The following is a 71,134-nucleotide window of genomic DNA, read 5'->3' as shown; positions in this document are numbered from 1 at the left end:
GTCAGCTGGGTGTGGCAGCCGAGCGCCCGCTAGGGGAGGGGGAGCCTGTCAGCCCCGGGCCTGTCACTGCCTGCTGTCCCCCCTGTCACCAGCGAGGCCTCTGAAAAGTTTCCAAAACATCCCCAGACTTGGCTCCAAAGTGGCCAAAAGTCTCCAAGAGACAAGTCGGGAAGAAGAATATGGAAGAGAGGGAGAAAGCCAAGGGAGCAGGCCAAAGGGAGGCAAGAGGAAAAAGTAGTGCGGGGCTGCAGGACTGAAATGGAAGAATTGAAAGACGAAAGCCAGGAAGCAGGAGAGTTTGAGAAAAGGAGAGAGGAAAGAAGAGACATGCAGCCAGACGAGGGCTTAGTGAGAGAGGCTGGGACAGAGAACAGGATGAGAAGGAAATAAGGCAAGGCAAGGCAAGGCTAGGCCAAAGGACGTTTCTTTGATTTATATTTTCTACCACATTCATCTTGAGATGAGAGGAAAGCCATCAGACGTTATGGATTAGGCCCAAACAAAAGCCCCGGCTACTTGAGACACTTAGACTAAGCCTAAACCACAAAGATCTGTCCATAAAGATGGTTTTTATACTGTACTTCCACAATCAGCTGGCAGTACAAAAGAACAAGCGGCAGACATACTTAGGCTGAGTCATGGTAGTTTGGTGCAGAGACCATGCATATCATGGGAATATTTCAGCATTTCTGCTCTGGTTTTCAGTGTATTACACCAAAACACCCACCTGATGACATCATTTCAAGAGCAAAAGCAGCAATTTGCAGAATTCAGCTTCTTTGGGGAACTGAGCAATTGCTGAGCTGACACCAAGTCCTGCTGGGTCCCTGTCACCTGCAGAGTGCCCGCATCCTCACCACGGTAGCGGGCATTGTGACAAAGGTTCTATGTCAACTGGGTGTGGCAGCCGAGCGCCCGCTAGGGGAGGGGGAGCCTGTCAGCCCCGGGCCTGTCACTGCCTGCTGTCCCCCCTGTCACCAGCGAGGCCTCTGAAAAGTTTCCAAAACATCCCCAGACTTGGCTCCAAAGTGGCCAAAAGTCTCCAAGAGACAAGTCGGGAAGAAGAATATGGAAGAGAGAGAGAAAGCCAAGGGAGCAGGCCAAAGGGAGGCAAGAGGAAAAAGTAGTGCGGGGCTGCAGGACTGAAATGGAGGAATTGAAAGACGAAAGCCAGGAAGCAGGAGAGTTTGAGAAAAGGAGAGAGGAAAGAAGAGACATGCAGCCAGACGAGGGCTTAGTGAGAGAGGCTGGGACAGAGAACAGGATGAGAAGGAAATAAGGCAAGGCAAGGCAAGGCTAGGCCAAAGGACGTTTCTTTGATTTATATTTTCTACCACATTCATCTTGAGATGAGGAGGAAAGCCATCAGACCTTATGGATTAGGCCCAAACAAAAGCCCCGGCTACTTGAGACACTTAGACTAAGCCTAAACCACAAAGATCTCTCCATAAAGATGGTTTTTATACTGTACTTCCACAATCTGCTGTCAGTACACAAGAACAAGCGGCAGATGTACTTAGGCTGAGTCATGGTGGTTTGGTGCAGAGACCATGCTTATCATGGGAATATTTCAGCATTTCTGCTCTGGTTTTCAGTGTATTACACCAAAACACCCACCTGATGACATCATTTCAAGAGCAAAAGCAGCAATTTGCAGAATTCAGCTTCTTTGGGGAACTGAGCAATTGCTGAGCTGACAGCAAGTCCTGCTGGGTCCCTGTCGCCTGCAGAGTGCCCGCATCCTCACCACGGTAGCGGGCATTGTGACAAAGGTTCTATGTCAACTGGGTGTGGCAGCCGAGCGCCCGCTAGGGGAGGGGGAGCCTGTCAGCCCCGGGCCTGTCACTGCCTGCTGTCCCCCGTGTCACCAGCGAGGCCTCTGAAAAGTTTCCAAAACATCCCCAGACTTGGCTCCAAAGTGGCCAAAAGTCTCCAAGAGAAAAGTCGGGAAGAAGGATATGGAACAGAGGGAGAAAGCCAAGGGAGCAGGCCAAAGGGAGGCAAGAGGAAAAAGTAGTGCGGGGCTGCAGGACTGAAATGGAGGAATTGAAAGACGAAAGCCAGGAAGCAGGAGAGTTTGAGAAAAGGAGAGAGGAAAGAAGAGACATGCAGCCAGACGAGGGGTTAGTGAGAGAGGCTAGGACAGAGAACAGGATGAGAAGGAAATAAGGCAAGGCAAGGCAAGGCAAGGCAAGGCTAGGCCAAATGACGGTTCTTTGATTTATATTTTCTACCACATTCATCTTGAGATGAGAGGAAAGCCATCAGACCTTATGGATTAGGCCCAATAAAAGCCCTGGCTACGTGAGACGCTTAGACTAAGCCTAAACCACAAAGATCTGTCCATAAAGATGGTTTTTATGCTGTACCTCCACAATCAGCTGGCAGTACAAAAGAAAAAGCGGCAGATGTACTTAGGCTGAGTCATGGTGGTTTGGTGCAGAGACCATGCATATCATGGGACTATTTCAGCATTTCTGCTCTGGTTTTCAGTGTATTACACCAAAACACCCACCTGATGACATCATTTCAAGAGCAAAAGCAGCAATTTGCAGAATTCAGCTTCTTTGGGGAACTGAGCAATTGCTGAGCTGACAGCAAGTCCTGCTGGGTCCCTGTCACCTGCAGAGTGCCCGCATCCTCACCACGGTAGCGGGCATTGTGACAAAGGTTCTATGTCAGCTGGGTGTGGCAGCCGAGCGCCCGCTAGGGGAGGGGGAGCCTGTCAGCCCCGGGCCTGTCACTGCCTGCTGTCCCCCCTGTCACCAGCGAGGCCTCTGAAAAGTTTCCAAAACATCCCCAGACTTGGCTCCAAAGTGGCCAAAAGTCTCCAAGAGACAAGTCGGGAAGAAGAATATGGAAGAGAGGGAGAAAGCCAAGGGAGCAGGCCAAAGGGAGGCAAGAGGAAAAAGTAGTGCCGGGCTGCAGGAATGAAATGGAGGAATTGAAAGACGAAAGCCAGGAAGCAGGAGAGTTTGAGAAAAGGAGAGAGGAAAGAAGAGACATGCAGCCAGACGAGGGCTTAGTGAGAGAGGCTGGGACAGAGAACAGGATGAGAAGGAAATAAGGCAAGGCAAGGCAAGGCTAGGCCAAAGGACGTTTCTTTGATTTATATTTTCTACCACATTCATCTTGAGATGAGAGGAAAGCCATCAGACGTTATGGATTAGGCCCAAACAAAAGCCCCGGCTACTTGAGACACTTAGACTAAGCCTAAACCACAAAGATCTCTCCATAAAGATGGTTTTTATACTGTACTTCCACAATCAGCTGGCAGTACAAAAGAACAAGCGGCAGACATACTTAGGCTGAGTCATGGTAGTTTGGTGCAGAGACCATGCATATCATGGGAATATTTCAGCATTTCTGCTCTGGTTTTCAGTGTATTACACCAAAACACCCACCTGATGACATCATTTCAAGAGCAAAAGCAGCAATTTGCAGAATTCAGCTTCTTTGGGGAACTGAGCAATTGCTGAGCTGACAGCAAGTCCTGCTGGGTCCCTGTCACCTGCAGAGTGCCCGCATCCTCACCACGGTAGCGGGCATTGTGACAAAGGTTCTATGTCAGCTGGGTGTGGCAGCCGAGCGCCCGCTAGGGGAGGGGGAGCCTGTCAGCCCCGGGCCTGTCACTGCCTGCTGTCCCCCCTGTCACCAGCGAGGCCTCTGAAAAGTTTCCAAAACATCCCCAGACTTGGCTCCAAAGTGGCCAAAAGTCTCCAAGAGACAAGTCGGGAAGAAGAATATGGAAGAGAGGGAGAAAGCCAAGGGAGCAGGCCAAAGGGAGGCAAGAGGAAAAAGTAGTGCCGGGCTGCAGGAATGAAATGGAGGAATTGAAAGACGAAAGCCAGGAAGCAGGAGAGTTTGAGAAAAGGAGAGAGGAAAGAAGAGACATGCAGCCAGACGAGGGCTTAGTGAGAGAGGCTGGGACAGAGAACAGGATGAGAAGGAAATAAGGCAAGGCAAGGCAAGGCAAGTTTAGGCCAAAGGACGTTTCTTTGATTTATATTTTCTACCACATTCATCTTGAGATGAGGAGGAAAGCCATCAGACCTTATGGATTAGGCCCAATAAAATCCCTGGCTACTTGAGACGCTTAGACTAAGCCTAAACCACAAAGATCTCTCCATAAAGATGGTTTTTATACTGTACTTCCACAATCAACTGGCAGTACAAAAGAACAAGCGGCAGATGTACTTAGGCTGAGTAATGGTGGTTTGGTGCAGAGACCATGCATATCATGGGAATATTTCAGTATTTCTGCTCTGGTTTTCAGTGTATTACATCAAAACACCCACCTGATGACATCATTTCAAGAGCAAAAGCAGCAATTTGCAGAATTCAGCTTCTTTGGGGAACTGAGCAATTGCTGAGCTGACACCAAGTCCTGCTGGGTCCCTGCCACCTGCAGAGTCCCTGCATCCTCACCATGGTAGCGGGCATTGTGACAAAGGTTCTATGTCAGCTGGGTGTGGCAGCCGAGCGCCCGCTAGGGGAGGGGGAGCCTGTCAGCCCCGGGCCTGTCACTGCCTGCTGTCCCCCCTGTCACCAGCGAGGCCTCTGAAAAGTTTCCAAAACATCCCCAGACTTGGGTCCAAAGTGGCCAAAAGTCTCCAAGAGAAAAGTTGGGAAGAAGGATTTGGAACAGAGGGAGAAAGCCAAGGGAGCAGGCCAAAGGGAGGCAAGAGGAAAAAGTAGTGCGGGGCTGCAGGACTGAAATGGAGGAATTGAAAGACGAAAGCCAGGAAGCAGGAGAGTTTGAGAAAAGGAGAGAGGAAAGAAGAGACATGCAGCCAGACGAGGGGTTAGTGAGAGAGGCTGGGACAGAGAACAGGATGAGAAGGAAATAAGGCAAGGCAAGGCAAGGCTAGGCCAAAGGACGTTTCTTTGATTTATATTTTCTACCACATTCATCTTGAGATGAGGAGGAAAGCCATCAGACCTTATGGATTAGGCCCAAACAAAAGCCCTGGCTACTTGAGACACTTAGACTAAGCGTAAACCACAAAGATCTCTCCATAAAGATGGTTTTTATACTGTACCTCCACAATCTTCTGTCAGTACAGAAGAACAAGCGGCAGATGTACTTAGGCTGAGTCATGGTGGTTTGGTGCAGAGACCATGCATATCATGGGAATATTTCAGCATTTCTGCTCTGGTTTTCAGTGTATTACACCAAAACACCCACCTGATGACATCATTTCAAGAGCAAAAGCAGCAATTTGCAGAATTCAGCTTCTTTGGGGAACTGAGCAATTGCTGAGCTGACAGCAAGTCCTGCTGGGTCCCTGTCACCTGCAGAGTGCCCGCATCCTCACCACGGTAGCGGGCATTGTGACAAAGGTTCTATGTCAACTGGGTGTGGCAGCCGAGCGCCCGCTAGGGGAGGGGGAGCCTGTCAGCCCCGGGCCTGTCACTGCCTGCTGTCCCCCGTGTCACCAGCGAGGCCTCTGAAAAGTTTCCAAAACATCCCCAGACTTGGCTCCAAAGTGGCCAAAAGTCTCCAAGAGACAAGTCGGGAAGAAGAATATGGAAGAGAGAGAGAAAGCCAAGGGAGCAGGCCAAAGGGAGGCAAGAGGAAAAAGTAGTGCGGGGCTGCAGGACTGAAATGGAGGAATTGAAAGACGAAAGCCAGGAAGCAGGAGAGTTTGAGAAAAGGAGAGAGGAAAGAAGAGACATGCAACCAGACGAGGGCTTAGTGAGAGAGGCTGGGACAGAGAACAGGATGAGAAGGAAATAAGGCAAGGCAAGGCAAGGCTAGGCCAAAGGACGTTTCTTTGATTTATATTTTCTACCACATTCATCTTGAGATGAGGAGGAAAGCCATCAGACCTTATGGATTAGGCCCAAACAAAAGCCCCGGCTACTTGAGACACTTAGACTAAGCCTAAACCAGAAAGATCTCTCCATAAAGATGGTTTTTATACTGTACTTCCACAATCTGCTGTCAGTACACAAGAACAAGCGGCAGATGTACTTAGGCTGAGTAATGGTGGTTTGGTGCAGAGACCATGCATATCATGGGAATATTTCAGCATTTCTGCTCTGGTTTTCAGTGTATTACACCAAAACACGCACCTCATGACATCATTTCAAGAGCAAAGCAGCAATTTGCAAAATTCAGCTTCTTTGGGGAACTGAGCAATTGCTGAGCTGACAGCAAGTCCTGCTGGGTCCCTGTCACCTGCAGAGTGCCCGCATCCTCACCACGGTAGCGGGCATTGTGACAAAGGTTCTATGTCTGCTGGGTGTGGCAGCCGAGCGCCCGCTAGGGGAGGGGGAGCCTGTCAGCCCCTGGCCTGTCACTGCCTGCTGTCCCCCGAGTCACCAGCGAGGCCTCTGAACGGTTTCCAAAACATCCCCAGACTTGGGTGCAAAGTAAAAAAAAGTCTCCAAGAGAAAAGTCGGGAAGAAGGATATGGAACAGAGGGAGAAAGCCAAGGGAGCAGGCCAAAGGGAGGCAAGAGGAAAAAGTAGTGCGGGGCTGCAGGACTGAATTGGAGGAATTGAAAGACGAAAGCCAGGAAGCAGGAGAGTTTGAGAAAAGGAGAGAGGAAAGAAGAGACATGCAGCCAGACGAGGGGTTAGTGAGAGAGGCTAGGACAGAGAACAGGATGAGAAGGAAATAAGGCAAGGCAAGGCAAGGCAAGGCTAGGCCAAATGACGGTTCTTTGATTTATATTTTCTACCACATTCATCTTGAGATGAGAGGAAAGCCATCAGACCTTATGGATTAGGCCCAATAAAAGCCCTGGCTACGTGAGACGCTTAGACTGAGCCTAAACCACAAAGATCTGTCCATAAAGATGGTTTTTATGCTGTACCTCCACAATCAGCTGGCAGTACAAAAGAACAAGCGGCAGATGTACTTAGGCTGAGTCATGGTGGTTTGGTGCAGAGACCATGCATATCATGGGAATATTTCAGCATTTCTGCTCTGGTTTTCAGTGTATTACACCAAAACACCCACCTGATGACATCATTTCAAGAGCAAAAGCAGCAATTTGCAGAATTCAGCTTCTTTGGGGAACTGAGCAATTGCTGAGATGACACCAAGTCCTGCTGGGTCCCTGTCACCTGCACAGTGCCCGTATCCTCACCACGGTAGCGGGCATTGTGACAAAGGTTCTATGTCAGCTGGGTGTGGCAGCCGAGTGCCCGCTGGGGGAGGGGGAGCCTGTCAGTCCCGGGCCTGTCACTGCCTGCTGTCCCCCCTGTCAGCAGTGAGGCCTCTGAAAAGTTTCCAAAACATCCCCAGACTTGGCTCCAAAGTGGCCAAAAGTCTCCAAGAGACAAGTCGGGAAGAAGGATATGAAAGAGAGGGAGAAAGCCAAGGGAGCAGGCCAAAGAATGGCAAGAGGAAAAAGTAGTGCGGGGCTGCAGGACTGAAATGGAGGAATTGAAAGACGAAAGCCAGGAAGCAGGAGAGTTTGAGAAAAGGAGAGAGGAAAGAAGAGACATGCAGCCAGACGAGGGCTTAGTGAGAGAGGCTGGGACAGAGAACAGGATGAGAAGGAAATAAGGCAAGGCAAGGCAAGGCTAGGCCAAAGGACGTTTCTTTGATTTATATTTTCTACCACATTCATCTTGAGATGAGAGGAAAGCCATCAGACCTTATGGATTAGGCCCAAACAAAAGCCCCGGCTACTTGAGACACTTAGACTAAGCGTAAACCACAAAGATCTCTCCATAAAGATGGTTTTTATACTGTACCTCCACAATATTCTGTCAGTACAGAAGAACAAGCGGCAGATGTACTTAGGCTGAGTCATGGTGGTTTGGTGCAGAGACCATGCATATCATGGGAATATTAGAGCATTTCTGCTCTGGTTTTCAGTGTATTACACCAAAACACCCACCTGATGACATCATTTCAAGAGCAAAAGCAGCAATTTGCAGAATTCAGCTTCTTTGGTGAACTGAGCAATTCCTGAGTTGACACCTAGTCCTGCTGGGTCCCTGTCACCTGCAGAGTGCCCGCATCCTCACCACGGTAGTGGGCATTGTGACAAAGGTTCTATGTCAGCTGGGTGTGGCAGCCGAGCGCCCGCTAGGGGATTGGGAGCCTGTCAGCCCCGGGCCTGTCACTGCCTGCTGTCCCCCCTGTCACCAGCGAGGCCTCTGAAAGGTTTCCAAAACATCCCCAGACTTGGGTGCAAAGTAAACAAAAGTCTCCAAGAGACAAGTCGGGAAGAAGGATATGGAACAGAGGTATAAAACCAAGGGAGCAGGCCAAAGGGAGGCAAGAGGAAAAAGTAGTGCCGAGCTGCAGGACTGAAATGGAGGAATTGAAAGAGGAAAGACAGGAAACAGGAGAGTTTGAGAAAAGGAGAGAGGAAAGAAGAGACATGCAGCCAGACGAGGGCTTAGTGAGAGAGGCTGGGACAGAGAACAGGATGAGAAGGAAATAAGGCAAGGCAAGGCAAGGCTAGGCCAAAGGACGTTTCTTTGATTTATATTTTCTACCACATTCATCTTGAGATGAGGAGGAAAGCCATCAGACCTTATGGATTAGGCCCAAACAAAAGCCCCGGCTACTTGAGACGCTTAGACTAAGCGTAAACCACAAAGATCTCTCCATAAAGATGGTTTTTATACTGTACCTCCACAATCTTCTGTCAGTACAGAAGAACAAGCGGCAGATGTACTTAGGCTGAGTCATGGTGGTTTGGTGCAGAGACCATGCATATCATGGGAATATTTCAGCATTTCTGCTCTGGTTTTCAGTGTATTACACCAAAACACCCACCTGATGACATCATTTCAAGAGCAAAAGCAGCAATTTGCAGAATTCAGCTTCTTTGGGGAACTGAGCAATTGCTGAGCTGACAGCAAGTCCTGCTGGGTCCCTGTCACCTGCAGAGTGCCCGCATCCTCACCACGGTAGCGGGCATTGTGACAAAGGTTCTATGTCAGCTGGGTGTGGCAGCCGAGCGCCGCTAGGGGAGGGGGAGCCTGTCAGCCCCGGGCCTGTCACTGCCTGCTGTCCCCCCTGTCACCAGCGAGGCCTCTGAAAAGTTTCCAAAACATCCCCAGACTTGGCTCCAAAGTGGCCAAAAGTCTCCAAGAGACAAGTTGGGAAGAATGATATGGAACAGAGGGAGAAAGCCAAGGGAGCAGGCCAAAAGGAGGCAAGAGGAAAAAGTAGTGCGGGGCTGCAGGACTGAAATGGAGGAATTGAAAGACGAAAGCCAGGAAGCAGGAGAGTTTGAGAAAAGGAGAGAGGAAAGAAGAGACATGCAGCCAGACGAGGGGTTAGTGAGAGAGGCTGGGACAGAGAACAGGATGAGAAGGAAATAAGGCAAGGCAAGGCAAGGCTAGGCCAAAGGACGTTTCTTTGATTTATATTTTCTACCACATTCATCTGGAGATGAGGAGGAAAGCCATCAGACCTTATGGATTAGGCCCAAACAAAAGCCCCGGCTACTTGAGACGCTTAGACTAAGCCTAAACCAGAAAGATCTCTCCATAAAGATGGTTTTTATAGTGTACCTCCACAATCTTCTGTCAGTACAGAAGAACAAGCGGCAGATGTACTTAGGCTGAGTCATGGTGGTTTGGTGCAGAGACCATGCATATCATGGGACTATTTCAGCATTTCTGCTCTGGTTTTCAGTGTATTACACCAAAACACCCACCAGATGACATCATTTCAAGAGCAAAAGCAGCAATTTGCAGAATTCAGCTTCTTTGGGGAACTGAGCAATTGCTGAGCTGACAGCAAGTCCTGCTGGGTCCCTGTCACCTGCAGAGTGCCCGCATCCTCACCACGGTCGCGGGCATTGTGACAAAGGTTCTATGTCAGCTGGGTGTGGCAGCCGAGCGCCCGCTAGGGGAGGGGGAGCCTGTCAGCCCCGGGCCTGTCACTGCCTGCTGTCCCCCGTGTCACCAGCGAGGCCTCTGAAAAGTTTCCAAAACATCCCCAGACTTGGCTCCAAATTGGCCAAAAGTCTCCAAGAGACAAGTCGGGAAGAAGGATATGGAACAGAGGGAGAAAGCCAAGGGAGCAGGCCAAAGAATGGCAAGAGGAAAAAGTAGTGCGGGGCTGCAGGACTGAAATGGAGGAATTGAAAGACGAAAGCCAGGAAGCAGGAGAGTTTGAGAAAAGGAGAGAGGAAAGAAGAGACATGCAGCCAGACGAGGGGTTAGTGAGAGAGGCTGGGGCAGAGAACAGGATGAGAAGGAAATAAGGCAAGGCAAGGCAAGGCTAGGCCAAAGGACGTTTCTTTGATTTATATTTTCTACCACATTCATCTTGAGATGAGGAGGAAAGCCATCAGACCTTATGGATTAGGCCCAAACAAAAGCCCCAGCTACTTGAGACGCTTAGACTAAGCGTAAACCACAAAGATCTCTCCATAAAGATGGTTTTTATACTGTACCTCCACAATCTTCTGTCAGTACAGAAGAACAAGCGGCAGATGTACTTAGGCTGAGTCATGGTGGTTTGGTGCAGAGACCATGCATATCATGGGACTATTTCAGCATTTCTGCTCTGGTTTTCAGTGTATTACACCAAAACACCCACCTGATGACATCATTTCAAGAGCAAAAGCAGCAATTTGCAGAATTCAGCTTCTTTGGGGAACTGAGCAATTGCTGAGCTGACAGCAAGTCCTGCTGGGTCCCTGTCACCTGCACAGTGCCCGCATCCTCACCACGGTCGCGGGCATTGTGACAAAGGTTCTATGTCAGCTGGGTGTGGCAGCCGAGCGCCCGCTAGGGGAGAGGGAGCCTGTCAGCCCCAGGCCTGTCACTGCCTGCTGTCGCCGCTGTCACCAGCGAGGCCTCAGAAAAGTTTCCAGAACATCCCGAGACTTGGCTCCAAAGTGGCCAAACGTCTCCAAGAGACAGGTTGGGAAGAAGGATATGGAACAGAGGGAGAAAGCCAAGGGAGCAGGCCAAAGGGAGGCAAGAAGAAAAAGTAGTGCGGGGCTGCAGGTCTGAAATGGAGGAATTGAAAGACGAAAGCCAGGAAGCAAGAGAGTTTGAGAAAAGGAGAGAGGAAAGAAGAGACATGCAGCCAGACGAGGGGTTAGTGAGAGAGGCTGGGATAGAGAACAGGATGAAAAGGAAATAAGGCAAGGCAAGGCAAGGCTAGGCCAAAGGACGTTTCTTTGATTTATATTTTCTACCACATTCATCTTGAGAGGAGGAGGAAAGCTATGAGACCTTATGGATTAGGCCCAAACAAAAGCCCCGGCTACTTGAGACGCTTAGACTAAGCGTAAACCACAAAGATCTCTCCATAAAGATGGTTTTTATACTGTACCTCCACAATCTGCTGTCAGTACAGAAGAACAAGCGGCAGATGTACTTAGGCTGAGTCATGGTGGTTTGGTGCAGAGACCATGCATATTATGGGAATATTTCAGCATTTCTGCTCTGGTTTTCAGTGTATTACACCAAAACACCCACCTGATGACATCATTTCAAGAGCAAAAGCAGCAATTTGCAGAATTCAGCTTCTTTGGGGAACTGAGCAATTGCTGAGCTGACAGCAAGTCCTGCTGGGTCCCTGTCACCTGCAGAGTGCCCGCATCCTCACCACGGTAGCGGGCATTGTGACAAAGGTTCTATGTCAGCTGGGTGTGGCAGCCGAGCGCCCGCTAGGGGAGGGGGAGCCTGTCAGCCCCGGGCCTGTCACTGCCTGCTGTCCCCCCTGTCACCAGCGAGGCCTCTGAAAAGTTTCCAAAACATCCCCAGACTTGGGTGCAAAGTAAACAAAAGTCTCCAAGAGACAAGTCGGGAAGAAGGATATGGAACAGAGGGAGAAAGCCAAGGGAGCAGGCCAAAGGGAGGCAAGAGGAAAAAGTAGTGCCGGGCTGCAGGACTGAAATGGAGGAATTGAAAGACGAAAGCCAGGAAGCAGGAGAGTTTGAGAAAAGGAGAGAGGAAAGAAGAGACATGCAACCAGACGAGGGGTTAGTGAGAGAGGCTGGGACAGAGAACAGGATGAGAAGGAAATAAGGCAAGGCAAGGCAAGGCTAGGCCAAAGGACATTTCTTTGATTTATATTTTCTACCACATTCATCTTGAGATGAGGAGGAAAGCCATCAGACCTTATGGATTAGGCCCAAACAAAAGCCCCGGCTACTTGAGACGCTTAGACTAAGCGTAAACCACAAAGATCTCTCCATAAAGATGGTTTTTATACTGTACATCCACAATCAGCTGTCAGTACAGAAGAACAAGCAGCAGATGTACTTAGGCTGAGTCATGGTGGTATGGTGCAGAGACCATGCATATCATGGGACTATTTCAGCATTTCTGCTCTGGTTTTCAGTGTATTACACCAAAACACCCACCTGATGACATCATTTCAAGAGCAAAAGCAGCAATTTGCAGAATTCAGCTTCTTTGGGGAACTGAGCAATTGCTGAGCTGACAGCAAGTCCTGCTGGGTCCCTGTCACCTGCACAGTGCCCGCATCCTCACCACGGTAGCGGGCATTGTGACAAAGGTTCTATGTCAGCTGGGTGTGGCAGCCGAGCGCCCGCTAGGGGAGAGGGAGCCTGTCAGCCCCGGGCCTGTCACTGCCTGCTGCCGCCGCTGTCACCAGCGAGGCCTCTGAAAAGTTTCCAGAACATCCCCAGACTTGGCTCCAAAGTGGCCAAACGTCTCCAAGAGACAGGTTGGGAAGAAGGATATGGAACAGAGGGAGAAAGCCAAGGGAGCAGGCCAAAGGGAGGCAAGAGGAAAAAGTAGTGCCGAGCTGCAGGACTGAAATGGAGGAATTGAAAGACAAAAGCCAGGAAGCAGGAGAGTTTGAGAAAAGGAGAGAGGAAAGAAGAGACATGCAGCCAGACGAGGGCTTAGTGAGAGAGGCTGGGACAGAGAACAGGATGAGAAGGAAATAAGGCAAGGCAAGGCAAGGCAAGGCTAGGCCAAAGGACATTTCTTTGATTTATATTTTCTACCACATTCATCTTGAGATGAGAGGAAAGCCATCAGACCTTATGGATTAGGCCCAAACAAAAGCCCCGGCTACTTGAGACACTTAGACTAAGCCTAAACCACAAAGATCTCTCCATAAAGATGGTTTTTATACTGTACTTCCACAATCTTCTGTCAGTACAGAAGAACAAGCGGCAGATGTACTTAGGCTGAGTCATGGTGGTTTGGTGCAGAGACCATGCATATCATGGGAATATTTCAGCATTTCTGCTCTGGTTTTCAGTGTATTACACCAAAACACCCACCTGAAGACATCATTTCAAGAGCAAAAGCAGCAATTTGCAGAATTCAGCTTCTTTGGGGAACTGAGCAATTGCTGAGCTGACAGCAAGTCCTGCTGGGTCCCTGTCACCTGCAGAGTGCCCGCATCCTCACCACGGTAGCGGGCATTGTGACAAAGGTTCTATGTCAGCTGGGTGTGGCAGCCGAGCGCCCGCTAGGGGAGGGGGAGCCTGTCAGCCCCGGGCCTGTCACTGCCTGCTGTCCCCCCTGTCACCAGCGAGGCCTCTGAAAAGTTTCCAAAACATCCCCAGACTTGGCTCCAAAGTGGCCAAAAGTCTCTAAGAGACAAGTTGGGAAGAATGATATGGAACAGAGGGAGAAAGCCAAGGGAGCAGGCCAAAAGGAGGCAAGAGGAAAAAGTAGTGCGGGGCTGCAGGACTGAAATGGAGGAATTGAAAGACGAAAGCCAGGAAGCAGGAGAGTTTGAGAAAAGGAGAGAGGAAAGAAGAGACATGCAGCCAGACGAGGGGTTAGTGAGAGAGGCTGGGACAGAGAACAGGATGAGAAGGAAATAAGGCAAGGCAAGGCAAGGCTAGGCCAAAGGACGTTTCTTTGATTTATATTTTCTACCACATTCATCTTGAGAGGAGGAGGAAAGCTATGAGACCTTATGGACTAGGCCCAAACAAAAGCCCCGGCTACTTGAGACGCTTAGACTAAGCGTAAACCACAAAGATCTCTCCATAAAGATGGTTTTTATACTGTACCTCCACAATCTGCTGTCAGTACAGAAGAACAAGCGGCAGATGTACTTAGGCTGAGTCATGGTGGTTTGGTGCAGAGACCATGCATATCATGGGAATATTAGAGCATTTCTGCTCTGGTTTTCAGTGTATTACACCAAAACACCCACCTGATGACATCATTTCAAGAGCAAAAGCAGCAATTTGCAGAATTCAGCTTCTTTGGGGAACTGAGCAATTGCTGAGCTGACAGCAAGTCCTGCTGGGTCCCTGTCACCTGCAGAGTGCCCGCATCCTCACCACGGTAGCGGGCATTGTGACAAAGGTTCTATGTCAGCTGGGTGTGGCAGCCGAGCGCCCGCTAGGGGAGGGGGAGCCTGTCAGCCCCGGGCCTGTCACTGCCTGCTGTCCCCCCTGTCACCAGCGAGGCCTCTGAAAAGTTTCCAAAACATCCCCAGACTTGGGTGCAAAGTAAACAAAAGTCTCCAAGAGACAAGTCGGGAAGAAGGATATGGAACAGAGGGAGAAAGCCAAGGGAGCAGGCCAAAGGGAGGCAAGAGGAAAAAGTAGTGCCGGGCTGCAGGACTGAAATGGAGGAATTGAAAGACGAAAGCCAGGAAGCAGGAGAGTTTGAGAAAAGGAGAGAGGAAAGAAGAGACATGCAACCAGACGAGGGGTTAGTGAGAGAGGCTGGGACAGAGAACAGGATGAGAAGGAAATAAGGCAAGGCAAGGCAAGGCTAGGCCAAAGGACGTTTCTTTGATTTATATTTTCTACCACATTCATCTTGAGATGAGGAGGAAAGCCATCAGACCTTATGGATTAGGCCCAAACAAAAGCCCCGGCTACTTGAGACGCTTAGACTAAGCGTAAACCACAAAGATCTCTCCATAAAGATGGTTTTTATACTGTACCTCCAAAATCTTCTGTCAGTACAGAAGAACAAGCAGCAGATGTACTTAGGCTGAGTCATGGTGGTTTGGTGCAGAGACCATGCATATCATGGGACTATTTCAGCATTTCTGCTCTGGTTTTCAGTGTATTACACCAAAACACCCACCTGATGACATCATTTCAAGAGCAAAAGCAGCAATTTGCAGAATTCAGCTTCTTTGGGGAACTGAGCAATTGCTGAGCTGACAGCAAGTCCTGCTGGGTCCCTGTCACCTGCAGAGTGCCCGCATCCTCACCACGGTAGCGGGCATTGTGACAAAGGTTCTATGTCAGCTGGGTGTGGCAGCCGAGCGCCCGCTAGGGGAGGGGGAGCCTGTCAGCCCCGGGCCTGTCACTGCCTGCTGTCCCCCCTGTCACCAGCGAGGCCTCTGAAAAGTTTCCAAAACATCCCCAGACTTGGCTCCAAAGCGGCCAAATGTCTCCAAGAGACAAGTCGGGAAGAAGGATATGGAACAGAGGGAGAAAGCCAAGGGAGCAGGCCAAAGAATGGCAAGAGGAAAAAGTAGTGCGGGGCTGCAGGACTGAAATGGAGGAATTGAAAGACGAAAGCCAGGAAGCAGGAGAGTTTGAGAAAAGGAGAGAGGAAAGAAGAGACATGCAGCCAGACGAGGGGTTAGTGAGAGAGGCTGGGACAGAGAACAGGATGAGAAGGAAATAAGGCAAGGCAAGGCAAGGCTAGGCCAAAGGACGTTTCTTTGATTTATATTTTCTACCACATTCATCTTGAGATGAGGAGGAAAGCCATCAGACCTTATGGATTAGGCCCAAACAAAAGCCCCAGCTACTTGAGACGCTTAGACTAAGCGTAAACCACAAAGATCTCTCCATAAAGATGGTTTTTATACTGTACCTCCACAATCTGCTGTCAGTACAGAAGAACAAGCGGCAGATGTACTTAGGCTGAGTCATGGTGGTTTGGTGCAGAGACCATGCATATCATGGGACTATTTCAGCATTTCTGCTTTGGTTTTCAGTGTATTACACCAAAACACCCACCTGATGACATCATTTCAAGAGCAAAAGCAGCAATTTGCAGAATTCAGCTTCTTTGGGGAACTGAGCAATTGCTGAGCTGACAGCAAGTCCTGCTGGGTCCCTGTCACCTGCAGAGTGCCCGCATCCTCACCACGGTAGCGGGCATTGTGACAAAGGTTCTATGTCAGCTGGGTGTGGCAGCCGAGCGCCCGCTAGGGGAGGGGGAGCCTGTCAGCCCCGGGCCTGTCACTGCCTGCTGTCCCCCCTGTCACCAGCGAGGCCTCTGAAAAGTTTCCAAAACATCCCCAGACTTGGGTCCAAAATGGCCAAAAGTCTCCAAGAGACAAGTTGGGAAGAATGATATGGAACAGAGGGAGAAAGCCAAGGGAGCAGGCCAAAAGGAGGCAAGAGGAAAAAGTAGTGCGGGGCTGCAGGACTGAAATGGAGGAATTGAAAGACGAAAGCCAGGAAGCAGGAGAGTTTGAGAAAAGGAGAGAGGAAAGAAGAGACATGCAGCCAGACGAGGGGTTAGTGAGAGAGGCTGGGACAGAGAACAGGATGAGAAGGAAATAAGGCAAGGCAAGGCAAGGCTAGGCCAAAGGACGTTTCTTTGATTTATATTTTCTACCACATTCATCTTGAGAGGAGGAGGAAAGCTATGAGACCTTATGGATTAGGCCCAAACAAAAGCCCCGGCTACTTGAGACGCTTAGACTAAGCGTAAACCACAAAGATCTCTCCATAAAGATGGTTTTTATACTGTACCTCCACAATCTGCTGTCAGTACAGAAGAACAAGCGGCAGATGTACTTAGGCTGAGTCATGGTGGTTTGGTGCAGAGACCATGCATATCATGGGAATATTAGAGCATTTCTGCTCTGGTTTTCAGTGTATTACACCAAAACACCCACCTGATGACATCATTTCAAGAGCAAAAGCAGCAATTTGCAGAATTCAGCTTCTTTGGGGAACTGAGCAATTGCTGAGCTGACAGCAAGTCCTGCTGGGTCCCTGTCACCTGCAGAGTGCCCGCATCCTCACCACGGTAGCGGGCATTGTGACAAAGGTTCTATGTCAGCTGGGTGTGGCAGCCGAGCGCCCGCTAGGGGAGGGGGAGCCTGTCAGCCCCGGGCCTGTCACTGCCTGCTGTCCCCCCTGTCACCAGCGAGGCCTCTGAAAAGTTTCCAAAACATCCCCAGACTTGGCTCCAAAGTGGCCAAAAGTCTCCAAGAGACAGGTTGGGAAGAAGGATATGGAACAGAGGGAGAAAGCCAAGGGAGCAGGCCAAAGGGGGGCAAGAGGAAAAAGTAGAGCGGGGCTGCAGGACTGAAATGGAGGATTGAAAGACGAAAGCCAGGAAGCAGGAGAGTTTGAGAAAAGGAGAGAGGAAAGAAGAGACATGCAGCCAGACGAGGGGTTAGTGAGAGAGGCTGGGACAGAGAACAGGATGAGAAGGAAATAAGGCAAGGCAAGGCAAGGCAAGGCTAGGCCAAAGGACGTTTCTTTGATTTATATTTTCTACCACATTCATCTTGAGATGAGAGGAAAGCCATCAGACCTTATGGATTAGGCCCAAACAAAAGCCCCGGCTACTTGAGACACTTAGACTAAGCCTAAACCACAAAGATCTCTCCATAAAGATGGTTTTTATACTGTACTTCCACAATCTTCTGTCAGTACAGAAGAACAAGCGGCAGATGTACTTAGGCTGAGTCATGGTGGTTTGGTGCAGAGACCATGCATATCATGGGAATATTTCAGCATTTCTGCTCTGGTTTTCAGTGTATTACACCAAAACACCCACCTGAAGACATCATTTCAAGAGCAAAAGCAGCAATTTGCAGAATTCAGCTTCTTTGGGGAACTGAGCAATTGCTGAGCTGACAGCAAGTCCTGCTGGGTCCCTGTCACCTGCAGAGTGCCCGCATCCTCACCACGGTAGCGGGCATTGTGACAAAGGTTCTATGTCAGCTGGGTGTGGCAGCCGAGCGCCCGCTAGGGGAGGGGGAGCCTGTCAGCCCCGGGCCTGTCACTGCCTGCTGTCCTCCCTGTCACCAGCGAGGCCTCTGAAAAGTTTCCAAAACATGCCCAGACTTGGGTCCAAAGTGGCCAAAAGTCTCTAAGAGACAAGTTGGGAAGAATGATATGGAACAGAGGGAGAAAGCCAAGGGAGCAGGCCAAAAGGAGGCAAGAGGAAAAAGTAGTGCGGGGCTGCAGGACTGAAATGGAGGAATTGAAAGACGAAAGCCAGGAAGCAGGAGAGTTTGAGAAAAGGAGAGAGGAAAGAAGAGACATGCAGCCAGACGAGGGGTTAGTGAGAGAGGCTGGGACAGAGAACAGGATGAGAAGGAAATAAGGCAAGGCAAGGCAAGGCTAGGCCAAAGGACGTTTCTTTGATTTATATTTTCTACCACATTCATCTTGAGAGGAGGAGGAAAGCTATGAGACCTTATGGACTAGGCCCAAACAAAAGCCCCGGCTACTTGAGACGCTTAGACTAAGCGTAAACCACAAAGATCTCTCCATAAAGATGGTTTTTATACTGTACCTCCACAATCTGCTGTCAGTACAGAAGAACAAGCGGCAGATGTACTTAGGCTGAGTCATGGTGGTTTGGTGCAGAGACCATGCATATCATGGGAATATTAGAGCATTTCTGCTCTGGTTTTCAGTGTATTACACCAAAACACCCACCTGATGACATCATTTCAAGAGCAAAAGCAGCAATTTGCAGAATTCAGCTTCTTTGGGGAACTGAGCAATTGCTGAGCTGACAGCAAGTCCTGCTGGGTCCCTGTCACCTGCAGAGTGCCCGCATCCTCACCACGGTAGCGGGCATTGTGACAAAGGTTCTATGTCAGCTGGGTGTGGCAGCCGAGCGCCCGCTAGGGGAGAGGGAGCCTGTCAGCCCCGGGCCTGTCACTGCCTGCTGTCCCCCCTGTCACCAGCGAGGCCTCTGAAAAGTTTCCAAAACATCCCCAGACTTGGGTGCAAAGTAAACAAAAGTCTCCAAGAGACAAGTCGGGAAGAAGGATATGGAACAGAGGGAGAAAGCCAAGGGAGCAGGCCAAAGGGAGGCAAGAGGAAAAAGTAGTGCCGGGCTGCAGGACTGAAATGGAGGAATTGAAAGACGAAAGCCAGGAAGCAGGAGAGTTTGAGAAAAGGAGAGAGGAAAGAAGAGACATGCAACCAGACGAGGGGTTAGTGAGAGAGGCTGGGACAGAGAACAGGATGAGAAGGAAATAAGGCAAGGCAAGGCAAGGCTAGGCCAAAGGACGTTTCTTTGATTTATATTTTCTACCACATTCATCTTGAGATGAGGAGGAAAGCCATCAGACCTTATGGATTAGGCCCAAACAAAAGCCCCGGCTACTTGAGACGCTTAGACTAAGCGTAAACCACAAAGATCTCTCCATAAAGATGGTTTTTATACTGTACCTCCAAAATCTTCTGTCAGTACAGAAGAACAAGCAGCAGATGTACTTAGGCTGAGTCATGGTGGTTTGGTGCAGAGACCATGCATATCATGGGACTATTTCAGCATTTCTGCTCTGGTTTTCAGTGTATTACACCAAAACACCCACCTGATGACATCATTTCAAGAGCAAAAGCAGCAATTTGCAGAATTCAGCTTCTTTGGGGAACTGAGCAATTGCTGAGCTGACAGCAAGTCCTGCTGGGTCCCTGTCACCTGCAGAGTGCCCGCATCCTCACCACGGTAGCGGGCATTGTGACAAAGGTTCTATGTCAGCTGGGTGTGGCAGCCGAGCGCCCGCTAGGGGAGAGGGAGCCTGTCAGCCCCGGGCCTGTCACTGCCTGCTGTCCCCCCTGTCACCAGCGAGGCCTCTGAAAAGTTTCCAGAACATCCCCAGACTTGGCTCCAAAGTGGCCAAAAGTCTCCAAGAGACAGGTTGGGAAGAAGGATATGGAACAGAGGGAGAAAGCCAAGGGAGCAGGCCAAAGGGAGGCAAGAGGAAAAAGTAGTGCCGAGCTGCAGGACTGAAATGGAGGAATTGAAAGACAAAAGCCAGGAAGCAGGAGAGTTTGAGAAAAGGAGAGAGGAAAGAAGAGACATGCAGCCAGACGAGGGCTTAGTGAGAGAGGCTGGGACAGAGAACAGGATGAGAAGGAAATAAGGCAAGGCAAGGCAAGGCTAGGCCAAAGGACGTTTCTTTGATTTATATTTTCTACCACATTCATCTTGAGAGGAGGAGGAAAGCTATGAGACCTTATGGATTAGGCCCAAACAAAAGCCCCGGCTACTTGAGACGCTTAGACTAAGCGTAAACCACAAAGATCTCTCCATAAAGATGGTTTTTATACTGTACCTCCACAATCTGCTGTCAGTACAGAAGAACAAGCGGCAGATGTACTTAGGCTGAGTCATGGTGGTTTGGTGCAGAGACCATGCATATCATGGGAATATTAGAGCATTTCTGCTCTGGTTTTCAGTGTATTACACCAAAACACCCACCTGATGACATCATTTCAAGAGCAAAAGCAGCAATTTGCAGAATTCAGCTTCTTTGGGGAACTGAGCAATTGCTGAGCTGACAGCAAGTCCTGCTGGGTCCCTGTCACCTGCAGAGTGCCCGCATCCTCACCACGGTAGCGGGCATTGTGACAAAGGTTCTATGTCAGCTGGGTGTGGCAGCCGAGCGCCCGCTAGGGGAGGGGGAGCCTGTCAGCCCCGGGCCTGTCACTGCCTGCTGTCCCCCCTGTCACCAGCGAGGCCTCTGAAAAGTTTCCAAAACATCCCCAGACTTGGCTCCAAAGTGGCCAAAAGTCTCCAAGAGACAGGTTGGGAAGAAGGATATGGAACAGAGGGAGAAAGCCAAGGGAGCAGGCCAAAGGGGGGCAAGAGGAAAAAGTAGAGCGGGGCTGCAGGACTGAAATGGAGGATTGAAAGACGAAAGCCAGGAAGCAGGAGAGTTTGAGAAAAGGAGAGAGGAAAGAAGAGACATGCAGCCAGACGAGGGGTTAGTGAGAGAGGCTGGGACAGAGAACAGGATGAGAAGGAAATAAGGCAAGGCAAGGCAAGGCAAGGCTAGGCCAAAGGACGTTTCTTTGATTTATATTTTCTACCACATTCATCTTGAGATGAGAGGAAAGCCATCAGACCTTATGGATTAGGCCCAAACAAAAGCCCCGGCTACTTGAGACACTTAGACTAAGCCTAAACCACAAAGATCTCTCCATAAAGATGGTTTTTATACTGTACTTCCACAATCTTCTGTCAGTACAGAAGAACAAGCGGCAGATGTACTTAGGCTGAGTCATGGTGGTTTGGTGCAGAGACCATGCATATCATGGGAATATTTCAGCATTTCTGCTCTGGTTTTCAGTGTATTACACCAAAACACCCACCTGAAGACATCATTTCAAGAGCAAAAGCAGCAATTTGCAGAATTCAGCTTCTTTGGGGAACTGAGCAATTGCTGAGCTGACAGCAAGTCCTGCTGGGTCCCTGTCACCTGCAGAGTGCCCGCATCCTCACCACGGTAGCGGGCATTGTGACAAAGGTTCTATGTCAGCTGGGTGTGGCAGCCGAGCGCCCGCTAGGGGAGGGGGAGCCTGTCAGCCCCGGGCCTGTCACTGCCTGCTGTCCTCCCTGTCACCAGCGAGGCCTCTGAAAAGTTTCCAAAACATGCCCAGACTTGGGTCCAAAGTGGCCAAAAGTCTCTAAGAGACAAGTTGGGAAGAATGATATGGAACAGAGGGAGAAAGCCAAGGGAGCAGGCCAAAAGGAGGCAAGAGGAAAAAGTAGTGCGGGACTGCAGGACTGAAATGGAGGAATTGAAAGACGAAAGCCAGGAAGCAGGAGAGTTTGAGAAAAGGAGAGAGGAAAGAAGAGACATGCAGCCAGACGAGGGGTTAGTGAGAGAGGCTGGGACAGAGAACAGGATGAGAAGGAAATAAGGCAAGGCAAGGCAAGGCTAGGCCAAAGGACATTTCTTTGATTTATATTTTCTACCACATTCATCTTGAGAGGAGGAGGAAAGCTATGAGACCTTATGGACTAGGCCCAAACAAAAGCCCCGGCTACTTGAGACGCTTAGACTAAGCGTAAACCACAAAGATCTCTCCATAAAGATGGTTTTTATACTGTACCTCCACAATCTGCTGTCAGTACAGAAGAACAAGCGGCAGATGTACTTAGGCTGAGTCATGGTGGTTTGGTGCAGAGACCATGCATATCATGGGAATATTAGAGCATTTCTGCTCTGGTTTTCAGTGTATTACACCAAAACACCCACCTGATGACATCATTTCAAGAGCAAAAGCAGCAATTTGCAGAATTCAGCTTCTTTGGGGAACTGAGCAATTGCTGAGCTGACAGCAAGTCCTGCTGGGTCCCTGTCACCTGCAGAGTGCCCGCATCCTCACCACGGTAGCGGGCATTGTGACAAAGGTTCTATGTCAGCTGGGTGTGGCAGCCGAGCGCCCGCTAGGGGAGAGGGAGCCTGTCAGCCCCGGGCCTGTCACTGCCTGCTGTCCCCCCTGTCACCAGCGAGGCCTCTGAAAAGTTTCCAAAACATCCCCAGACTTGGGTGCAAAGTAAACAAAAGTCTCCAAGAGACAAGTCGGGAAGAAGGATATGGAACAGAGGGAGAAAGCCAAGGGAGCAGGCCAAAGGGAGGCAAGAGGAAAAAGTAGTGCCGGGCTGCAGGACTGAAATGGAGGAATTGAAAGACGAAAGCCAGGAAGCAGGAGAGTTTGAGAAAAGGAGAGAGGAAAGAAGAGACATGCAACCAGACGAGGGGTTAGTGAGAGAGGCTGGGACAGAGAACAGGATGAGAAGGAAATAAGGCAAGGCAAGGCAAGGCTAGGCCAAAGGACGTTTCTTTGATTTATATTTTCTACCACATTCATCTTGAGATGAGGAGGAAAGCCATCAGACCTTATGGATTAGGCCCAAACAAAAGCCCCGGCTACTTGAGACGCTTAGACTAAGCGTAAACCACAAAGATCTCTCCATAAAGATGGTTTTTATACTGTACCTCCAAAATCTTCTGTCAGTACAGAAGAACAAGCAGCAGATGTACTTAGGCTGAGTCATGGTGGTTTGGTGCAGAGACCATGCATATCATGGGACTATTTCAGCATTTCTGCTCTGGTTTTCAGTGTATTACACCAAAACACCCACCTGATGACATCATTTCAAGAGCAAAAGCAGCAATTTGCAGAATTCAGCTTCTTTGGGGAACTGAGCAATTGCTGAGCTGACAGCAAGTCCTGCTGGGTCCCTGTCACCTGCAGAGTGCCCGCATCCTCACCACGGTAGCGGGCATTGTGACAAAGGTTCTATGTCAGCTGGGTGTGGCAGCCGAGCGCCCGCTAGGGGAGAGGGAGCCTGTCAGCCCCGGGCCTGTCACTGCCTGCTGTCCCCCCTGTCACCAGCGAGGCCTCTGAAAAGTTTCCAGAACATCCCCAGACTTGGCTCCAAAGTGGCCAAAAGTCTCCAAGAGACAGGTTGGGAAGAAGGATATGGAACAGAGGGAGAAAGCCAAGGGAGCAGGCCAAAGGGAGGCAAGAGGAAAAAGTAGTGCCGAGCTGCAGGACTGAAATGGAGGAATTGAAAGACAAAAGCCAGGAAGCAGGAGAGTTTGAGAAAAGGAGAGAGGAAAGAAGAGACATGCAGCCAGACGAGGGCTTAGTGAGAGAGGCTGGGACAGAGAACAGGATGAGAAGGAAATAAGGCAAGGCAAGGCAAGGCTAGGCCAAAGGACGTTTCTTTGATTTATATTTTCTACCACATTCATCTTGAGATGAGGAGGAAAGCCATCAGACCTTATGGATTAGGCCCAAACAAAAGCCCCAGCTACTTGAGACGCTTAGACTAAGCGTAAACCACAAAGATCTCTCCATAAAGATGGTTTTTATACTGTACCTCCACAATCTTCTGTCAGTACAGAAGAACAAGCGGCAGATGTACTTAGGCTGAGTCATGGTGGTTTGGTGCAGAGACCATGCATATCATGGGACTATTTCAGCATTTCTGCTCTGGTTTTCAGTGTATTACACCAAAACACCCACCTGATGACATCATTTCAAGAGCAAAAGCAGCAATTTGCAGAATTCAGCTTCTTTGGGGAACTGAGCAATTGCTGAGCTGACAGCAAGTCCTGCTGGCTCCCTGTCACCTGCACAGTGCCCGCATCCTCACCACGGTCGCGGGCATTGTGACAAAGGTTCTATGTCAGCTGGGTGTGGCAGCCGAGCGCCCGCTAGGGGAGAGGGAGCCTGTCAGCCCCAGGCCTGTCACTGCCTGCTGTCGCCGCTGTCACCAGCGAGGCCTCAGAAAAGTTTCCAGAACATCCCCAGACTTGGCTCCAAAGTGGCCAAACGTCTCCAAGAGACAGGTTGGGAAGAAGGATATGGAACAGAGGGAGAAAGCCAAGGGAGCAGGCCAAAGGGAGGCAAGAAGAAAAAGTAGTGCGGGGCTGCAGGTCTGAAATGGAGGAATTGAAAGACGAAAGCCAGGAAGCAAGAGAGTTTGAGAAAAGGAGAGAGGAAAGAAGAGACATGCAGCCAGACGAGGGGTTAGTGAGAGAGGCTGGGATAGAGAACAGGATGAAAAGGAAATAAGGCAAGGCAAGGCAAGGCTAGGCCAAAGGACGTTTCTTTGATTTATATTTTCTACCACATTCATCTTGAGAGGAGGAGGAAAGCTATGAGACCTTATGGATTAGGCCCAAACAAAAGCCCCGGCTACTTGAGACGCTTAGACTAAGCGTAAACCACAAAGATCTCTCCATAAAGATGGTTTTTATACTGTACCTCTACAATCTGCTGTCAGTACAGAAGAACAAGCGGCAGATGTACTTAGGCTGAGTCATGGTGGTTTGGTGCAGAGACCATGCATATCATGGGAATATTTCAGCATTTCTGCTCTGGTTTTCAGTGTATTACACCAAAACACCCACCTGAAGACATCATTTCAAGATCAAAAGCAGCAATTTGCAGAATTCAGCTTCTTTGGGGAACTGAGCAATTGCTGAGCTGACAGCAAGTCCTGCTGGGTCCCTGTCACCTGCAGAGTGCCCGCATCCTCACCACGGTAGCGGGCATTGTGACAAAGTTTCTATGTCAGCTGGGTGTGGCAGCCGAGCGCCCGCTAGGGGAGGGGGAGCCTGTCAGCCCCGGGCCTGTCACTGCCTGCTGTCCCCCCTGTCACCAGCGAGGCCTCTGAAAAGTTTCCAAAACATCCCCAGACTTGGGTGCAAAGTAAACAAAAGTCTCCAAGAGACAAGTCGGGAAGAAGGATATGGAACAGAGGGAGAAAGCCAAGGGAGCAGGCCAAAGGGAGGCAAGAGGAAAAAGTAGTGCGGGGCTGCAGGACTGAAATGGAGGAATTGAAAAACGAAAGCCAGGAAGCAGGAGAGTTTGAGAAAAGGAGAGAGGAAAGAAGAGACATGCAACCAGACGAGGGGTTAGTGAGAGAGGCTGGGACAGAGAACAGGATGAGAAGGAAATAAGGCAAGGCAAGGCAAGGCTAGGCCAAAGGACGTTTCTTTGATTTATATTTTCTACCACATTCATCTTGAGATGAGGAGGAAAGCCATCAGACCTTAAGGATTAGGCTCAAACAAAAGCCCTGGCTACTTGAGACACTTAGACTAAGCCTAAACCACAAAGATCTCTCCATAAAGATGGTTTTTATACTGTACTTCCACAATCAGCTGTCAGTACAGAAGAACAAGCGGCAGATGTACTTAGGCTGAGTCATGGTGGTTTGGTGCAGAGACCATGCATATCATGGGAATATTTCAGCCTTTCTGCTCTGGTTTTCAGTGTATTACACCAAAACACCCACCTGATGACATCATTTCAAGAGCAAAAGCAGCAATTTGCAGAATTCAGCTTCTTTGGGGAACTGAGCAATTGCTGAGCTGACAGCAAGTCCTGCTGGGTCCCTGTCACCTGCAGAGTGCCCGCATCCTCACCACGGTCGCGGGCATTGTGACAAAGGTTCTATGTCAGCTGGGTGTGGCAGCCGAGCGCCCGCTAGGGGAGGGGGAGCCTGTCAGCCCCGGGCCTGTCACTGCCTGCTGTCCCCCCTGTCACCAGCGAGGCCTCTGAAAAGTTTCCAAAACATCCCCAGACTTGGCTCCAAAGTGGCCAAAAGTCTCCAAGAGACAGGTTGGGAAGAAGGATATGGAACAGAGGGAGAAAGCCAAGGGAGCAGGCCAAAGGGGGGCAAGAGGAAAAAGTAGTGCGGGGCTGCAGGACTGAAATGGAGGATTGAAAGACGAAAGCCAGGAAGCAGGAGAGTTTGAGAAAAGGAGAGAGGAAAGAAGAGACATGCAGCCAGACGAGGGGTTAGTGAGAGAGGCTGGGACAGAGAACAGGATGAGAAGGAAATAAGGCAAGGCAAGGCAAGGCAAGGCTAGGCCAAAGGACGTTTCTTTGATTTATATTTTCTACCACATTCATCTTGAGATGAGAGGAAAGCCATCAGACCTTATGGATTAGGCCCAAACAAAAGCCCCGGCTACTTGAGACACTTAGACTAAGCCTAAACCACAAAGATCTCTCCATAAAGATGGTTTTTATACTGTACTTCCACAATCTTCTGTCAGTACAGAAGAACAAGCGGCAGATGTACTTAGGCTGAGTCATGGTGGTTTGGTGCAGAGACCATGCATATCATGGGACTATTTCAGCATTTCTGCTCTGGTTTTCAGTGTATTACACCAAAACACCCACCAGATGACATCATTTCAAGAGCAAAAGCAGCAATTTGCAGAATTCAGCTTCTTTGGGGAACTGAGCAATTGCTGAGCTGACAGCAAGTCCTGCTGGGTCCCTGTCACCTGCAGAGTGCCCGCATCCTCACCACGGTCGCGGGCATTGTGACAAAGGTTCTATGTCAGCTGGGTGTGGCAGCCGAGCGCCCGCTAGGGGAGAGGGAGCCTGTCAGCCCCGGGCCTGTCACTGCCTGCTGTCCCCCCTGTCACCAGCGAGGCCTCTGAAAAGTTTCCAAAACATCCCCAGACTTGGCTCCAAAGTGGCCAAAAGTCTCCAAGAGACAAGTCGGGAAGAAGGATATGGAACAGAGGGAGAAAGCCAAGGGAGCAGGCCAAAGAATGGCAAGAGGAAAAAGTAGTGCGGGGCTGCAGGACTGAAATGGAGGAATTGAAAGACGAAAGCCAGGAAGCAGGAGAGTTTGAGAAAAGGAGAGAGGAAAGAAGAGACATGCAGCCAGACGAGGGGTTAGTGAGAGAGGCTGGGACAGAGAACAGGATGAGAAGGAAATAAGGCAAGGCAAGGCAAGGCTAGGCCAAAGGACGTTTCTTTGATTTATATTTTCTACCACATTCATCTTGAGATGAGGAGGAAAGCCATCAGACCTTATGGATTAGGCCCAAACAAAAGCCCCAGCTACTTGAGACGCTTAGACTAAGCGTAAACCACAAAGATCTCTCCATAAAGATGGTTTTTATACTGTACCTCCACAATCTTCTGTCAGTACAGAAGAACAAGCGGCAGATGTACTTAGGCTGAGTCATGGTGGTTTGGTGCAGAGACCATGCATATCATGGGAATATTTCAGCATTTCTGCTCTGGTTTTCAGTGTATTACACCAAAACACCCACCTGATGACATCATTTCAAGAGCAAAAGCACCAATTTGCAGAATTCAGCTTCTTTGGGGAACTGAGCAATTGCTGAGCTGACAGCAAGTCCTGCTGGCTCCCTGTCACCTGCACAGTGCCCGCATCCTCACCACGGTAGCGGGCATTGTGACAAAGGTTCTATGTCAGCTGGGTGTGGCAGCCGAGCGCCCGCTAGGGGAGAGGGAGCCTGTCAGCCCCAGGCCTGTCACTGCCTGCTGTCGCCGCTGTCACCAGCGAGGCCTCAGAAAAGTTTCCAGAACATCCCCAGACTTGGTTCCAAAGTGGCCAAACGTCTCCAAGAGACAGGTTGGGAAGAAGGATATGGAACAGAGGGAGAAAGCCAAGGGAGCAGGCCAAAGGGAGGCAAGAAGAAAAAGTAGTGCGGGGCTGCAGGTCTGAAATGGAGGAATTGAAAGACGAAAGCCAGGAAGCAAGAGAGTTTGAGAAAAGGAGAGAGGAAAGAAGAGACATGCAGCCAGACGAGGGGTTAGTGAGAGAGGCTGGGATAGAGAACAGGATGAAAAGGAAATAAGGCAAGGCAAGGCAAGGCTAGGCCAAAGGACGTTTCTTTGATTTATATTTTCTACCACATTCATCTTGAGAGGAGGAGGAAAGCTATGAGACCTTATGGATTAGGCCCAAACAAAAGCCCCGGCTACTTGAGACGCTTAGACTAAGCGTAAACCACAAAGATCTCTCCATAAAGATGGTTTTTATACTGTACCTCCACAATCTGCTGTCAGTACAGAAGAACAAGCGGCAGATGTACTTAGGCTGAGTCATGGTGGTTTGGTGCAGAGACCATGCATATCATGGGAATATTTCAGCATTTCTGCTCTGGTTTTCAGTGTATTACACCAAAACACCCACCTGAAGACATCATTTCAAGAGCAAAAGCAGCAATTTGCAGAATTCAGCTTCTTTGGGGAACTGAGCAATTGCTGAGCTGACAGCAAGTCCTGCTGGGTCCCTGTCACCTGCAGAGTGCCCGCATCCTCACCACGGTAGCGGGCATTGTGACAAAGGTTCTATGTCAGCTGGGTGTGGCAGCCGAGCGCCCGCTAGGGGAGGGGGAGCCTGTCAGCCCCGGGCCTGTCACTGCCTGCTGTCCCCCCTGTCACCAGCGAGGCCTCTGAAAAGTTTCCAAAACATCCCCAGACTTGGGTGCAAAGTAAACAAAAGTCTCCAAGAGACAAGTCGGGAAGAAGGATATGGAACAGAGGGAGAAAGCCAAGGGAGCAGGCCAAAGGGAGGCAAGAGGAAAAAGTAGTGCGGGGCTGCAGGACTGAAATGGAGGAATTGAAAAACGAAAGCCAGGAAGCAGGAGAGTTTGAGAAAAGGAGAGAGGAAAGAAGAGACATGCAACCAGACGAGGGGTTAGTGAGAGAGGCTGGGACAGAGAACAGGATGAGAAGGAAATAAGGCAAGGCAAGGCAAGGCTAGGCCAAAGGACGTTTCTTTGATTTATATTTTCTACCACATTCATCTTGAGATGAGGAGGAAAGCCATCAGACCTTAAGGATTAGGCTCAAACAAAAGCCCTGGCTACTTGAGACACTTAGACTAAGCCTAAACCACAAAGATCTCTCCATAAAGATGGTTTTTATACTGTACTTCCACAATCAGCTGTCAGTACAGAAGAACAAGCGGCAGATGTACTTAGGCTGAGTCATGGTGGTTTGGTGCAGAGACCATGCATATCATGGGAATATTTCAGCCTTTCTGCTCTGGTTTTCAGTGTATTACACCAAAACACCCACCTGATGACATCATTTCAAGAGCAAAAGCAGCAATTTGCAGAATTCAGCTTCTTTGGGGAACTGAGCAATTGCTGAGCTGACAGCAAGTCCTGCTGGGTCCCTGTCACCTGCAGAGTGCCCGCATCCTCACCACGGTCGCGGGCATTGTGACAAAGGTTCTATGTCAGCTGGGTGTGGCAGCCGAGCGCCCGCTAGGGGAGGGGGAGCCTGTCAGCCCCGGGCCTGTCACTGCCTGCTGTCCCCCCTGTCACCAGCGAGGCCTCTGAAAAGTTTCCAAAACATCCCCAGACTTGGCTCCAAAGTGGCCAAAAGTCTCCAAGAGACAGGTTGGGAAGAAGGATATGGAACAGAGGGAGAAAGCCAAGGGAGCAGGCCAAAGGGGGGCAAGAGGAAAAAGTAGTGCGGGGCTGCAGGACTGAAATGGAGGATTGAAAGACGAAAGCCAGGAAGCAGGAGAGTTTGAGAAAAGGAGAGAGGAAAGAAGAGACATGCAGCCAGACGAGGGGTTAGTGAGAGAGGCTGGGACAGAGAACAGGATGAGAAGGAAATAAGGCAAGGCAAGGCAAGGCAAGGCTAGGCCAAAGGACGTTTCTTTGATTTATATTTTCTACCACATTCATCTTGAGATGAGAGGAAAGCCATCAGACCTTATGGATTAGGCCCAAACAAAAGCCCCGGCTACTTGAGACACTTAGACTAAGCCTAAACCACAAAGATCTCTCCATAAAGATGGTTTTTATACTGTACTTCCACAATCTTCTGTCAGTACAGAAGAACAAGCGGCAGATGTACTTAGGCTGAGTCATGGTGGTTTGGTGCAGAGACCATGCATATCATGGGAATATTTCAGCATTTCTGCTCTGGTTTTCAGTGTATTACACCAAAACACCCACCTGAAGACATCATTTCAAGAGCAAAAGCAGCAATTTGCAGAATTCAGCTTCTTTGGGGAACTGAGCAATTGCTGAGCTGACAGCAAGTCCTGCTGGGTCCCTGTCACCTGCAGAGTGCCCGCATCCTCACCACGGTAGCGGGCATTGTGACAAAGGTTCTATGTCAGCTGGGTGTGGCAGCCGAGCGCCCGCTAGGGGAGGGGGAGCCTGTCAGCCCCGGGCCTGTCACTGCCTGCTGTCCCCCCTGTCACCAGCGAGGCCTCTGAAAAGTTTCCAAAACATCCCCAGACTTGGCTCCAAAGTGGCCAAAAGTCTCTAAGAGACAAGTTGGGAAGAATGATATGGAACAGAGGGAGAAAGCCAAGGGAGCAGGCCAAAAGGAGGCAAGAGGAAAAAGTAGTGCGGGGCTGCAGGACTGAAATGGAGGAATTGAAAGACGAAAGCCAGGAAGCAGGAGAGTTTGAGAAAAGGAGAGAGGAAAGAAGAGACATGCAGCCAGACGAGGGCTTAGTGAGAGAGGCTGGGACAGAGAACAGGATGAGAAGGAAATAAGGCAAGGCAAGGCAAGGCTAGGCCAAAGGACGTTTCTTTGATTTATATTTTCTACCACATTCATCTTGAGAGGAGGAGGAAAGCTATGAGATCTTATGGACTAGGCCCAAACAAAAGCCCCGGCTACTTGAGACGCTTAGACTAAGCGTAAACCACAAAGATCTCTCCATAAAGATGGTTTTTATACTGTACCTCCACAATCTTCTGTCAGTACAGAAGTACAAGCGGCAGATGTACTTAGGCTGAGTCATGGTGGTTTGGTGCAGAGACCATGCATATCATGGGACTATTTCAGCATTTCTGCTTTGGTTTTCAGTGTATTAAACCAAAACACCCACCTGATGACATCATTTCAAGAGCAAAAGCAGCAATTTGCAGAATTCAGCTTCCTTGGGGAACTGAGCAATTGCTGAGCTGACAGCAAGTCCTGCTGGGTCCCTGTCACCTGCAGAGTGCCCGCATCCTCACCACGGTAGCGGGCATTGTGACAAAGGTTCTATGTCAGCTGGGTGTGGCAGCCGAGCGCCCGCTAGGGGAGGGGGAGCCTGTCAGCCCCGGGCCTGTCACTGCCTGCTGTCCCCCCTGTCACCAGCGAGGCCTCTGAAAAGTTTCCAAAACATCCCCAGACTTGGCTCCAAAGTGGCCAAAAGTCTCCAAGAGACAAGTTGGGAAGAATGATATGGAAGAGAGGGAGAAAGCCAAGGGAGCAGGCCAAAAGGAGGCAAGAGGAAAAAGTAGTGCGGGGCTGCAGGACTGAAATGGAGGAATTGAAAGACGAAAGCCAGGAAGCAGGAGAGTTTGAGAAAAGGAGAGAGGAAAGAAGAGACATGCAGCCAGACGAGGGCTTAGTGAGAGAGGCTGGGACAGAGAACAGGATGAGAAGGAAATAAGGCAAGGCAAGGCAAGGCTAGGCCAAAGGACGTTTCTTTGATTTATATTTTCTACCACATTCATCTTGAGAGGAGGAGGAAAGCTATGAGACCTTATGGATTAGGCCCAAACAAAAGCCCCGGCTACTTGAGACGCTTAGACTAAGCGTAAACCACAAAGATCTCTCCATAAAGATGGTTTTTATACTGTACCTCCACAATCTGCTGTCAGTACAGAAGAACAAGCGGCAGATGTACTTAGGCTGAGTCATGGTGGTTTGGTGCAGAGACCATGCATATCATGGGAATATTAGAGCATTTCTGCTCTGGTTTTCAGTGTATTACACCAAAACACCCACCTGATGACATCATTTCAAGAGCAAAAGCAGCAATTTGCAGAATTCAGCTTCTTTGGGGAACTGAGCAACTGCTGAGCTGACAGCAAGTCCTGCTGGGTCCCTGTCACCTGCAGAGTGCCCGCATCCTCACCACGGTCGCGGGCATTGTGACAAAGGTTCTATGTCAGCTGGGTGTGGCAGCCGAGCGCCCGCTAGGGGAGAGGGAGCCTGTCAGCCCCGGGCCTGTCACTGCCTGCTGTCGCCGCTGTCACCAGCGAGGCCTCTGAAAAGTTTCCAGAACATCCCCAGACTTGGCTCCAAAGTGGCCAAACGTCTCCAAGAGACAGGTTGGGAAGAAGGATATGGAACAGAGGGAGAAAGCCAAGGGAGCAGGCCAAAGGGAGGCAAGAGGAAAAAGTAGTGCCGAGCTGCAGGACTGAAATGGAGGAATTGAAAGACGAAAGCCAGGAAGCAGGAGAGTTTGAGAAAAGGAGAGAGGAAAGAAGAGACATGCAGCCAGACGAGGGCTTAGTGAGAGAGGCTGGGACAGAGAACAGGATGAGAAGGAAATAAGGCAAGGCAAGGCAAGGCAAGGCTAGGCCAAAGGACATTTCTTTGATTTATATTTTCTACCACATTCATCTTGAGATGAGGAGGAAAGCCATCAGACCTTATGGATTAGGCCCAAACAAAAGCCCCAGCTACTTGAGACGCTTAGACTAAGCGTAAACCACAAAGATCTCTCCATAAAGATGGTTTTTATACTGTACCTCCACAATCTTCTGTCAGTACAGAAGAACAAGCGGCAGATGTACTTAGGCTGAGTCATGGTGGTTTGGTGCAGAGACCATGCATATCATGGGACTATTTCAGCATTTCTGCTTTGGTTTTCAGTGTATTAAACCAAAACACCCACCTGATGACATCATTTCAAGAGCAAAAGCAGCAATTTGCAGAATTCAGCTTCCTTGGGGAACTGAGCAATTGCTGAGCTGACAGCAAGTCCTGCTGGGTCCCTGTCACCTGCAGAGTGCCCGCATCCTCACCACGGTAGCGGGCATTGTGACAAAGGTTCTATGTCAGCTGGGTGTGGCAGCCGAGCGCCCGCTAGGGGAGGGGGAGCCTGTCAGCCCCGGGCCTGTCACTGCCTGCTGTCCCCCCTGTCACCAGCGAGGCCTCTGAAAAGTTTCCAAAACATCCCCAGACTTGGCTCCAAAGTGGCCAAAAGTCTCCAAGAGACAAGTTGGGAAGAATGATATGGAACAGAGGGAGAAAGCCAAGGGAGCAGGCCAAAAGGAGGCAAGAGGAAAAAGTAGTGCGGGGCTGCAGGACTGAAATGGAGGAATTGAAAGACGAAAGCCAGGAAGCAGGAGAGTTTGAGAAAAGGAGAGAGGAAAGAAGAGACATGCAGCCAGACGAGGGGTTAGTGAGAGAGGCTGGGACAGAGAACAGGATGAGAAGGAAATAAGGCAAGGCAAGGCAAGGCTAGGCCAAAGGACGTTTCTTTGATTTATATTTTCTACCACATTCATCTTGAGAGGAGGAGGAAAGCTATGAGACCTTATGGATTAGGCCCAAACAAAAGCCCCGGCTACTTGAGACGCTTAGACTAAGCGTAAACCACAAAGATCTCTCCATAAAGATGGTTTTTATACTGTACCTCCACAATCTGCTGTCAGTACAGAAGAACAAGCGGCAGATGTACTTAGGCTGAGTCATGGTGGTTTGGTGCAGAGACCATGCATATCATGGGAATATTAGAGCATTTCTGCTCTGGTTTTCAGTGTATTACACCAAAACACCCACCTGAAGACATCATTTCAAGAGCAAAAGCAGCAATTTGCAGAATTCAGCTTCTTTGGGGAACTGAGCAACTGCTGAGCTGACAGCAAGTCCTGCTGGGTCCCTGTCACCTGCAGAGTGCCCGCATCCTCACCACGGTCGCGGGCATTGTGACAAAGGTTCTATGTCAGCTGGGTGTGGCAGCCGAGCGCCCGCTAGGGGAGAGGGAGCCTGTCAGCCCCGGGCCTGTCACTGCCTGCTGTCGCCGCTGTCACCAGCGAGGCCTCTGAAAAGTTTCCAGAACATCCCCAGACTTGGCTCCAAAGTGGCCAAACGTCTCCAAGAGACAGGTTGGGAAGAAGGATATGGAACAGAGGGAGAAAGCCAAGGGAGCAGGCCCAAGGGAGGCAAGAGGAAAAAGTAGTGCCGAGCTGCAGGACTGAAATGGAGGAATTGAAAGACGAAAGCCAGGAAGCAGGAGAGTTTGAGAAAAGGAGAGAGGAAAGAAGAGACATGCAGCCAGACGAGGGCTTAGTGAGAGAGGCTGGGACAGAGAACAGGATGAGAAGGAAATAAGGCAAGGCAAGGCAAGGCAAGGCTAGGCCAAAGGACATTTCTTTGATTTATATTTTCTACCACATTCATCTTGAGATGAGGAGGAAAGCCATCAGACCTTAAGGATTAGGCTCAAACAAAAGCCCTGGCTACTTGAGACACTTAGACTAAGCCTAAACCACAAAGATCTCTCCATAAAGATGGTTTTTATACTGTACTTCCACAATCAGCTGTCAGTACAGAAGAACAAGCGGCAGATGTACTTAGGCTGAGTCATGGTGGTTTGGTACAGAGACCATGCATATCATGGGAATATTTCAGCCTTTCTGCTCTGGTTTTCAGTGTATTACACCAAAACACCCACCTGATGACATCATTTCAAGAGCAAAAGCAGCAATTTGCAGAATTCAGCTTCTTTGGGGAACTGAGCAATTGCTGAGCTGACAGCAAGTCCTGCTGGGTCCCTGTCACCTGCAGAGTGCCCGCATCCTCACCACGGTAGCGGGCATTGTGACAAAGGTTCTATGTCAGCTGGGTGTGGCAGCCGAGCGCCCGCTAGGGGAGGGGGAGCCTGTCAGCCCCGGGCCTGTCACTGCCTGCTGTCCCCCCTGTCACCAGCGAGGCCTCTGAAAAGTTTCCAAAACATCCCCAGACTTGGGTGCAAAGTAAACAAAAGTCTCCAAGAGACAAGTCGGGAAGAAGGATATGGAACAGAGGGAGAAAGCCAAGGGAGCAGGCCAAAGGGAGGCAAGAGGAAAAAGTAGTGCCGGGCTGCAGGACTGAAATGGAGGAATTGAAAGACGAAAGCCAGGAAGCAGGAGAGTTTGAGAAAAGGAGAGAGGAAAGAAGAGACATGCAACCAGACGAGGGGTTAGTGAGAGAGGCTGGGACAGAGAAGAGGATGAGAAGGAAATAAGGAAAGGCAAGGCAAGGCTAGGCCAAAGGACGTTTCTTTGATTTATATTTTCTACCACATTCATCTTGAGATGAGGAGGAAAGCCATCAGACCTTATGGATTAGGCCCAAACAAAAGCCCCGGCTACTTGAGACGCTTAGACTAAGCGTAAACCACAAAGATCTCTCCATAAAGATGGTTTTTATACTGTACCTCCAAAATCTTCTGTCAGTACAGAAGAACAAGCAGCAGATGTACTTAGGCTGAGTCATGGTGGTTTGGTGCAGAGACCATGCATATCATGGGACTATTTCAGCATTTCTGCTCTGGTTTTCAGTGTATTACACCAAAACACCCACCTGATGACATCATTTCAAGAGCAAAAGCAGCAATTTGCAGAATTCAGCTTCTTTGGGGAACTGAGCAATTGCTGAGCTGACAGCAAGTCCTGCTGGGTCCCTGTCACCTGCAGAGTGCCCGCATCCTCACCACGGTAGCGGGCATTGTGACAAAGGTTCTATGTCAGCTGGGTGTGGCAGCCGAGCGCCCGCTAGGGGAGAGGGAGCCTGTCAGCCCCGGGCCTGTCACTGCCTGCTGTCCCCCCTGTCACCAGCGAGGCCTCTGAAAAGTTTCCAGAACATCCCCAGACTTGGCTCCAAAGTGGCCAAAAGTCTCCAAGAGACAGGTTGGGAAGAAGGATATGGAACAGAGGGAGAAAGCCAAGGGAGCAGGCCAAAGGGAGGCAAGAGGAAAAAGTAGTGCCGAGCTGCAGGACTGAAATGGAGGAATTGAAAGACAAAAGCCAGGAAGCAGGAGAGTTTGAGAAAAGGAGAGAGGAAAGAAGAGACATGCAGCCAGACGAGGGCTTAGTGAGAGAGGCTGGGACAGAGAACAGGATGAGAAGGAAATAAGGCAAGGCAAGGCAAGGCAAGGCTAGGCCAAAGGACATTTCTTTGATTTATATTTTCTACCACATTCATCTTGAGATGAGAGGAAAGCCATCAGACCTTATGGATTAGGCCCAAACAAAAGCCCCGGCTACTTGAGACACTTAGACTAAGCCTAAACCACAAAGATCTCTCCATAAAGATGGTTTTTATACTGTACTTCCACAATCTTCTGTCAGTACAGAAGAACAAGCGGCAGATGTACTTAGGCTGAGTCATGGTGGTTTGGTGCAGAGACCATGCATATCATGGGAATATTAGAGCATTTCTGCTCTGGTTTTCAGTGTATTACACCAAAACACCCACCTGATGACATCATTTCAAGAGCAAAAGCAGCAATTTGCAGAATTCAGCTTCTTTGGGGAACTGAGCAATTGCTGAGCTGACAGCAAGTCCTGCTGGGTCCCTGTCACCTGCAGAGTGCCCGCATCCTCACCACGGTAGCGGGCATTGTGACAAAGGTTCTATGTCAGCTGGGTGTGGCAGCCGAGCGCCCGCTAGGGGAGGGGGAGCCTGTCAGCCCCGGGCCTGTCACTGCCTGCTGTCCCCCCTGTCACCAGCGAGGCCTCTGAAAAGTTTCCAAAACATCCCCAGACTTGGCTCCAAAGTGGCCAAAAGTCTCCAAGAGACAGGTTGGGAAGAAGGATATGGAACAGAGGGAGAAAGCCAAGGGAGCAGGCCAAAGGGGGGCAAGAGGAAAAAGTAGTGCGGAGCTGCAGGACTGAAATGGAGGAATTGAAAGACGAAAGCCAGGAAGCAGGAGAGTTTGAGAAAAGGAGAGAGGAAAGAAGAGACATGCAGCCAGACGAGGGGTTAGTGAGAGAGGCTGGGACAGAGAACAGGATGAGAAGGAAATAAGGCAAGGCAAGGCAAGGCAAGGCTAGGCCAAAGGACGTTTCTTTGATTTATATTTTCTACCACATTCATCTTGAGATGAGAGGAAAGCCATCAGACCTTATGGATTAGGCCCAAACAAAAGCCCCGGCTACTTGAGACACTTAGACTAAGCCTAAACCACAAAGATCTCTCCATAAAGATGGTTTTTATACTGTACTTCCACAATCTTCTGTCAGTACAGAAGAACAAGCGGCAGATGTACTTAGGCTGAGTCATGGTGGTTTGGTGCAGAGACCATGCATATCATGGGACTATTTCAGCATTTCTGCTCTGGTTTTCAGTGTATTACACCAAAACACCCACCTGAAGACATCATTTCAAGAGCAAAAGCAGCAATTTGCAGAATTCAGCTTCTTTGGGGAACTGAGCAATTGCTGAGCTGACAGCAAGTCCTGCTGGGTCCCTGTCACCTGCACAGTGCCCGCATCCTCACCACGGTAGCGGGCATTGTGACAAAGGTTCTATGTCAGCTGGGTGTGGCAGCCGAGCGCCCGCTAGGGGAGGGGGAGCCTGTCAGCCCCGGGCCTGTCACTGCCTGCTGTCCCCCCTGTCACCAGCGAGGCCTCTGAAAAGTTTCCAAAACATCCCCAGACTTGGCTCCAAAGTGGCCAAAAGTCTCCAAGAGACAAGTTAGGAAGAATGATATGGAACAGAGGGAGAAAGCCAAGGGAGCAGGCCAAATGGAGGCAAGAGGAAAAAGTAGTGCGGGGCTGCAGGACTGAAATGGAGGAATTGAAAGACGAAAGCCAGGAAGCAGGAGAGTTTGAGAAAAGGAGAGAGGAAAGAAGAGACATGCAGCCAGACGAGGGCTTAGTGAGAGAGGCTGGGACAGAAAACAGGATGAGAAGGAAATAAGGCAAGGCAAGGCAAGGCTAGGCCAAAGGACGTTTCTTTGATTTATATTTTCTACCACATTCATCTTGAGAGGAGGAGGAAAGCTATGAGACCTTATGGATTAGGCCCAAACAAAAGCCCCGGCTACTTGAGACGCTTAGACTAAGCGTAAACCACAAAGATCTCTCCATAAAGATGGTTTTTATACTGTACCTCCACAATCTGCTGTCAGTACAGAAGAACAAGCGGCAGATGTACTTAGGCTGAGTCATGGTGGTTTGGTGCAGAGACCATGCATATCATGGGAATATTAGAGCATTTCTGCTCTGGTTTTCAGTGTATTACACCAAAACACCCACCTGATGACATCATTTCAAGAGCAAAAGCAGCAATTTGCAGAATTCAGCTTCTTTGGGGAACTGAGCAACTGCTGAGCTGACAGCAAGTCCTGCTGGGTCCCTGTCACCTGCAGAGTGCCCGCATCCTCACCACGGTCGCGGGCATTGTGACAAAGGTTCTATGTCAGCTGGGTGTGGCAGCCGAGCGCCCGCTAGGGGAGAGGGAGCCTGTCAGCCCCGGGCCTGTCACTGCCTGCTGTCGCCGCTGTCACCAGCGAGGTCTCTGAAAAGTTTCCAGAACATCCCCAGACTTGGCTCCAAAGTGGCCAAACGTATCCAAGAGACAGGTTGGGAAGAAGGATATGGAACAGAGGGAGAAAGCCAAGGGAGCAGGCCAAAGGGAGGCAAGAGGAAAAAGTAGTGCCGAGCTGCAGGACTGAAATGGAGGAATTGAAAGACGAAAGCCAGGAAGCAGGAGAGTTTGAGAAAAGGAGAGAGGAAAGAAGAGACATGCAGCCAGACGAGGGCTTAGTGAGAGAGGCTGGGACAGAGAACAGGATGAGAAGGAAATAAGGCAAGGCAAGGCAAGGCAAGGCTAGGCCAAAGGACATTTCTTTGATTTATATTTTCTACCACATTCATCTTGAGATGAGGAGGAAAGCCATCAGACCTTAAGGATTAGGCTCAAACAAAAGCCCTGGCTACTTGAGACACTTAGACTAAGCCTAAACCACAAAGATCTCTCCATAAAGATGGTTTTTATACTGTACTTCCACAATCAGCTGTCAGTACAGAAGAACAAGCGGCAGATGTACTTAGGCTGAGTCATGGTGGTTTGGTACAGAGACCATGCATATCATGGGAATATTTCAGCCTTTCTGCTCTGGTTTTCAGTGTATTACACCAAAACACCCACCTGATGACATCATTTCAAGAGCAAAAGCAGCAATTTGCAGAATTCAGCTTCTTTGGGGAACTGAGCAATTGCTGAGCTGACAGCAAGTCCTGCTGGGTCCCTGTCACCTGCAGAGTGCCCGCATCCTCACCACGGTAGCGGGCATTGTGACAAAGGTTCTATGTCAGCTGGGTGTGGCAGCCGAGCGCCCGCTAGGGGAGGGGGAGCCTGTCAGCCCCGGGCCTGTCACTGCCTGCTGTCCCCCCTGTCACCAGCGAGGCCTCTGAAAAGTTTCCAAAACATCCCCAGACTTGGGTGCAAAGTAAACAAAAGTCTCCAAGAGACAAGTCGGGAAGAAGGATATGGAACAGAGGGAGAAAGCCAAGGGAGCAGGCCAAAGGGAGGCAAGAGGAAAAAGTAGTGCCGGGCTGCAGGACTGAAATGGAGGAATTGAAAGACGAAAGCCAGGAAGCAGGAGAGTTTGAGAAAAGGAGAGAGGAAAGAAGAGACATGCAACCAGACGAGGGGTTAGTGAGAGAGGCTGGGACAGAGAACAGGATGAGAAGGAAATAAGACAAGGCAAGGCAAGGCTAGGCCAAAGGACGTTTCTTTGATTTATATTTTCTACCACATTCATCTTGAGATGAGGAGGAAAGCCATCAGACCTTATGGATTAGGCCCAAACAAAAGCCCCGGCTACTTGAGACGCTTAGACTAAGCGTAAACCACAAAGATCTCTCCATAAAGATGGTTTTTATACTGTACCTCCAAAATCTTCTGTCAGTACAGAAGAACAAGCAGCAGATGTACTTAGGCTGAGTCATGGTGGTTTGGTGCAGAGACCATGCATATCATGGGACTATTTCAGCATTTCTGCTCTGGTTTTCAGTGTATTACACCAAAACACCCACCTGATGACATCATTTCAAGAGCAAAAGCAGCAATTTGCAGAATTCAGCTTCTTTGGGGAACTGAGCAATTGCTGAGCTGACAGCAAGTCCTGCTGGGTCCCTGTCACCTGCAGAGTGCCCGCATCCTCACCACGGTAGCGGGCATTGTGACAAAGGTTCTATGTCAGCTGGGTGTGGCAGCCGAGCGCCCGCTAGGGGAGAGGGAGCCTGTCAGCCCCGGGCCTGTCACTGCCTGCTGTCCCCCCTGTCACCAGCGAGGCCTCTGAAAAGTTTCCAGAACATCCCCAGACTTGGCTCCAAAGTGGCCAAACGTCTCCAAGAGACAGGTTGGGAAGAAGGATATGGAACAGAGGGAGAAAGCCAAGGGAGCAGGCCAAAGGGAGGCAAGAGGAAAAAGTAGTGCCGAGCTGCAGGACTGAAATGGAGGAATTGAAAGACAAAAGCCAGGAAGCAGGAGAGTTTGAGAAAAGGAGAGAGGAAAGAAGAGACATGCAGCCAGACGAGGGGTTAGTGAGAGAGGCTGGGACAGAGAACAGGATGAGAAGGAAATAAGGCAAGGCAAGGCAAGGCAAGGCTAGGCCAAAGGACATTTCTTTGATTTATATTTTCTACCACATTCATCTTGAGATGAGAGGAAAGCCATCAGACCTTATGGATTAGGCCCAAACAAAAGCCCCGGCTACTTGAGACACTTAGACTAAGCCTAAACCACAAAGATCTCTCCATAAAGATGGTTTTTATACTGTACTTCCACAATCTTCTGTCAGTACAGAAGAACAAGCGGCAGATGTACTTAGGCTGAGTCATGGTGGTTTGGTGCAGAGACCATGCATATCATGGGAATATTTCAGCATTTCTGCTCTGGTTTTCAGTGTATTACACCAAAACACCCACCTGAAGACATCATTTCAAGAGCAAAAGCAGCAATTTGCAGAATTCAGCTTCTTTGGGGAACTGAGCAATTGCTGAGCTGACAGCAAGTCCTGCTGGGTCCCTGTCACCTGCAGAGTGCCCGCATCCTCACCACGGTCGCGGGCATTGTGACAAAGGTTCTATGTCAGCTGGGTGTGGCAGCCGAGCGCCCGCTAGGGGAGGGGGAGCCTGTCAGCCCCGGGCCTGTCACTGCCTGCTGTCCCCCCTGTCACCAGCGAGGCCTCTGAAAAGTTTCCAAAACATCCCCAGACTTGGCTCCAAAGTGGCCAAAAGTCTCCAAGAGACAAGTTAGGAAGAATGATATGGAACAGAGGGAGAAAGCCAAGGGAGCAGGCCAAATGGAGGCAAGAGGAAAAAGTAGTGCGGGGCTGCAGGACTGAAATGGAGGAATTGAAAGACGAAAGCCAGGAAGCAGGAGAGTTTGAGAAAAGGAGAGAGGAAAGAAGAGACATGCAGCCAGACGAGGGCTTAGTGAGAGAGGCTGGGACAGAAAACAGGATGAGAAGGAAATAAGGCAAGGCAAGGCAAGGCTAGGCCAAAGGACGTTTCTTTGATTTATATTTTCTACCACATTCATCTTGAGAGGAGGAGGAAAGCTATGAGACCTTATGGATTAGGCCCAAACAAAAGCCCCGGCTACTTGAGACGCTTAGACTAAGCGTAAACCACAAAGATCTCTCCATAAAGATGGTTTTTATACTGTACCTCCACAATCTGCTGTCAGTACAGAAGAACAAGCGGCAGATGTACTTAGGCTGAGTCATGGTGGTTTGGTGCAGAGACCATGCATATCATGGGAATATTAGAGCATTTCTGCTCTGGTTTTCAGTGTATTACACCAAAACACCCACCTGATGACATCATTTCAAGAGCAAAAGCAGCAATTTGCAGAATTCAGCTTCTTTGGGGAACTGAGCAATTGCTGAGCTGACAGCAAGTCCTGCTGGGTCCCTGTCACCTGCAGAGTGCCCGCATCCTCACCACGGTCGCGGGCATTGTGACAAAGGTTCTATGTCAGCTGGGTGTGGCAGCCGAGCGCCCGCTAGGGGAGAGGGAGCCTGTCAGCCCCGGGCCTGTCACTGCCTGCTGTCGCCGCTGTCACCAGCGAGGTCTCTGAAAAGTTTCCAGAACATCCCCAGACTTGGCTCCAAAGTGGCCAAACGTATCCAAGAGACAGGTTGGGAAGAAGGATATGGAACAGAGGGAGAAAGCCAAGGGAGCAGGCCAAAGGGAGGCAAGAGGAAAAAGTAGTGCCGAGCTGCAGGACTGAAATGGAGGAATTGAAAGAGGAAAGCCAGGAAGCAGGAGAGTTTGAGAAAAGGAGAGAGGAAAGAAGAGACATGCAGCCAGACGAGGGCTTAGTGAGAGAGGCTGGGACAGAGAACAGGATGAGAAGGAAATAAGGCAAGGCAAGGCAAGGCAAGGCTAGGCCAAAGGACATTTCTTTGATTTATATTTTCTACCACATTCATCTTGAGATGAGGAGGAAAGCCATCAGACCTTAAGGATTAGGCTCAAACAAAAGCCCTGGCTACTTGAGACACTTAGACTAAGCCTAAACCACAAAGATCTCTCCATAAAGATGGTTTTTATACTGTACTTCCACAATCAGCTGTCAGTACAGAAGAACAAGCGGCAGATGTACTTAGGCTGAGTCATGGTGGTTTGGTGCAGAGACCATGCATATCATGGGAATATTTCAGCCTTTCTGCTCTGGTTTTCAGTGTATTACACCAAAACACCCACCTGATGACATCATTTCAAGAGCAAAAGCAGCAATTTGCAGAATTCAGCTTCTTTGGGGAACTGAGCAATTGCTGAGCTGACAGCAAGTCCTGCTGGGTCCCTGTCACCTGCAGAGTGCCCGCATCCTCACCACGGTAGCGGGCATTGTGACAAAGGTTCTATGTCAGCTGGGTGTGGCAGCCGAGCGCCCGCTAGGGGAGGGGGAGCCTGTCAGCCCCGGGCCTGTCACTGCCTGCTGTCCCCCCTGTCACCAGCGAGGCCTCTGAAAAGTTTCCAAAACATCCCCAGACTTGGGTGCAAAGTAAACAAAAGTCTCCAAGAGACAAGTTGGGAAGAATGATATGGAACAGAGGGAGAAAGCCAAGGGAGCAGGCCAAATGGAGGCAAGAGGAAAAAGTAGTGCGGGGCTGCAGGACTGAAATGGAGGAATTGAAAGACGAAAGCCAGGAAGCAGGAGAGTTTGAGAAAAGGAGAGAGGAAAGAAGAGACATGCAGCCAGACGAGGGCTTAGTGAGAGAGGCTGGGACAGAAAACAGGATGAGAAGGAAATAAGGCAAGGCAAGGCAAGGCTAGGCCAAAGGACGTTTCTTTGATTTATATTTTCTACCACATTCATCTTGAGAGGAGGAGGAAAGCTATGAGACCTTATGGATTAGGCCCAAACAAAAGCCCCGGCTACTTGAGACGCTTAGACTAAGCGTAAGCCACAAAGATCTCTCCATAAAGATGGTTTTTATACTGTACCTCCACAATCTGCTGTCAGTACAGAAGAACAAGCGGCAGATGTACTTAGGCTGAGTCATGGTGGTTTGGTGCAGAGACCATGCATATCATGGGAATATTAGAGCATTTCTGCTCTGGTTTTCAGTGTATTACACCAAAACACCCACCTGATGACATCATTTCAAGAGCAAAAGCAGCAATTTGCAGAATTCAGCTTCTTTGGGGAACTGAGCAATTGCTGAGCTGACAGCAAGTCCTGCTGGGTCCCTGTCACCTGCAGAGTGCCCGCATCCTCACCACGGTAGCGGGCATTGTGACAAAGGTTCTATGTCAGCTGGGTGTGGCAGCCGAGCGCCCGCTAGGGGAGGGGGAGCCTGTCAGCCCCGGGCCTGTCACTGCCTGCTGTCCCCCCTGTCACCAGCGAGGCCTCTGAAAAGTTTCCAAAACATCCCCAGACTTGGCTCCAAAGTGGCCAAAAGTCTCCAAGAGACAGGTTGGGAAGAAGGATATGGAACAGAGGGAGAAAGCCAAGGGAGCAGGCCAAAGGGGGGCAAGAGGAAAAAGTAGTGCGGAGCTGCAGGACTGAAATGGAGGAATTGAAAGACGAAAGCCAGGAAGCAGGAGAGTTTGAGAAAAGGAGAGAGGAAAGAAGAGACATGCAGCCAGACGAGGGGTTAGTGAGAGAGGCTGGGACAGAGAACAGGATGAGAAGGAAATAAGGCAAGGCAAGGCAAGGCTAGGCCAAAGGACGTTTCTTTGATTTATATTTTCTACCACATTCATCTTGAGATGAGAGGAAAGCCATCAGACCTTATGGATTAGGCCCAAACAAAAGCCCCGGCTACTTGAGACACTTAGACTAAGCCTAAACCACAAAGATCTCTCCATAAAGATGGTTTTTATACTGTACTTCCACAATCTTCTGTCAGTACAGAAGAACAAGCGGCAGATGTACTTAGGCTGAGTCATGGTGGTTTGGTGCAGAGACCATGCATATCATGGGAATATTTCAGCATTTCTGCTCTGGTTTTCAGTGTATTACACCAAAACACCCACCTGAAGACATCATTTCAAGAGCAAAAGCAGCAATTTGCAGAATTAGGCTTCTTTGGGGAACTGAGCAATTGCTGAGCTGACAGCAAGTCCTGCTGGGTCCCTGTCACCTGCAGAGTGCCCGCATCCTCACCACGGTAGCGGGCATTGTGACAAAGGTTCTATGTCAGCTGGGTGTGGCAGCCGAGCGCCCGCTAGGGGAGGGGGAGCCTGTCAGCCCCGGGCCTGTCACTGCCTGCTGTCCCCCCTGTCACCAGCGAGGCCTCTGAAAAGTTTCCAAAACATCCCCAGACTTGGCTCCAAAGTGGCCAAAAGTCTCCAAGAGACAAGTTGGGAAGAATGATATGGAACAGAGGGAGAAAGCCAAGGGAGCAGGCCAAATGGAGGCAAGAGGAAAAAGTAGTGCGGGGCTGCAGGACTGAAATGGAGGAATTGAAAGACGAAAGCCAGGAAGCAGGAGAGTTTGAGAAAAGGAGAGAGGAAAGAAGAGACATGCAGCAAGACGAGGGCTTAGTGAGAGAGGCTGGGACAGAAAACAGGATGAGAAGGAAATAAGGCAAGGCAAGGCAAGGCTAGGCCAAAGGACGTTTCTTTGATTTATATTTTCTACCACATTCATCTTGAGAGGAGGAGGAAAGCTATGAGACCTTATGGATTAGGCCCAAACAAAAGCCCCGGCTACTTGAGACGCTTAGACTAAGCGTAAACCACAAAGATCTCTCCATAAAGATGGTTTTTATACTGTACCTCCACAATCTGCTGTCAGTACAGAAGAACAAGCGGCAGATGTACTTAGGCTGAGTCATGGTGGTTTGGTGCAGAGACCATGCATATCATGGGAATATTTCAGCATTTCTGCTCTGGTTTTCAGTGTATTACACCAAAACACCCACCTGATGACATCATTTCAAGAGCAAAAGCACCAATTTGCAGAATTCAGCTTCTTTGGGGAACTGAGCAACTGCTGAGCTGACAGCAAGTCCTGCTGGGTCCCTGTCACCTGCAGAGTGCCCGCATCCTCACCACGGTCGCGGGCATTGTGACAAAGGTTCTATGTCAGCTGGGTGTGGCAGCCGAGCGCCCGCTAGGGGAGAGGGAGCCTGTCAGCCCCGGGCCTGTCACTGCCTGCTGTCGCCGCTGTCACCAGCGAGGCCTCTGAAAAGTTTCCAGAACATCCCCAGACTTGGCTCCAAAGTGGCCAAACGTCTCCAAGAGACAGGTTGGGAAGAAGGATATGGAACAGAGGGAGAAAGCCAAGGGAGCAGGCCAAAGGGAGGCAAGAGGAAAAAGTAGTGCCGAGCTGCAGGACTGAAATGGAGGAATTGAAAGACGAAAGCCAGGAAGCAGGAGAGTTTGAGAAAAGGAGAGAGGAAAGAAGAGACATGCAGCCAGACGAGGGCTTAGTGAGAGAGGCTGGGACAGAGAACAGGATGAGAAGGAAATAAGGCAAGGCAAGGCAAGGCAAGGCTAGGCCAAAGGACATTTCTTTGATTTATATTTTCTACCACATTCATCTTGAGATGAGGAGGAAAGCCATCAGACCTTAAGGATTAGGCTCAAACAAAAGCCCTGGCTACTTGAGACACTTAGACTAAGCCTAAACCACAAAGATCTCTCCATAAAGATGGTTTTTATACTGTACTTCCACAATCAGCTGTCAGTACAGAAGAACAAGCGGCAGATGTACTTAGGCTGAGTCATGGTGGTTTGATACAGAGACCATGCATATCATGGGAATATTTCAGCCTTTCTGCTCTGGTTTTCAGTGTATTACACCAAAACACCCACCTGATGACATCATTTCAAGAGCAAAAGCAGCAATTTGCAGAATTCAGCTTCTTTGGGGAACTGAGCAATTGCTGAGCTGACAGCAAGTCCTGCTGGGTCCCTGTCACCTGCAGAGTGCCCGCATCCTCACCACGGTAGCGGGCATTGTGACAAAGGTTCTATGTCAGCTGGGTGTGGCAGCCGAGCGCCCGCTAGGGGAGGGGGAGCCTGTCAGTCCCGGGCCTGTCACTGCCTGCTGTCCCCCCTGTCACCAGCGAGGCCTCTGAAAAGTTTCCAAAACATCCCCAGACTTGGGTGCAAAGTAAACAAAAGTCTCCAAGAGACAAGTCGGGAAGAAGGATATGGAACAGAGGGAGAAAGCCAAGGGAGCAGGCCAAAGGGAGGCAAGAGGAAAAAGTAGTGCCGGGCTGCAGGACTGAAATGGAGGAATTGAAAGACGAAAGCCAGGAAGCAGGAGAGTTTGAGAAAAGGAGAGAGGAAAGAAGAGACATGCAACCAGACGACGGGTTAGTGAGAGAGGCTGGGACAGAGAACAGGATGAGAAGGAAATAAGGCAAGGCAAGGCAAGGCTAGGCCAAAGGACGTTTCTTTGATTTATATTTTCTACCACATTCATCTTGAGATGAGGAGGAAAGCCATCAGACCTTATGGATTAGGCCCAAACAAAAGCCCCGGCTACTTGAGACGCTTAGACTAAGCGTAAACCACAAAGATCTCTCCATAAAGATGGTTTTTATACTGTACCTCCAAAATCTTCTGTCAGTACAGAAGAACAAGCAGCAGATGTACTTAGGCTGAGTCATGGTGGTTTGGTGCAGAGACCATGCATATCATGGGACTATTTCAGCATTTCTGCTCTGGTTTTCAGTGTATTACACCAAAACACCCACCTGATGACATCATTTCAAGAGCAAAAGCAGCAATTTGCAGAATTCAGCTTCTTTGGGGAACTGAGCAATTGCTGAGCTGACAGCAAGTCCTGCTGGGTCCCTGTCACCTGCAGAGTGCCCGCATCCTCACCACGGTAGCGGGCATTGTGACAAAGGTTCTATGTCAGCTGGGTGTGGCAGCCGAGCGCCCGCTAGGGGAGAGGGAGCCTGTCAGCCCCGGGCCTGTCACTGCCTGCTGTCCCCCCTGTCACCAGCGAGGCCTCTGAAAAGTTTCCAGAACATCCCCAGACTTGGCTCCAAAGTGGCCAAACGTCTCCAAGAGACAGGTTGGGAAGAAGGATATGGAACAGAGGGAGAAAGCCAAGGGAGCAGGCCAAAGGGAGTCAAGAGGAAAAAGTAGTGCCGAGCTGCAGGACTGAAATGGAGGAATTGAAAGACAAAAGCCAGGAAGCAGAAGAGTTTGAGAAAAGGAGAGAGGAAAGAAGAGACATGCAGCCAGACGAGGGCTTAGTGAGAGAGGCTGGGACAGAGAACAGGATGAGAAGGAAATAAGGCAAGGCAAGGCAAGGCAAGGCTAGGCCAAAGGACATTTCTTTGATTTATATTTTCTACCACATTCATCTTGAGATGAGAGGAAAGCCATCAGACCTTATGGATTAGGCCCAAACAAAAGCCCCGGCTACTTGAGACACTTAGACTAAGCCTAAACCACAAAGATCTCTCCATAAAGATGGTTTTTATACTGTACTTCCACAATCTTCTGTCAGTACAGAAGAACAAGCGGCAGATGTACTTAGGCTGAGTCATGGTGGTTTGGTGCAGAGACCATGCATATCATGGGAATATTAGAGCATTTCTGCTCTGGTTTTCAGTGTATTACACCAAAACACCCACCTGATGACATCATTTCAAGAGCAAAAGCAGCAATTTGCAGAATTCAGCTTCTTTGGGGAACTGAGCAATTGCTGAGCTGACAGCAAGTCCTGCTGGGTCCCTGTCACCTGCACAGTGCCCGCATCCTCACCACGGTAGCGGGCATTGTGACAAAGGTTCTATGTCAGCTGGGTGTGGCAGCCGAGCGCCCGCTAGGGGAGGGGGAGCCTGTCAGCCCCGGGCCTGTCACTGCCTGCTGTCCCCCCTGTCACCAGCGAGGCCTCTGAAAAGTTTCCAAAACATCCCCAGACTTGGCTCCAAAGTGGCCAAAAGTCTCCAAGAGACAGGTTGGGAAGAAGGATATGGAACAGAGGGAGAAAGCCAAGGGAGCAGGCCAAAGGGGGGCAAGAGGAAAAAGTAGTGCGGAGCTGCAGGACTGAAATGGAGGAATTGAAAGACGAAAGCCAGGAAGCAGGAGAGTTTGAGAAAAGGAGAGAGGAAAGAAGAGACATGCAGCCAGACGAGGGGTTAGTGAGAGAGGCTGGGACAGAGAACAGGATGAGAAGGAAATAAGGCAAGGCAAGGCAAGGCAAGGCTAGGCCAAAGGACGTTTCTTTGATTTATATTTTCTACCACATTCATCTTGAGATGAGAGGAAAGCCATCAGACCTTATGGATTAGGCCCAAACAAAAGCCCCGGCTACTTGAGACACTTAGACTAAGCCTAAACCACAAAGATCTCTCCATAAAGATGGTTTTTATACTGTACCTCCACAATCTGCTGTCAGTACAGAAGAACAAGCGGCAGATGTACTTAGGCTGAGTCATGGTGGTTTGGTGCAGAGACCATGCATATCATGGGAATATTTCAGCATTTCTGCTCTGGTTTTCAGTGTATTACACCAAAACACCCACCTGAAGACATCATTTCAAGAGCAAAAGCAGCAATTTGCAGAATTCAGCTTCTTTGGGGAACTGAGCAATTGCTGAGCTGACAGCAAGTCCTGCTGGGTCCCTGTCACCTGCACAGTGCCCGCATCCTCACCACGGTAGCGGGCATTGTGACAAAGGTTCTATGTCAGCTGGGTGTGGCAGCCGAGCGCCCGCTAGGGGAGGGGGAGCCTGTCAGCCCCGGGCCTGTCACTGCCTGCTGTCCCCCCTGTCACCAGCGAGGCCTCTGAAAAGTTTCCAAAACATCCCCAGACTTGGCTCCAAAGTGGCCAAAAGTCTCCAAGAGACAAGTTAGGAAGAATGATATGGAACAGAGGGAGAAAGCCAAGGGAGCAGGCCAAATGGAGGCAAGAGGAAAAAGTAGTGCGGGGCTGCAGGACTGAAATGGAGGAATTGAAAGACGAAAGCCAGGAAGCAGGAGAGTTTGAGAAAAGGAGAGAGGAAAGAAGAGACATGCAGCCAGACGAGGGCTTAGTGAGAGAGGCTGGGACAGAGAACAGGATGAGAAGGAAATAAGGCAAGGCAAGGCAAGGCAAGGCTAGGCCAAAGGACATTTCTTTGATTTATATTTTCTACCACATTCATCTTGAGATGAGGAGGAAAGCCATCAGACCTTAAGGATTAGGCTCAAACAAAAGCCCTGGCTACTTGAGACACTTAGACTAAGCCTAAACCACAAAGATCTCTCCATAAAGATGGTTTTTATACTGTACTTCCACAATCAGCTGTCAGTACAGAAGAACAAGCGGCAGATGTACTTAGGCTGAGTCATGGTGGTTTGGTACAGAGACCATGCATATCATGGGAATATTTCAGCCTTTCTGCTCTGGTTTTCAGTGTATTACACCAAAACACCCACCTGATGACATCATTTCAAGAGCAAAAGCAGCAATTTGCAGAATTCAGCTTCTTTGGGGAACTGAGCAATTGCTGAGCTGACAGCAAGTCCTGCTGGGTCCCTGTCACCTGCAGAGTGCCCGCATCCTCACCACGGTAGCGGGCATTGTGACAAAGGTTCTATGTCAGCTGGGTGTGGCAGCCGAGCGCCCGCTAGGGGAGGGGGAGCCTGTCAGCCCCGGGCCTGTCACTGCCTGCTGTCCCCCCTGTCACCAGCGAGGCCTCTGAAAAGTTTCCAAAACATCCCCAGACTTGGGTGCAAAGTAAACAAAAGTCTCCAAGAGACAAGTCGGGAAGAAGGATATGGAACAGAGGGAGAAAGCCAAGGGAGCAGGCCAAAGGGAGGCAAGAGGAAAAAGTAGTGCCGGGCTGCAGGACTGAAATGGAGGAATTGAAAGACGAAAGCCAGGAAGCAGGAGAGTTTGAGAAAAGGAGAGAGGAAAGAAGAGACATGCAACCAGACGAGGGGTTAGTGAGAGAGGCTGGGACAGAGAACAGGATGAGAAGGAAATAAGGCAAGGCAAGGCAAGGCTAGGCCAAAGGACGTTTCTTTGATTTATATTTTCTACCACATTCATCTTGAGATGAGGAGGAAAGCCATCAGACCTTATGGATTAGGCCCAAACAAAAGCCCCGGCTACTTGAGACGCTTAGACTAAGCGTAAACCACAAAGATCTCTCCATAAAGATGGTTTTTATACTGTACCTCCAAAATCTTCTGTCAGTACAGAAGAACAAGCAGCAGATGAACTTAGGCTGAGTCATGGTGGTTTGGTGCAGAGACCATGCATATCATGGTACTATTTCAGCATTTCTGCTCTGGTTTTCAGTGTATTACACCAAAACACCCACCTGATGACATCATTTCAAGAGCAAAAGCAGCAATTTGCAGAATTCAGCTTCTTTGGGGAACTGAGCAATTGCTGAGCTGACAGCAGGTCCTGCTGGGTCCCTGTCACCTGCAGAGTGCCCGCATCCTCACCACGGTAGCGGGCATTGTGACAAAGGTTCTATGTCAGCTGGGTGTGGCAGCCGAGCGCCCGCTAGGGGAGAGGGAGCCTGTCAGCCCCGGGCCTGTCACTGCCTGCTGTCCCCCCTGTCACCAGCGAGGCCTCTGAAAAGTTTCCAGAACATCCCCAGACTTGGCTCCAAAGTGGCCAAACGTCTCCAAGAGACAGGTTGGGAAGAAGGATATGGAACAGAGGGAGAAAGCCAAGGGAGCAGGCCAAAGGGAGGCAAGAGGAAAAAGTAGTGCCGAGCTGCAGGACTGAAATGGAGGAATTGAAAGACGAAAGCCAGGAAGCAGGAGAGTTTGAGAAAAGGAGAGAGGAAAGAAGAGACATGCAGCCAGACGAGGGCTTAGTGAGAGAGGCTGGGACAGAGAACAGGATGAGAAGGAAATAAGGCAAGGCAAGGCAAGGCAAGGCTAGGCCAAAGGACATTTCTTTGATTTATATTTTCTACCACATTCATCTTGAGATGAGAGGAAAGCCATCAGACCTTATGGATTAGGCCCAAACAAAAGCCCCGGCTACTTGAGACACTTAGACTAAGCCTAAACCACAAAGATCTCTCCATAAAGATGGTTTTTATACTGTACTTCCACAATCTTCTGTCAGTACAGAAGAACAAGCGGCAGATGTACTTAGGCTGAGTCATGGTGGTTTGGTGCAGAGACCATGCATATCATGGGAATATTAGAGCATTTCTGCTCTGGTTTTCAGTGTATTACACCAAAACACCCACCTGAAGACATCATTTCAAGAGCAAAAGCAGCAATTTGCAGAATTCAGCTTCTTTGGGGAACTGAGCAATTGCTGAGCTGACAGCAAGTCCTGCTGGGTCCCTGTCACCTGCAGAGTGCCCGCATCCTCACCACGGTAGCGGGCATTGTGACAAAGGTTCTATGTCAGCTGGGTGTGGCAGCCGAGCGCCCGCTAGGGGAGGGGGAGCCTGTCAGCCCCGGGCCTGTCACTGCCTGCTGTCCCCCCTGTCACCAGCGAGGCCTCTGAAAAGTTTCCAAAACATCCCCAGACTTGGGTGCAAAGTAAACAAAAGTCTCCAAGAGACAAGTCGGGAAGAAGGATATGGAACAGAGGGAGAAAGCCAAGGGAGCAGGCCAAAGGGAGGCAAGAGGAAAAAGTAGTGCGGGGCTGCAGGACTGAAATGGAGGAATTGAAAGACGAAAGCCAGGAAGCAGGAGAGTTTGAGAAAAGGAGAGAGGAAAGAAGAGACATGCAACCAGACGAGGGGTTAGTGAGAGAGGCTGGGACAGAGAACAGGATGAGAAGGAAATAAGGCAAGGCAAGGCAAGGCTAGGCCAAAGGACGTTTCTTTGATTTATATTTTCTACCACATTCATCTTGAGATGAGGAGGAAAGCCATCAGACCTTATGGATTAGGCCCAAACAAAAGCCCCGGCTACTTGAGACGCTTAGACTAAGCGTAAACCACAAAGATCTCTCCATAAAGATGGTTTTTATACTGTACCTCCAAAATCTTCTGTCAGTACAGAAGAACAAGCAGCAGATGTACTTAGGCTGAGTCATGGTGGTTTGGTGCAGAGACCATGCATATCATGGGACTATTTCAGCATTTCTGCTCTGGTTTTCAGTGTATTACACCAAAACACCCACCTGATGACATCATTTCAAGAGCAAAAGCAGCAATTTGCAGAATTCAGCTTCTTTGGGGAACTGAGCAATTGCTGAGCTGACAGCAAGTCCTGCTGGGTCCCTGTCACCTGCAGAGTGCCCGCATCCTCACCACGGTAGCGGGCATTGTGACAAAGGTTCTATGTCAGCTGGGTGTGGCAGCCGAGCGCCCGCTAGGGGAGAGGGAGCCTGTCAGCCCCGGGCCTGTCACTGCCTGCTGTCCCCCCTGTCACCAGCGAGGCCTCTGAAAAGTTTCCAGAACATCCCCAGACTTGGCTCCAAAGTGGCCAAACGTCTCCAAGAGACAGGTTGGGAAGAAGGATATGGAACAGAGGGAGAAAGCCAAGGGAGCAGGCCAAAGGGAGGCAAGAGGAAAAAGTAGTGCCGAGCTGCAGGACTGAAATGGAGGAATTGAAAGACGAAAGCCAGGAAGCAGGAGAGTTTGAGAAAAGGAGAGAGGAAAGAAGAGACATGCAGCCAGACGAGGGCTTAGTGAGAGAGGCTGGGACAGAGAACAGGATGAGAAGGAAATAAGGCAAGGCAAGGCAAGGCAAGGCTAGGCCAAAGGACATTTCTTTGATTTATATTTTCTACCACATTCATCTTGAGATGAGAGGAAAGCCATCAGACCTTATGGATTAGGCCCAAACAAAAGCCCCGGCTACTTGAGACACTTAGACTAAGCCTAAACCACAAAGATCTCTCCATAAAGATGGTTTTTATACTGTACTTCCACAATCTTCTGTCAGTACAGAAGAACAAGCGGCAGATGTACTTAGGCTGAGTCATGGTGGTTTGGTGCAGAGACCATGCATATCATGGGACTATTTCAGCATTTCTGCTTTGGTTTTCAGTGTATTAAACCAAAACACCCACCTGATGACATCATTTCAAGAGCAAAAGCAGCAATTTGCAGAATTCAGCTTCCTTGGGGAACTGAGCAATTGCTGAGCTGACAGCAAGTCCTGCTGGGTCCCTGTCACCTGCAGAGTGCCCGCATCCTCACCACGGTAGCGGGCATTGTGACAAAGGTTCTATGTCAGCTGGGTGTGGCAGCCGAGCGCCCGCTAGGGGAGGGGGAGCCTGTCAGCCCCGGGCCTGTCACTGCCTGCTGTCCCCCCTGTCACCAGCGAGGCCTCTGAAAAGTTTCCAAAACATCCCCAGACTTGGCTCCAAAGTGGCCAAAAGTCTCCAAGAGACAAGTTGGGAAGAAGGATATGGAAGAGAGGGAGAAAGCCAAGGGAGCAGGCCAAAAGGAGGCAAGAGGAAAAAGTAGTGCGGGGCTGCAGGACTGAAATGGAGGAATTGAAAGACGAAAGCCAGGAAGCAGGAGAGTTTGAGAAAAGGAGAGAGGAAAGAAGAGACATGCAGCCAGACGAGGGGTTAGTGAGAGAGGCTGGGACAGAGAACAGGATGAGAAGGAAATAAGGCAAGGCAAGGCAAGGCAAGGCTAGGCCAAAGGACGTTTCTTTGATTTATATTTTCTACCACATTCATCTTGAGATGAGAGGAAAGCCATCAGACCTTATGGATTAGGCCCAAACAAAAGCCCCGGCTACTTGAGACACTTAGACTAAGCCTAAACCACAAAGATCTCTCCATAAAGATGGTTTTTATACTGTACTTCCACAATCTTCTGTCAGTACAGAAGAACAAGCGGCAGATGTACTTAGGCTGAGTCATGGTGGTTTGGTGCAGAGACCATGCATATCATGGGAATATTTCAGCATTTCTGCTCTGGTTTTCAGTGTATTACACCAAAACACCCACCTGATGACATCATTTCAAGAGCAAAAGCAGCAATTTGCAGAATTAGGCTTCTTTGGGGAACTGAGCAATTGCTGAGCTGACAGCAAGTCCTGCTGGGTCCCTGTCACCTGCAGAGTGCCCGCATCCTCACCACGGTAGCGGGCATTGTGGCAAAGGTTCTATGTCAGCTGGGTGTGGCAGCCGAGCGCCCGCTAGGGGAGGGGGAGCCTGTCAGCCCCGGGCCTGTCACTGCCTGCTGTCCCCCCTGTCACCAGCGAGGCCTCTGAAAAGTTTCCAAAACATCCCCAGACTTGGCTCCAAAGTGGCCAAAAGTCTCCAAGAGACAAGTTGGGAAGAATGATATGGAACAGAGGGAGAAAGCCAAGGGAGCAGGCCAAATGGAGGCAAGAGGAAAAAGTAGTGCGGGGCTGCAGGACTGAAATGGAGGAATTGAAAGACGAAAGCCAGGAAGCAGGAGAGTTTGAGAAAAGGAGAGAGGAAAGAAGAGACATGCAGCCAGACGAGGGCTTAGTGAGAGAGGCTGGGACAGAAAACAGGATGAGAAGGAAATAAGGCAAGGCAAGGCAAGGCTAGGCCAAAGGACGTTTCTTTGATTTATATTTTCTACCACATTCATCTTGAGAGGAGGAGGAAAGCTATGAGACCTTATGGATTAGGCCCAAACAAAAGCCCCGGCTACTTGAGACGCTTAGACTAAGCGTAAACCACAAAGATCTCTCCATAAAGATGGTTTTTATACTGTACCTCCACAATCTGCTGTCAGTACAGAAGAACAAGCGGCAGATGTACTTAGGCTGAGTCATGGTGGTTTGGTGCAGAGACCATGCATATCATGGGAATATTAGAGCATTTCTGCTCTGGTTTTCAGTGTATTACACCAAAACACCCACCTGATGACATCATTTCAAGAGCAAAAGCAGCAATTTGCAGAATTCAGCTTCTTTGGGGAACTGAGCAACTGCTGAGCTGACAGCAAGTCCTGCTGGGTCCCTGTCACCTGCACAGTGCCCGCATCCTCACCACGGTAGCGGGCATTGTGACAAAGGTTCTATGTCAGCTGGGTGTGGCAGCCGAGCGCCCGCTAGGGGAGAGGGAGCCTGTCAGCCCCGGGCCTGTCACTGCCTGCTGTCGCCGCTGTTACCAGCGAGGCCTCTGAAAAGTTTCCAGAACATCCCCAGACTTGGCTCCAAAGTGGCCAAACGTCTCCAAGAGACAGGTTGGGAAGAAGGATATGGAACAGAGGGAGAAAGCCAAGGGAGCAGGCCAAAGGGGGGCAAGAGGAAAAAGTAGTGCGGAGCTGCAGGACTGAAATGGAGGAATTGAAAGACGAAAGCCAGGAAGCAGGAGAGTTTGAGAAAAGGAGAGAGGAAAGAAGAGACATGCAGCCAGACGAGGGCTTAGTGAGAGAGGCTGGGACAGAGAACAGGATGAGAAGGAAATAAGGCAAGGCAAGGCAAGGCAAGGCTAGGCCAAAGGACATTTCTTTGATTTATATTTTCTACCACATTCATCTTGAGATGAGGAGGAAAGCCATCAGACCTTAAGGATTAGGCTCAAACAAAAGCCCTGGCTACTTGAGACACTTAGACTAAGCCTAAACCACAAAGATCTCTCCATAAAGATGGTTTTTATACTGTACTTCCACAATCAGCTGTCAGTACAGAAGAACAAGCGGCAGATGTACTTAGGCTGAGTCATGGTGGTTTGGTACAGAGACCATGCATATCATGGGAATATTTCAGCCTTTCTGCTCTGGTTTTCAGTGTATTACACCAAAACACCCACCTGATGACATCATTTCAAGAGCAAAAGCAGCAATTTGCAGAATTCAGCTTCTTTGGGGAACTGAGCAATTGCTGAGCTGACAGCAAGTCCTGCTGGGTCCCTGTCACCTGCAGAGTGCCCGCATCCTCACCACGGTAGCGGGCATTGTGACAAAGGTTCTATGTCAGCTGGGTGTGGCAGCCAAGCGCCCGCTAGGGGAGGGGGAGCCTGTCAGCCCCGGGCCTGTCACTGCCTGCTGTCCCCCCTGTCACCAGCGAGGCCTCTGAAAAGTTTCCAAAACATCCCCAGACTTGGCTCCAAAGTGGCCAAAAGTCTCCAAGAGACAAGTTGGGAAGAATGATATGGAACAGAGGGAGAAAGCCAAGGGAGCAGGCCAAATGGAGGCAAGAGGAAAAAGTAGTGCGGGGCTGCAGGACTGAAATGGAGGAATTGAAAGACGAAAGCCAGGAAGCAGGAGAGTTTGAGAAAAGGAGAGAGGAAAGAAGAGACATGCAGCCAGACGAGGGGTTAGTGAGAGAGGCTGGGACAGAGAACAGGATGAGAAGGAAATAAGGCAAGGCAAGGCAAGGCTAGGCCAAAGGACGTTTCTTTGATTTATATTTTCTACCACATTCATCTTGAGAGGAGGAGGAAAGCTATGAGACCTTATGGATTAGGCCCAAACAAAAGCCCCGGCTACTTGAGACGCTTAGACTAAGCGTAAACCACAAAGATCTCTCCATAAAGATGGTTTTTATACTGTACCTCCACAATCTGCTGTCAGTACAGAAGAACAAGCGGCAGATGTACTTAGGCTGAGTCATGGTGGTTTGGTGCAGAGACCATGCATATCATGGGAATATTAGAGCATTTCTGCTCTGGTTTTCAGTGTATTACACCAAAACACCCACCTGATGACATCATTTCAAGAGCAAAAGCAGCAATTTGCAGAATTCAGCTTCTTTGGGGAACTGAGCAACTGCTGAGCTGACAGCAAGTCCTGCTGGGTCCCTGTCACCTGCACAGTGCCCGCATCCTCACCACGGTAGCGGGCATTGTGACAAAGGTTCTATGTCAGCTGGGTGTGGCAGCCGAGCGCCCGCTAGGGGAGAGGGAGCCTGTCAGCCCCGGGCCTGTCACTGCCTGCTGTCGCCGCTGTCACCAGCGAGGCCTCTGAAAAGTTTCCAGAACATCCCCAGACTTGGCTCCAAAGTGGCCAAACGTCTCCAAGAGACAGGTTGGGAAGAAGGATATGGAACAGAGGGAGAAAGCCAAGGGAGCAGGCCAAAGGGAGGCAAGAGGAAAAAGTAGTGCCGAGCTGCAGGACTGAAATGGAGGAATTGAAAGACGAAAGCCAGGAAGCAGGAGAGTTTGAGAAAAGGAGAGAGGAAAGAAGAGACATGCAGCCAGACGAGGGCTTAGTGAGAGAGGCTGGGACAGAGAACAGGATGAGAAGGAAATAAGGCAAGGCAAGGCAAGGCAAGGCTAGGCCAAAGGACGTTTCTTTGATTTATATTTTCTACCACATTCATCTTGAGATGAGAGGAAAGCCATCAGACCTTATGGATTAGGCCCAAACAAAAGCCCCGGCTACTTGAGACACTTAGACTAAGCCTAAACCACAAAGATCTCTCCATAAAGATGGTTTTTATACTGTACTTCCACAATCTGCTTTCAGTACAGAAGAACAAGCGGCAGATGTACTTAGGCTGAGTCATGGTGGTTTGGTGCAGAGACCATGCATATCATGGGAATATTTCAGCATTTCTGCTCTGGTTTTCAGTGTATTACACCAAAACACCCACCTGAAGACATCATTTCAAGAGCAAAAGCAGCAATTTGCAGAATTCAGCTTCTTTGGGGAACTGAGCAATTGCTGAGCTGACAGCAAGTCCTGCTGGGTCCCTGTCACCTGCAGAGTGCCCGCATCCTCACCACGGTAGCGGGCATTGTGACAAAGGTTCTATGTCAGCTGGGTGTGGCAGCCGAGCGCCCGCTAGGGGAGGGGGAGCCTGTCAGCCCCGGGCCTGTCACTGCCTGCTGTCCCCCCTGTCACCAGCGAGGCCTCTGAAAAGTTTCCAAAACATCCCCAGACTTGGCTCCAAAGTGGCCAAAAGTCTCTAAGAGACAAGTTGGGAAGAATGATATGGAACAGAGGGAGAAAGCCAAGGGAGCAGGCCAAAAGGAGGCAAGAGGAAAAAGTAGTGCGGGGCTGCAGGACTGAAATGGAGGAATTGAAAGACGAAATCCAGGAAGCAGGAGAGTTTGAGAAAAGGAGAGAGGAAAGAAGAGACATGCAGCCAGACGAGGGGTTAGTGAGAGAGGCTGGGACAGAGAACAGGATGAGAAGGAAATAAGGCAAGGCAAGGCTAGGCCAAAGGACGTTTCTTTGATTTATATTTTCTACCACATTCATCTTGAGAGGAGGAGGAAAGCTATGAGACCTTATGGATTAGGCCCAAACAAAAGCCCCGGCTACTTGAGACGCTTAGACTAAGCGTAAACCACAAAGATCTCTCCATAAAGATGGTTTTTATACTGTACCTCCAAAATCTTCTGTCAGTACAGAAGAACAAGCAGCAGATGTACTTAGGCTGAGTCATGGTGGTTTGGTGCAGAGACCATGCATATCATGGGAATATTAGAGCATTTCTGCTCTGGTTTTCAGTGTATTACACCAAAACACCCACCTGATGACATCATTTCAAGAGCAAAAGCAGCAATTTGCAGAATTCAGCTTCTTTGGGGAACTGAGCAATTGCTGAGCTGACAGCAAGTCCTGCTGGGTCCCTGTCACCTGCACAGTGCCCGCATCCTCACCACGGTAGCGGGCATTGTGACAAAGGTTCTATGTCAGCTGGGTGTGGCAGCCGAGCGCCCGCTAGGGGAGGGGGAGCCTGTCAGCCCCGGGCCTGTCACTGCCTGCTGTCCCCCCTGTCACCAGCGAGGCCTCTGAAAAGTTTCCAAAACATCCCCAGACTTGGCTCCAAAGTGGCCAAAAGTCTCCAAGAGACAGGTTGGGAAGAAGGATATGGAACAGAGGGAGAAAGCCAAGGGAGCAGGCCAAAGGGGGGCAAGAGGAAAAAGTAGTGCGGGGCTGCAGGACTGAAATGGAGGAATTGAAAGACGAAAGCCAGGAAGCAGGAGAGTTTGAGAAAAGGAGAGAGGAAAGAAGAGACATGCAGCCAGACGAGGGGTTAGTAGAGAGAGGCTGGGACAGAGAACAGGATGAGAAGGAAATAAGGCAAGGCAAGGCAAGGCAAGGCTAGGCCAAAGGACGTTTCTTTGATTTATATTTTCTACCACATTCATCTTGAGATGAGAGGAAAGCCATCAGACCTTATGGATTAGGCCCAAACAAAAGCCCCGGCTACTTGAGACGCTTAGACTAAGCGTAAACCACAAAGATCTCTCCATAAAGATGGTTTTTATACTGTACCTCCACAATCTGCTGTCAGTACAGAAGAACAAGCGGCAGATGTACCTAGGCTGAGTCATGGTGGTTTGGTGCAGAGACCATGCATATCATGGGACTATTTCAGCATTTCTGCTCTGGTTTTCAGTGTATTACACCAAAACACCCACCTGATGACATCATTTCAAGAGCAAAAGCAGCAATTTGCAGAATTCAGCTTCTTTGGGGAACTGAGCAATTGCTGAGCTGACAGCAAGTCCTGCTGGGTCCCTGTCACCTGCAGAGTGCCCGCATCCTCACCACGGTAGCGGGCATTGTGGCAAAGGTTCTATGTCAGCTGGGTGTGGCAGCCGAGCGCCCGCTAGGGGAGGGGGAGCCTGTCAGCCCCGGGCCTGTCACTGCCTGCTGTCCCCCCTGTCACCAGCGAGGCCTCTGAAAAGTTTCCAAAACATCCCCAGACTTGGCTCCAAAGTGGCCAAAAGTCTCCAAGAGACAGGTTGGGAAGAAGGATATGGAACAGAGGGAGAAAGCCAAGGGAGCAGGCCAAAGGGGGGCAAGAGGAAAAGTAGTGCGGGGCTGCAGGACTGAAATGGAGGAATTGAAAGACGAAAGCCAGGAAGCAGGAGAGTTTGAGAAAAGGAGAGAGGAAAGAAGAGACATGCAGCCAGACGAGGGGTTAGTGAGAGAGGCTGGGACAGAGAACAGGATGAGAAGGAAATAAGGCAAGGCAAGGCAAGGCAAGGCTAGGCCAAAGGACGTTTCTTTGATTTATATTTTCTACCACATTCATCTTGAGATGAGAGGAAAGCCATCAGACCTTATGGATTAGGCCCAAACAAAAGCCCCGGCTACTTGAGACACTTAGACTAAGCCTAAACCACAAAGATCTCTCCATAAAGATGGTTTTTATACTGTACTTCCACAATCTTCTGTCAGTACAGAAGAACAAGCGGCAGATGTACTTAGGCTGAGTCATGGTGGTTTGGTGCAGAGACCATGCATATCATGGGAATATTTCAGCATTTCTGCTCTGGTTTTCAGTGTATTACACCAAAACACCCACCTGAAGACATCATTTCAAGAGCAAAAGCAGCAATTTGCAGAATTCAGCTTCTTTGGGGAACTGAGCAATTGCTGAGCTGACAGCAAGTCCTGCTGGGTCCCTGTCACCTGCAGAGTGCCCGCATCCTCACCACGGTAGCGGGCATTGTGACAAAGGTTCTATGTCAGCTGGGTGTGGCAGCCGAGCGCCCGCTAGGGGAGGGGGAGCCTGTCAGCCCCGGGCCTGTCACTGCCTGCTGTCCCCCCTGTCACCAGCGAGGCCTCTGAAAAGTTTCCAAAACATCCCCAGACTTGGCTCCAAAGTGGCCAAAAGTCTCTAAGAGACAAGTTGGGAAGAATGATATGGAACAGAGGGAGAAAGCCAAGGGAGCAGGCCAAAAGGAGGCAAGAGGAAAAAGTAGTGCGGGGCTGCAGGACTGAAATGGAGGAATTGAAAGACGAAATCCAGGAAGCAGGAGAGTTTGAGAAAAGGAGAGAGGAAAGAAGAGACATGCAGCCAGACGAGGGGTTAGTGAGAGAGGCTGGGACAGAGAACAGGATGAGAAGGAAATAAGGCAAGGCAAGGCAAGGCTAGGCCAAAGGACGTTTCTTTGATTTATATTTTCTACCACATTCATCTTGAGAGGAGGAGGAAAGCTATGAGACCTTATGGATTAGGCCCAAACAAAAGCCCCGGCTACTTGAGACGCTTAGACTAAGCGTAAACCACAAAGATCTCTCCATAAAGATGGTTTTTATACTGTACCTCCAAAATCTTCTGTCAGTACAGAAGAACAAGCAGCAGATGTACTTAGGCTGAGTCATGGTGGTTTGGTGCAGAGACCATGCATATCATGGGAATATTAGAGCATTTCTGCTCTGGTTTTCAGTGTATTACACCAAAACACCCACCTGATGACATCATTTCAAGAGCAAAAGCAGCAATTTGCAGAATTCAGCTTCTTTGGGGAACTGAGCAATTGCTGAGCTGACAGCAAGTCCTGCTGGGTCCCTGTCACCTGCAGAGTGCCCGCATCCTCACCACGGTAGCGGGCATTGTGACAAAGGTTCTATGTCAGCTGGGTGTGGCAGCCGAGCGCCCGCTAGGGGAGGGGGAGCCTGTCAGCCCCGGGCCTGTCACTGCCTGCTGTCCCCCCTGTCACCAGCGAGGCCTCTGAAAAGTTTCCAAAACATCCCCAGACTTGGCTCCAAAGTGGCCAAAAGTCTCCAAGAGACAGGTTGGGAAGAAGGATATGGAACAGAGGGAGAAAGCCAAGGGAGCAGGCCAAAGGGGGGCAAGAGGAAAAAGTAGTGCGGGGCTGCAGGACTGAAATGGAGGAATTGAAAGACGAAAGCCAGGAAGCAGGAGAGTTTGAGAAAAGGAGAGAGGAAAGAAGAGACATGCAGCCAGACGAGGGGTTAGTGAGAGAGGCTGGGACAGAGAACAGGATGAGAAGGAAATAAGGCAAGGCAAGGCAAGGCAAGGCTAGGCCAAAGGACGTTTCTTTGATTTATATTTTCTACCACATTCATCTTGAGATGAGAGGAAAGCCATCAGACCTTATGGATTAGGCCCAAACAAAAGCCCCGGCTACTTGAGACGCTTAGACTAAGCGTAAACCACAAAGATCTCTCCATAAAGATGGTTTTTATACTGTACCTCCACAATCTGCTGTCAGTACAGAAGAACAAGCGGCAGATGTACCTAGGCTGAGTCATGGTGGTTTGGTGCAGAGACCATGCATATCATGGGACTATTTCAGCATTTCTGCTCTGGTTTTCAGTGTATTACACCAAAACACCCACCTGATGACATCATTTCAAGAGCAAAAGCAGCAATTTGCAGAATTCAGCTTCTTTGGGGAACTGAGCAATTGCTGAGCTGACAGCAAGTCCTGCTGGGTCCCTGTCACCTGCAGAGTGCCCGCATCCTCACCACGGTAGCGGGCATTGTGACAAAGGTTCTATGTCAGCTGGGTGTGGCAGCCGAGCGCCCGCTAGGGGAGGGGGAGCCTGTCAGCCCCGGGCCTGTCACTGCCTGCTGTCGCCGCTGTCACCAGCGAGGCCTCTGAAAAGTTTCCAAAACATCCCCAGACTTGGCTCCAAAGTGGCCAAAATTCTCCAAGAGACAGGTTGGGAAGAAGGATATGGAACAGAGGGAGAAAGCCAAGGGAGCAGGCCAAAGGGGGGCAAGAGGAAAAGTAGTGCGGGTCTGCAGGACTGAAATGGAGGAATTGAAAGACGAAAGCCAGGAAGCAGGAGAGTTTGAGAAAAGGAGAGAGGAAAGAAGAGACATGCAGCCAGACGAGGGGTTAGTGAGAGAGGCTGGGACAGAGAACAGGATGAGAAGGAAATAAGGCAAGGCAAGGCAAGGCAAGGCTAGGCCAAAGGACGTTTCTTTGATTTATATTTTCTACCACATTCATCTTGAGATGAGAGGAAAGCCATCAGACCTTATGGATTAGGCCCAAACAAAAGCCCCGGCTACTTGAGACACTTAGACTAAGCCTAAACCACAAAGATCTCTCCATAAAGATGGTTTTTATACTGTACTTCCACAATCTTCTGTCAGTACAGAAGAACAAGCGGCAGATGTACTTAGGCTGAGTCATGGTGGTTTGGTGCAGAGACCATGCATATCATGGGAATATTTCAGCATTTCTGCTCTGGTTTTCAGTGTATTACACCAAAACACCCACCTGAAGACATCATTTCAAGAGCAAAAGCAGCAATTTGCAGAATTCAGCTTCTTTGGGGAACTGAGCAATTGCTGAGCTGACAGCAAGTCCTGCTGGGTCCCTGTCACCTGCAGAGTGCCCGCATCCTCACCACGGTAGCGGGCATTGTGACAAAGGTTCTATGTCAGCTGGGTGTGGCAGCCGAGCGCCCGCTAGGGGAGGGGGAGCCTGTCAGCCCCGGGCCTGTCACTGCCTGCTGTCCCCCCTGTCACCAGCGAGGCCTCTGAAAAGTTTCCAAAACATCCCCAGACTTGGCTCCAAAGTGGCCAAAAGTCTCCAAGAGACAGGTTGGGAAGAAGGATATGGAACAGAGGGAGAAAGCCAAGGGAGCAGGCCAAAGGGGGGCAAGAGGAAAAAGTAGTGCGGGGCTGCAGGACTGAAATGGAGGAATTGAAAGACGAAAGCCAGGAAGCAGGAGAGTTTGAGAAAAGGAGAGAGGAAAGAAGAGACATGCAGCCAGACGAGGGGTTAGTGAGAGAGGCTGGGACAGAGAACAGGATGAGAAGGAAATAAGGCAAGGCAAGGCAAGGCAAGGCTAGGCCAAAGGACGTTTCTTTGATTTATATTTTCTACCACATTCATCTTGAGATGAGAGGAAAGCCATCAGACCTTATGGATTAGGCCCAAACAAAAGCCCCGGCTACTTGAGACGCTTAGACTAAGCGTAAACCACAAAGATCTCTCCATAAAGATGGTTTTTATACTGTACCTCCACAATCTGCTGTCAGTACAGAAGAACAAGCGGCAGATGTACTTAGGCTGAGTCATGGTGGTTTGGTGCAGAGACCATGCATATCATGGGAATATTAGAGCATTTCTGCTCTGGTTTTCAGTGTATTACACCAAAACACCCACCTGATGACATCATTTCAAGAGCAAAAGCAGCAATTTGCAGAATTCAGCTTCTTTGGGGAACTGAGCAATTGCTGAGCTGACAGCAAGTCCTGCTGGGTCCCTGTCACCTGCAGAGTGCCCGCATCCTCACCACGGTAGCGGGCATTGTGACAAAGGTTCTATGTCAGCTGGGTGTGGCAGCCGAGCGCCCGCTAGGGGAGGGGGAGCCTGTCAGCCCCGGGCCTGTCACTGCCTGCTGTCCCCCCTGTCACCAGCGAGGCCTCTGAAAAGTTTCCAAAACATCCCCAGACTTGGGTGCAAAGTGGCCAAAAGTCTCCAAGAGACAAGTTGGGAAGAAGGATATGGAAGAGAGGGAGAAAGCCAAGGGAGCAGGCCAAAGGGAGGCAAGAGGAAAAAGTAGTGCAGGGCTGCAGGACTGAAATGGAGGAATTGAAAGACGAAAGCCAGGGAGCAGGAGAGTTTGAGAAAAGGAGAGAGGAAAGAAGAGACATGCAACCAGACGAGGGGTTAGTGAGAGAGGCTGGGACAGAGAACAGGATGAGAAGGAAATAAGGCAAGGCAAGGCAAGGCTAGGCCAAAGGACGTTTCTTTGATTTATATTTTCTACCACATTCATCTTGAGATGAGGAGGAAAGCCATCAGACCTTATGGATTAGGCCCAAACAAAAGCCCCGGCTACTTGAGACGCTTAGACTAAGCGTAAACCACAAAGATCTCTCCATAAAGATGGTTTTTATACTGTACCTCCACAATCTGCTGTCAGTACAGAACAACAAGCGGCAGATGTACTTAGGCTGAGTCATGGTGGTTTGGTGCAGAGACCATGCATATCATGGGACTATTTCAGCATTTCTGCTCTGGTTTTCAGTGTATTACACCAAAACACCCACCTGATGACATCATTTCAAGAGCAAAAGCAGCAATTTGCAGAATTCAGCTTCTTTGGAGAAATGAGCAATTGATGAGCTGACAGCAAGTCCTGCTGGGTCCCTGTCACCTGCAGAGTGCCCGCATCCTCACCACGGTAGCGGGCATTGTGACAAAGGTTCTATGTCAGCTGGGTGTGGCAGCCGAGCGCCCGCTAGGGGAGGGGGAGCCTGTCAGCCCCGGGCCTGTCACTGCCTGCTGTCCCCCCTGTCACCAGCGAGGCCTCTGAAAAGTTTCCAAAACATCCCCAGACTTGGCTCCAAAGTGGCCAAAAGTCTCCAAGAGACAGGTTGGGAAGAAGGATATGGAACAGAGGGAGAAAGCCAAGGGAGCAGGCCAAAGGGGGGCAAGAGGAAAAAGTAGTGCGGGGCTGCAGGACTGAAATGGAGGAATTGAAAGACGAAAGCCAGGAAGCAGGAGAGTTTGAGAAAAGGAGAGAGGAAAGAAGAGACATGCAGCCAGACGAGGGGTTAGTGAGAGAGGCTGGGACAGAGAACAGGATGAGAAGGAAATAAGGCAAGGCAAGGCAAGGCAAGGCTAGGCCAAAGGACGTTTCTTTGATTTATATTTTCTACCACATTCATCTTGAGATGAGAGGAAAGCCATCAGACCTTATGGATTAGGCCCAAACAAAAGCCCCGGCTACTTGAGACGCTTAGACTAAGCGTAAACCACAAAGATCTCTCCATAAAGATGGTTTTTATACTGTACCTCCACAATCTGCTGTCAGTACAGAAGAACAAGCGGCAGATGTACTTAGGCTGAGTCATGGTGGTTTGGTGCAGAGACCATGCATATCATGGGAATATTAGAGCATTTCTGCTCTGGTTTTCAGTGTATTACACCAAAACACCCACCTGATGACATCATTTCAAGAGCAAAAGCAGCAATTTGCAGAATTCAGCTTCTTTGGGGAACTGAGCAATTGCTGAGCTGACAGCAAGTCCTGCTGGGTCCCTGTCACCTGCAGAGTGCCCGCATCCTCACCACGGTAGCGGGCATTGTGACAAAGGTTCTATGTCAGCTGGGTGTGGCAGCCGAGCGCCCGCTAGGGGAGGGGGAGCCTGTCAGCCCCGGGCCTGTCACTGCCTGCTGTCCCCCCTGTCACCAGCGAGGCCTCTGAAAAGTTTCCAAAACATCCCCAGACTTGGCTCCAAAGTAAACAAAAGTCTCCAAGAGACAAGTTGGGAAGAAGGATATGGAAGAGAGGGAGAAAGCCAAGGGAGCAGGCCAAAGGGAGGCAAGAGGAAAAAGTAGTGCAGGGCTGCAGGACTGAAATGGAGGAATTGAAAGACGAAAGCCAGGGAGCAGGAGAGTTTGAGAAAAGGAGAGAGGAAAGAAGAGACATGCAACCAGACGAGGGGTTAGTGAGAGAGGCTGGGACAGAGAACAGGATGAGAAGGAAATAAGGCAAGGCAAGGCAAGGCTAGGCCAAAGGACGTTTCTTTGATTTATATTTTCTACCACATTCATCTTGAGATGAGGAGGAAAGCCATCAGACCTTATGGATTAGGCCCAAACAAAAGCCCCGGCTACTTGAGACGCTTAGACTAAGCGTAAACCACAAAGATCTCTCCATAAAGATGGTTTTTATACTGTACCTCCACAATCTGCTGTCAGTACAGAACAACAAGCGGCAGATGTACTTAGGCTGAGTCATGGTGGTTTGGTGCAGAGACCATGCATATCATGGGACTATTTCAGCATTTCTGCTCTGGTTTTCAGTGTATTACACCAAAACACCCACCTGATGACATCATTTCAAGAGCAAAAGCAGCAATTTGCAGAATTCAGCTTCTTTGGAGAAATGAGCAATTGCTGAGCTGACAGCAAGTCCTGCTGGGTCCCTGTCACCTGCAGAGTGCCCGCATCCTCACCACGGTAGCGGGCATTGTGACAAAGGTTCTATGTCAGCTGGGTGTGGCAGCCGAGCGCCCGCTAGGGGAGAGGGAGCCTGTCAGCCCCGGGCCTGTCACTGCCTGCTGTCCCCCCTGTCACCAGCGAGGCCTCTGAAAAGTTTCCAGAACATCCCCAGACTTGGCTCCAAAGTGGCCAAAAGTCTCCAAGAGACAGGTTGGGAAGAAGGATATGGAACAGTAGGAGAAAGCCAAGGGAGCAGGCCAAAGGGAGGCAAGAGGAAAAAGTAGTGCCGAGCTGCAGGACTGAAATGGAGGAATTGAAAGACGAAAGCCAGGAAGCACGAGAGTTTGAGAAAAGGAGAGAGGAAAGAAGAGACATGCAGCCAGACGAGGGGTTAGTGAGAGAGGCTAGGACAGAGAACAGGATGAGAAGGAAATAAGGCAAGGCAAGGCAAGGCTAGGCCAAAGGACGTTTCTTTGATTTATATTTTCTACCACATTCATCTTGAGATGAGGAGGAAAGCCATCAGACCTTATGGATTAGGCCCAAACAAAAGCCCCGGCTACTTGAGACGCTTAGACTAAGCGTAAACCACAAAGATCTCTCCATAAAGATGGTTTTTATACTGTACCTCCACAATCTTCTGTCAGTACAGAAGAACAAGCGGCAGATGTACTTAGGCTGAGTCATGGTGGTTTGGTGCAGAGACCATGCATATCATGGGAATATTAGAGCATTTCTGCTCTGGTTTTCAGTGTATTACACCAAAACACCCACCTGATGACATCATTTCAAGAGCAAAAGCAGCAATTTGCAGAATTCAGCTTCTTTGGGGAACTGAGCAATTGCTGAGCTGACAGCAAGTCCTGCTGGGTCCCTGTCACCTGCAGAGTGCCCGCATCCTCACCACGGTAGCGGGCATTGTGACAAAGGTTCTATGTCAGCTGGGTGTGGCAGCCGAGCGCCCGCTAGGGGAGGGGGAGCCTGTCAGCCCCGGGCCTGTCACTGCCTGCTGTCCCCCCTGTCACCAGCGAGGCCTCTGAAAAGTTTCCAAAACATCCCCAGACTTGGCTCCAAAGTGGCCAAAAGTTTCCAAGAGACAAGTTGGGAAGAATGATATGGAAGAGAGGGAGAAAGCCAAGGGAGCAGGCCAAAAGGAGGCAAGAGGAAAAAGTAGTGCGGGGCTGCAGGACTGAAATGGAGGAATTGAAAGACGAAAGCCAGGAAGCAGGAGAGTTTGAGAAAAGGAGAGAGGAAAGAAGAGACATGCAGCCAGACGAGGGGTTAGTGAGAGAGGCTGGGACAGAGAACAGGATGAGAAGGAAATAAGGCAAGGCAAGGCAAGGCTAGGCCAAAGGACGTTTCTTTGATTTATATTTTCTACCACATTCATCTTGAGAGGAGGAGGAAAGCTATGAGACCTTATGGATTAGGCCCAAACAAAAGCCCCGGCTACTTGAGACGCTTAGACTAAGCGTAAACCACAAAGATCTCTCCATAAAGATGGTTTTTATACTGTACCTCCACAATCTGCTGTCAGTACAGAAGAACAAGCGGCAGATGTACTTAGGCTGAGTCATGGTGGTTTGGTGCAGAGACCATGCATATCATGGGACTATTTCAGCATTTCTGCTCTGGTTTTCAGTGTATTACACCAAAACACCCACCTGATGACATCATTTCAAGAGCAAAAGCAGCAATTTGCAGAATTCAGCTTCTTTGGGGAACTGAGCAATTGCTGAGCTGACAGCAAGTCCTGCTGGGTCCCTGTCACCTGCAGAGTGCCCGCATCCTCACCACGGTAGCGGGCATTGTGACAAAGGTTCTATGTCAGCTGGGTGTGGCAGCCGAGCGCCCGCTAGGGGAGGGGGAGCCTGTCAGCCCCGGGCCTGTCACTGCCTGCTGTCGCCGCTGTCACCAGCGAGGCCTCTGAAAAGTTTCCAAAACATCCCCAGACTTGGCTCCAAAGTGGCCAAAATTCTCCAAGAGACAGGTTGGGAAGAAGGATATGGAACAGAGGGAGAAAGCCAAGGGAGCAGGCCAAAGGGGGGCAAGAGGAAAAGTAGTGCGGGGCTGCAGGACTGAAATGGAGGAATTGAAAGACGAAAGCCAGGAAGCAGGAGAGTTTGAGAAAAGGAGAGAGGAAAGAAGAGACATGCAGCCAGACGAGGGGTTAGTGAGAGAGGCTGGGACAGAGAACAGGATGAGAAGGAAATAAGGCAAGGCAAGGCAAGGCAAGGCTAGGCCAAAGGACGTTTCTTTGATTTATATTTTCTACCACATTCATCTTGAGATGAGAGGAAAGCCATCAGACCTTATGGATTAGGCCCAAACAAAAGCCCCGGCTACTTGAGACACTTAGACTAAGCCTAAACCACAAAGATCTCTCCATAAAGATGGTTTTTATACTGTACTTCCACAATCTTCTGTCAGTACAGAAGAACAAGCGGCAGATGTACTTAGGCTGAGTCATGGTGGTTTGGTGCAGAGACCATGCATATCATGGGAATATTTCAGCATTTCTGCTCTGGTTTTCAGTGTATTACACCAAAACACCCACCTGAAGACATCATTTCAAGAGCAAAAGCAGCAATTTGCAGAATTCAGCTTCTTTGGGGAACTGAGCAATTGCTGAGCTGACAGCAAGTCCTGCTGGGTCCCTGTCACCTGCAGAGTGCCCGCATCCTCACCACGGTAGCGGGCATTGTGACAAAGGTTCTATGTCAGCTGGGTGTGGCAGCCGAGCGCCCGCTAGGGGAGGGGGAGCCTGTCAGCCCCGGGCCTGTCACTGCCTGCTGTCCCCCCTGTCACCAGCGAGGCCTCTGAAAAGTTTCCAAAACATCCCCAGACTTGGCTCCAAAGTGGCCAAAAGTCTCCAAGAGACAGGTTGGGAAGAAGGATATGGAACAGAGGGAGAAAGCCAAGGGAGCAGGCCAAAGGGGGGCAAGAGGAAAAAGTAGTGCGGGGCTGCAGGACTGAAATGGAGGAATTGAAAGACGAAAGCCAGGAAGCAGGAGAGTTTGAGAAAAGGAGAGAGGAAAGAAGAGACATGCAGCCAGACGAGGGGTTAGTGAGAGAGGCTGGGACAGAGAACAGGATGAGAAGGAAATAAGGCAAGGCAAGGCAAGGCAAGGCTAGGCCAAAGGACGTTTCTTTGATTTATATTTTCTACCACATTCATCTTGAGATGAGAGGAAAGCCATCAGACCTTATGGATTAGGCCCAAACAAAAGCCCCGGCTACTTGAGACGCTTAGACTAAGCGTAAACCACAAAGATCTCTCCATAAAGATGGTTTTTATACTGTACCTCCACAATCTGCTGTCAGTACAGAAGAACAAGCGGCAGATGTACTTAGGCTGAGTCATGGTGGTTTGGTGCAGAGAACATGCATATCATGGGAATATTAGAGCATTTCTGCTCTGGTTTTCAGTGTATTACACCAAAACACCCACCTGATGACATCATTTCAAGAGCAAAAGCAGCAATTTGCAGAATTCAGCTTCTTTGGGGAACTGAGCAATTGCTGAGCTGACAGCAAGTCCTGCTGGGTCCCTGTCACCTGCAGAGTGCCCGCATCGTCACCACGGTAGCGGGCATTGTGACAAAGGTTCTATGTCAGCTGGGTGTGGCAGCCGAGCGCCCGCTAGGGGAGGGGGAGCCTGTCAGCCCCGGGCCTGTCACTGCCTGCTGTCCCCCCTGTCACCAGCGAGGCCTCTGAAAAGTTTCCAAAACATCCCCAGACTTGGGTGCAAAGTGGCCAAAAGTCTCCAAGAGACAAGTTGGGAAGAAGGATATGGAAGAGAGGGAGAAAGCCAAGGGAGCAGGCCAAAGGGAGGCAAGAGGAAAAAGTAGTGCCGAGCTGCAGGACTGAAATGGAGGAATTGAAAGACGAAAGCCAGGGAGCAGGAGAGTTTGAGAAAAGGAGAGAGGAAAGAAGAGACATGCAACCAGACGAGGGGTTAGTGAGAGAGGCTGGGACAGAGAACAGGATGAGAAGGAAATAAGGCAAGGCAAGGCAAGGCTAGGCCAAAGGACGTTTCTTTGATTTATATTTTCTACCACATTCATCTTGAGATGAGGAGGAAAGCCATCAGACCTTATGGATTAGGCCCAAACAAAAGCCCCGGCTACTTGAGACGCTTAGACTAAGCGTAAACCACAAAGATCTCTCCATAAAGATGGTTTTTATACTGTACCTCCACAATCTGCTGTCAGTACAGAACAACAAGCGGCAGATGTACTTAGGCTGAGTCATGGTGGTTTGGTGCAGAGACCATGCATATCATGGGACTATTTCAGCATTTCTGCTCTGGTTTT

Source organism: Patagioenas fasciata, chromosome 9 (genome assembly GCF_037038585.1).
Source record: "Patagioenas fasciata isolate bPatFas1 chromosome 9, bPatFas1.hap1, whole genome shotgun sequence".
NCBI classification, from domain to species: domain Eukaryota; kingdom Metazoa; phylum Chordata; class Aves; order Columbiformes; family Columbidae; genus Patagioenas; species Patagioenas fasciata.
The sequence above is the reverse complement of the archived record's forward strand: the minus strand, read 5'-3'. Positions refer to the sequence as shown.